The 72,089-nt window shown below is 36.0% G+C and overlaps 5 protein-coding genes across 5 annotated transcripts in view; 3 read left to right on the top strand and 2 right to left on the bottom strand.

The window, feature by feature from the left end:
- Positions 1–4,678: 4,678 nt before the first annotated feature.
- On the bottom strand, positions 4,679–8,646 carry LOC142627534 (5-formyltetrahydrofolate cyclo-ligase, mitochondrial-like). Its single transcript, XM_075801414.1, has 8 exons — positions 8,282–8,646; positions 7,928–8,068; positions 7,113–7,262; positions 6,130–6,171; positions 5,981–6,026; positions 5,426–5,496; positions 5,040–5,307; positions 4,679–4,919 (listed from the first exon to the last, which is right to left on the bottom strand). Exons 1-7 carry the CDS (start codon positions 8,565–8,567, stop codon positions 5,174–5,176), a joined length of 870 nt encoding a protein of 289 aa, XP_075657529.1. The 5' UTR covers positions 8,568–8,646; the 3' UTR covers positions 4,679–4,919; positions 5,040–5,173.
- Positions 8,647–26,372: 17,726 nt separating this feature from the next.
- Positions 26,373–28,451, top strand: LOC142626983 (CLAVATA3/ESR (CLE)-related protein 25-like). Its single transcript, XM_075800754.1, has 2 exons — positions 26,373–26,771; positions 28,134–28,451. The coding sequence occupies exons 1-2, from the start codon at positions 26,515–26,517 to the stop codon at positions 28,174–28,176; spliced, it is 300 nt and encodes a 99-aa protein (XP_075656869.1). The 5' UTR covers positions 26,373–26,514; the 3' UTR covers positions 28,177–28,451.
- Positions 28,452–54,120: 25,669 nt separating this feature from the next.
- Positions 54,121–56,297, top strand: LOC142629116 (uncharacterized). The gene is made up of 3 exons (XM_075803101.1): positions 54,121–54,811; positions 54,919–55,034; positions 55,269–56,297. Exons 1-3 carry the CDS (start codon positions 54,121–54,123, stop codon positions 56,295–56,297), a joined length of 1,836 nt encoding a protein of 611 aa, XP_075659216.1.
- A 7,334-nt stretch (positions 56,298–63,631) lies between these two features.
- On the top strand, positions 63,632–68,239 carry LOC142628145 (serine/threonine-protein phosphatase PP2A catalytic subunit). Its single transcript, XM_075802155.1, has 6 exons — positions 63,632–64,520; positions 66,333–66,447; positions 66,726–66,834; positions 66,910–66,987; positions 67,448–67,639; positions 67,764–68,239. Exons 1-6 carry the CDS (start codon positions 64,268–64,270, stop codon positions 67,935–67,937), a joined length of 921 nt encoding a protein of 306 aa, XP_075658270.1. The 5' UTR covers positions 63,632–64,267; the 3' UTR covers positions 67,938–68,239.
- A 1,929-nt stretch (positions 68,240–70,168) lies between these two features.
- LOC142627164 (uncharacterized) overlaps positions 70,169–72,089 on the bottom strand; it is a 9,470-nt gene continuing 7,549 nt past the window's right edge. The window contains exons 3-4 of the mRNA XM_075800965.1: positions 71,200–71,514; positions 70,169–70,510 (exon numbers count right to left, since the gene is read on the bottom strand). Of these exons, the coding sequence (XP_075657080.1) occupies positions 70,394–70,510; positions 71,200–71,514 (432 nt within the window). The 3' untranslated portion in view covers positions 70,169–70,393. The remainder of the gene's footprint in view (positions 70,511–71,199; positions 71,515–72,089) is intronic.

Raw genomic sequence — 72,089 nt, 5'->3', positions numbered from 1 at the left:
GTTTAAATCTAGGAAATCTTGAACATAGACAAAGATGAAGCCAGAAAAATTAAAACGCAAATCAACATTTAGTCAACCACAAGTCCCCTCTCTTTATCCATTTCATCAAAAAAAAAAATACCACAAGTCCCTTCTTTGGCCTGATCCAAGAACCTATTAGGGAGTAATGAATCTAAATTAGGGTCAGGTGGTGGCAAAGACTCTTTGCTTTGGTCCTTTGTAGAAGGATTCCAAACTACCCACAATGATGGAAAATTTAGACCCCAGTTGATAGAATTAACAAGTTTTAAATCTAAGTTGTTAATTAGATTTATTATGAATAAACCTTGTTAAAACAAACATCAATATCATGCACAGCGGAATAATAAATAAGACAAGATATGATAACTCAGGAAAATCAATGAAACAAACTAGTTTTACAGTAAAAAACCTGAGGGGAAACCTTCCCAAAAAGCAATCCACTATAATAAAAAGAAGTTTTAAATTTAGTGCAAAACTTTTGTCCCTAGACTCTACAATCACAATAAATGAACTTACAGTAAAAACCTTTTACTGCTTCAGAACCTCTGAACTCTCTAGTATATAAACGCTACCAATGATGTACTGATCCCAGTACGTGACTAACTCCAACAACTTGAAGAAGGTGTTGTTGGCCGCAAAATTCTTCACTTCATTAACAATAAAGATCAAGAAACACTTGATTACAAAAACCTAAGGCACAAAGATGCAGTAACTTCTTGCAGATAGAATAAAATACTAAGTCACTTTCTGCATGTGTTTTCTATATATAATGGCCTCTAAATAAGCCTTATATGTGTCTAGGGTTGTGAGAAAAAAAAGAACCCTACACATACATGTCAGCATGAGCCAAAAATCAAATCTGAAAATTCTGCGTTCATAGATCTCGACAAATTCAGCTTCTGTCGAGCTTCGTTCTTAAGTCTCAATAGATACCGTTTCTGTCGAGGTATCTGTCGAGCTTTAATGAATAGCTTTTCTTCACTTGTTTCTTGGTCCAATCTTCATGGCTTTAATACTTGGCTTGAACAACATGTTTCTTAAAGTACTAAACTTATCCTAGATCTACCCAATTACAAGTAAAGTGCATTTTGTCAAAGGATTAACCAATTACATAAAATATGTCCTTAACACACAAGAACCTTTGCTAACTTCTCTCTAACCTTATAGCTAAATCCTTCAACTACTCCTTTGAGAAAAATCGTAAGCTTCCAAAGCACAAAAAATACAACACTCCCATTTGATTGTATGTACAACCATTTTAAACATTCCACCTCGTCAATCATTTGAAGCAATCAATGGTACATCAAAAAAGATTGGTGGGGTGGGATCATTTGGGACACAAAGTCCATTGGATAAATTTTCCAAGGCTCTTGGTTTGAGTGATTTAAACAAGTTTACAATGATTCCAATAGATTTTGGTATATGAGTTTCAAAGGTTTTGGGTTTTGATTTTTCTAAGTTCATGTTCGTTCATGTTTAGGATTTTTCAGATCTGAACTCTTTTTTTTTGGGGGGAGGGGGGGTTAGTTTTTTTTTTCTTTAGAATTGATAATTTAATTAATTTTTTTAATGCAGATTCTGATTTGGCAATTTATTATTATTATTATTTTAGCAGCCATCTTTAAATGGGCCAACAATTCACACTGTTTGTCATCTAGACATTTTCCGTTAATACTTAAGCGTAGGGACCAAATTGATTGTTAACAAAATGTAAGGATCAAATTAACCGTGATCACAGAATGTAATGACCAAAATAGCACTTTTTGCCATGTTGTATTGGTAAGAAATGTTGTATGATCTGACATGTATCTTTTAGATTCTTAATGCATGAGTAGGGTATTAAATGTGCATGTAGCATGAATTTATAAGGAACTAGTGGGAGACTCAAAGCGATGCTTGGAAAAATTTGACAATTTATTTTTTTGTTAAGTAAAAAATGAAAATAGTAAATAAGACTTATAAGTGCTAGTCTTAAACCCTTCTTACAATGATGTGATTATTTTTTAACAAAATATAGTTGATAAAATATATTAGATTTTTAAAATTAAGCTATTTATATTTGTTATCGGAAAGTGTTTTAAATTTAGTAAATTTTTTTAAGGAAATATAATACACTTTACATTTAATTATTCTATAAGGCAAGATATTTTATAAATAATGTAATATGTAGTTAGAATATGTTTCTAGTGTTTCTTACAAACAGTTCATCATCTATAAGTATTGAATGACCTAAAGATGAATTAAACATAAGTAAATCCATCACTTATACAACTTTAATAACATAAAAACCTACCAACATTATGCTGAGAATGTGAAATAATTGTCAATAAAAAAACTTCTTTTTAACACAAATCTCTCCTCCTGAAGCATCATTGAAGTGGACTAAAATATACCAAAGTGAGTTGAATGAAGTGAAATTGATGAAACTGACCAAAGTAGACTGAAATTGACCGAAATAAACTGAAGTGGACTAAAATTGACCAAAATACTATACTGATGTGGCTCAATAGGAACATAACAATAAGAAATACTATGTTTAACTGCTTAATATATAAAGGGTCAGATATTTTATTGCAATTACATCAAAATTACTTCTCAAAAAATTGAAGCAACAACCTGTTTAGAAATTAACTTATATCCTAACTGTTTATTGCCAAGTTGCCTCTTAAAAATCTTGATTATGCCAAGGTAGCATGTCACAGTTTTGAATTTGTGAATTAGAGCCTCCTTTCAAATTGAAGTCATTAAAAAAAAAAAATCCACATTCACCTAATCATATATCTCTCTTACATCAAACTTCTGTGTAGTAACAGAAATGAACACCTCAACTGATGAAGTGTTTTTAACCACAACAGTGAGTAGCCACATTCACATGGGCGTGGGTGCAATTACATCCACTGAAATTTAAAAATAAAAAAGTACAAATAAAACATTAAAGAGATTTGGAACATTTTTACACTTGCACCTATTGGCAGGAAAAAAAAATTAATGGGGTCAATTATAAGAATATTTTTTAAAGATTAAATTCTATTAGGATTTTAAATACTCATTAAGTATATTAAAAACAAAATAGTGGGTTCTAGTTGGCTTAACTAGTAAAGTCTAAGTCTCGCTCTCAAAAAAAAAAAAAAAAAAACTAGTAAAGTCTCTAATGATTAAATAAGAAATCTGAAATTTAATCCCCACCTACACCAAAAACTGATTGGTGTCTTGATCTGATGATAAAGAATTATCAATAGAAGTGGACGCTATAAGTTGAAACTCTCTCAAAATATATATATATATTAGATGTGATCCCAATTCCAACTTACCAAACAATTTTTTTTTTTTTTAAGTGATAAAAAATTTGAACCTAATACCCAACTTTTCTCCTCCCTATTCAATACTGATCATGTAGCAATTAGCCTAACATTACAATATGGCAACTACATTACAATATGGCAATTTTACTTTGCTCCACTTTACTTGTCTTTCCCCGTTTCAACTCGCGTGGGTTTTCCTCACCCTGCAAAGATGGTGGGCGAGAATGGGACGGGATTTTAGCCCCGTACCACGGGGCAGGGCAGGGCAAGGATGGGTTAAAACTTTTTAGAGCCACCTCACCTTGCCCCGCGTTGATAAAAGTTATAATTGTAACATATCAATATTAGCTTATTTTATTCTAACCAACGTGACTCTCTGCCTCTATTTTGTTATTTTTTATACTATGAGATTTTTGTTTTTTTTGTGATATTGTCCTGTTAAAAACTTGAATAATATTATTCAATTTTTCCTAAAACTTAGTTTGATTTGATGGAATAAATTTAGCTGTAATTTCAAGTATATTTTTATTAATAAAACAAGTTTATTAAAAAATAAATTTAATTGTTGTGAGGCAAATTAACAAAAAGAAGAGTTTACGGAGTGGAGCGGGGCCCAAGGGGCAGAGATAGGGCAAAACAAAACCATGCAATGTGAGGGCGAAGTATATGACTTCTTCATTAGTCACAGTAATGTGAGACACCCGTTTATGAACAGGTTATTTAGTTTTTGCTGAAAGTGTACTAAAGTATATTTGTACTTCAAAAAAGTAAGATTTAAAAAGTTTTATATAAAAATTAAAAGTTAAAAGCTAAGTTTATAAGCTCTAGTCAAATAGACAAACATAATGACAATTTTTTTCACAAGATATATTTATATATATATATATATATATATATATATATGTATGTATATCAATGGATTTTTCTATTTTAAATCGATTACAAATTCCTTAATCCTTATTAGGAAAGAAGACTTTAGTAATTATTATGTTAATTGAAACCCACATATAGAACACCAATAATAAGGCATCATCTTATCAGTTCAACCTTTACTTTATTAAGCATCAGCCTTTGCTTGAGGCATAACGTGCATTCATCTTATTAGTTCAACCTTTACTTTAGTAAGCATCATCCTCGAAATATAAACAATTGAGACAAATAAGAATGGTTTTACTCGAGTGAATGCCCAGTAACAAGATCGATTTTACATGTACGAATTAAACCCTTCTCCTTGGTGCATTTTGTCAGTAAGATTCACCGATCATACGGACATTTTTGTTTTGATAATCACTGATCATATGGACATGTTAGCCAGTGATAATTTATCAACTTAGTAGTAGTTAAAAAAATGTCAATTAAGCAAAGTATGACTTTGGATAGGATAGAATAAAAAAAGAATACATGTGGCCAATCATGATTAGTCTATTGAGAAGTCATAGTCGACTCCAAAATTTTGAGACTAGAATTTGATTGTTGTTATATCAAAGCAGTCAAACATATACTCTCAAGCTGCAAAAGGATTCAATCTAATTTAAGATGGTTATACAAGTTTAAGCAAAAGCAAGAGAAATGCCCTGATCCATATTACTTTCAATCCTGCAAACACCAACATTAAAGACCATTAATCATTTCAGTCTAATCTTATTCCATTGCTAATGCAACTTAATGGCAAATGAAAGGAGACCTGTTTTCAGCTAAAAAAAAAGGGAAGGAGACCTGTGAATTGCCAGGCAGCTCTCGTGCTAATTTGAAGATGCAGTAGATTTAGATTCTTAGAAATCACTTCCATGCTTCAATTTAAATGTAGGCAAACTTTCATCATGTAGAGCAGAAAAGAGAGATTCTTTACATTAACCCCTGTCCAGAGCAGCTGGGCTTATAGGAATGAAACCAGCTGGGGACACTAGAGCATCCACTGGAACATCATTGGAAGTGACAGCTATGGCTCCTTCATCCACAATCTGCAGAGAATATGATAGTGCAACTGCAACCAAATAACAATCAAGCATGCCTCAATAAAAAGACAAAAAAATCCATCTTAACGGTGTAGCTACATAGTTACTAAGGAATTATTCAAACAATCAACAGCAGTTGACATTTACCGAGGAGGGGCTGCTTCCATTTCTGCTGCTTTGCAAGCTCTCGGTACTTCTTCAGGAACAAATCATAGTAGCTTTCAAATTTGACAATGCGTTGAAGTAAGAATGTAAGATACAAAACTAGACCAAATATTTATATATATGCAACAGTCTGTATGGTCATGTCTCTATTTCTAGACCCTAAATGTGTTTGCGGGTTCAACACTTTCACATCGATTATATCATCCATATTTCCATTCTGGTTTTCTCTTTTTGGTCAAACTAATCATATTTGAGTCCATTGTTCAAAGATTATAGACGAATAAAGCACCAAAAGTGACGGTAAGTACTGTCAAGCAGTGTCGTTGAGATGGCTGTAACTTTTGTCAACCTAGTTCTTCCCAAGTTTATTAATGGCAATTTAAGTGAAATATATTCTTAAAAAATGTTAAAACATAAAACTAACAAACAAAAATCAACAAAGCTGATATAGAGGGTTTTAGTGGCCACGGCCTCCAATATTATGACTGCTAACTAATAATAGAATAGTTAAACATAAAAAGAGACATATCAACCTACCCCCCACTACGGCCCAAACGTCTTCCAGATCTGTCAAATGCAAGCCCTGGCAGAATAAGAAGTGAAATAAGACAACGGAAATATATTAGAGGCCTCCCTATGCATCTAGTACTGGTATGCAACCAAGAGAAAGGGTGAAAAAGAATGACCAGGTAAGATGAACGAATCAACTGGATTGCTTGCCTCCATAACTGCAACAAATATTTCACTCCGATAATTAACAGCTTTTACCAACCACACCAAAAATGAATTATCAACTTCAGGAAGAAGCTACAGTTTAATTATATCATGGCGAAGAAGAATCGCCCCACATTGTTAAAATTTTTGAAAGATATCTTAGAGAGAGAGAGAATTTAAAGATGGAATAACCCATTTGAATTCTCTCTCTCTCTCTCTCTCTCTCTCTCTCTCATGATGGCATCATCAACCTCCTTAAATGTAAACTAATATGGCAACAGAGTACCAGAGAATTGATATTTAAAAAGAAAAGTTTGGTCTTTTGCTGATTGATTAAGTAATCTAATTTCTCAATGCAAAAGTACATGTCTGATTGATGATCAACATGGAAAGCTGAAAACCCACCTATTTAGTCTTGAAAAATTACTAATACATACTGGAAATACAGTTCTCAATGCAACTGATGGCTTCTGACTATTGAGCTTCATACCAATACAGAATTGGCCCACTATATCTAATATGTGACGAACTCTGCATGACTTCGAATATGTAAATCCAACATTTTTTACATTATAAGTGCTGCATCCATATCAGGATACTGATCCCTCTACATGAGGATATTTAAGCAGAACCATGATCCCTCTGATGGTGTCATATCAGAAATCTATTTGCAGCACATGTCAACTGATGAGTTTTAAACAAAAAATTATTACCGAGTCCGAGTTGCCCTGTCATATTCGTGTACAACAGGAAACAAAGAAAGCTCAAAGGACATACTAGCATTAAGCATCAGTAATGCAAATAGATTCATGCAAGTGACCCATGTAGGGTGATGAAGATTAGGAAATGATGAGCAGCAGGAATAAATAGTAAAGCTAATTTTCTTTTTTTAAAGGCAAAGTGAATTTTCACATTGGGTACAAGAAAATAGATTAGCAAAGATAGAACACGGTACCATCTTCACGTTGTTTCCCATCACAATCTACTAGAGATGGTTCCATAATGTTCATCGAATTTATAACCAGATCATCAACACTTGAAATCTTTAGCATTCTCATGTTGCTATTCCTGTCCTCCACACGAGGAACATACAGCTTTTTCTGTTCTGCAAATTACCCTTATTAAGTTAAAAATCCACTGTAACAATCTCTAAAAGTGTAACAAATAACAACACATACATGCAATGTCCATATGTAACATAGAATATGAACTAAGAGCTTGAACACTACTTGCCTACTGTAATATGAAATCCAATGCAAGATCATCTCAATAACTATAGAAAATTGTGTTTCAATCATTTTGGCCAAATCATGATATCTAGTGAGAATTTCTAAACAATTATTCATTAGATAATGCTTTAGAATACTAATCCCAATACGCTCAAGCCCGTTGTACTATTGTACTTCACTATTTTAATCTTGTACTATACTTGTATTTCAGTACTATTCCTGCTTATATAAAGGTAGCCCTTTCAATATACAACAATAACAACAACAAAACCTTAGTCTCAAATTTTTTTAGGGTTGGTCATGTATTCTCAATAAGGTCAGTCAAATGTATTCTTTTCCTTCATTCTATTATATCTGAAATAATAGTTTTTGTGACTTTTTAATTGATATGTCCTCTTTAACTACTTCTACAGTTCTTCTAATGTTATTTTTTATCTTCCTTTACATTTACTGATTTCTTCAACTTGAATCAACTCCGCATTAATCTCACATGCCAAAATGTCAATGACAGAAAAAATTCAATGCAAAAATGAAAACGAACCTTGGGTTGGTTTGGATAAAACTTGTGACACAATTCTTGATGTGTCAACCTCTCTTAAAGCAGCACAGCTAATATAAGCACATAAACTCTTACTATCCTTAAACCATGGAGCTTCTAATACAATACTCTGAATGGCATTATCTGAAAATGAAAAACCAAACGTAAATGCAACGTTTTTTTAGTTTACAAATTCCACAACGATAGTCATATCAAGACACACGTTAGCACACGGGCATTTCTTTACTGTCACGTGGCGTGAAGTCGATAAGTTTACAATAATAAAATAAATTTTTCATTGAGGCAAAAATACAAACAGGTTAAAGTCAATTGGAAAAATTAGAAGTTTTTTTGGACCTTCTTCGGATCTCCGGATTGGGTCCATATTCTTGAGGTCCTTGCGTAATTTGGATCGGAGCGAGTGCTTTCGCTGAAATATTGCGTCGACCTCGTGAGGATCGTCGTTATTGGTAGTCATGGTTACGAAGGAGCGGTTGGGTTCGGGTACGAGGCGTACGTTAGTGGCGTGCGATGAGAGAGGGGTGGGTGGTGATGCTAACGTGCGTGCCTGGGTGAGCATTACCACCTGCTTTGCACTGCTTATCATTTGCCTACCTGCCCTTGCTGTATAGTGACAAAACATTGCTTTGCGCTGTTTGCGAGTTTCGGTTGGGATTTGTTTTGCCGGGCCGCTAATGGATTTTCCTTTGAAAAGATATGGACATAATTAATGAATTTTTTAATGTTTTGAAAAGTGCACGTTCTAAAAAAAATTTAAAAAATGAAAAATTATAGTTTGCTTCATCTTTATTCTCACAAATTTTACATGCATGTGAGAATGTTATTTTTTTTTTAATGAAAAAAAAAATTGGTTTCATGTGTGATGTGTGTGATCATTGACTCAGCCCACTTAATCTTGCTATTGATGGTGTGGGACACCCTTAAACATGTTATGGTTATCCGCGTCGTGGCATAGTATTTTTGCGAAGCGCACGACTCAAGCCCTAAAACTCTTGAACTCGTAGGTGTGACCAAGTTTAAGACTCTTACCAATGCGCCACGCCCTAAGGAGGCATGCATGTGAGATTGTTGGTTTAGAAGTTAGAATATCATTATTTTGAGGAAAAAAAAAACTATCAAATTTATCGGGTAATATCAACGTGCATCATCCTAGATTTTAAGTTTTAAATATTTATGGTTACCAAAAAAAAGTTTTAAATATTTATGATCTCAAAATTTATGTAATTAAGATTGTTCTATAAGTGGAGTCGAGGGACCAGAATCGAGATCAATGGTTAAAAACCAACACGGGATGGAAATTAGTTCGAACGCTTGAGGTTAAAGCATCCGAGCCATTCAACGAGATAGTCAAGTAGGCCATAGGAAAATGAACTATGCCTAAACAAGCCTAAAATTTGACTTGCATCAATACTTCTTCCCACCACTTCTCTAACCAATTGATGGGCTTGAGGGAATTTGATTGGGCATGGGACAAATCAAGAGAAGAACAATTTTCAAGGATCATGGAACAGAAGCAATTCAAGAGTACAAGACTAAATAGAGGCCTAGCCTTGGAAAGGTATGCAATTCTTCCAACGAAATACTCCATAGTTTGTAGTTGGTACACTATTATCCGACTAAAACATCAAAAAAAAAACTAGACAGTTCGACTCTATTCACAAGAGATTGTGGTAAGAAAAAGAATAATGCTAATACCATGACAAAGTCTGCAACTTTTATCATAACGTGCTTACGTGACAAGTTGTGAGTGATAAAGTTGTAGACCCATAACATGGACCTACCATTTTACTTCACTACTCACAACTCACCATACAGCAAAATTGTGGTAAAATGGTAAGTTTTGTTATGGTACTAGTATCATTCGGAATTATCATACCCCGTGTTCAATTCCTTCATGCATGGCCTCTACTCAGCAATGACCTTCTTAACCAAGGAGAATCTTACCACCAATCAAGTGTTATTCGAATTCTAACTTTTAGGTTCCGTTTGGTTGGATGATGGAAAAGTAGGAGGATAAAAAATATGAAAGGGGTAAAAAAGTAGGAGGATATAAAAAATTTTAATTTTCTCTCGTGGTATTTGGTTATGGTGGAAAAATAGAGAAATGAAAAACTTTTTTTATATTTGGTTGAGAAGAGAAATGGGATAATAGAAAATGTAAATTATATAAATTTACTCATGCCCCTATTAGATAAATTAATTAATTAATTAAGGTAACACATTATTTCTTTTATTAAAAATTTATGTATGAATGGGCACTTCATTATATTAAAAAAATGGCACAAGAACTCAAAACAATTGAGGGTAAAAAACGGATGAAAAAATAAACTCCCAAAACATATTAAAAGAAAAAAGGAGAGAGAGAGAGATGAAACTCAAAAATAATTAACTAATGAGAAGTTAGTAGAAAGAAAAAGACAAAAGAAGAAGAAGAAGAAGAAGAAGAAGAAGAAGAATCGCAAAACCAAAAGAACAAAAACCTATTGCATAGGCAGATAAATTTGTCCAAAATGTTTTATTTTTTGTCCCACGTGTTTTCTCTTCAATTTTCTCCCCATTTTGGAGAAATAACATTTTGGTAGACTCGAAGAAAACACCTGAACCCCACCTGTTTTCTCTCCTATTTTCTTCTCTTACCAAACTCCAAAAAAGATTTATCTCCCCTCTTTTCCATCCTCCCTATAATCCACCCAACCAAACGGACTTTTCGAAAATCTATCTCATTAGCTGTTCTATAAATTTATCAAAAACAAACGTTCTATTAATCCAAAAGTACAAAGCACAAAGGAATTCCACTATTTTATTCTAGTAGTCAATTATGTTGGGTTATAAATCAACCTCAATTAACCTAGTCAATTAATTATTCAATTTACATGCAATAATGTGGAGGTAAGAACAAATCACCAATCTATAATAGAGTGTAGTGGAAAGTAAATTTGATACGGTAATTTGTTAATAAATGGGGAAAACCTTTACAATGCAAAAACCTCACCAGGTAAATTTCAAGTCGCCACTCCCAAGAATCTATTAATTAAGAACAACCGGTTACAAGTATAAGAAATATTACTACTACCCGCCCTATCCCAAAATACCAACCTACAGTTGAACCTTTGTTCCAATCCCCAATTGGACTTGATCTTGTATAAGACTTCTTCTCTTTGCAAGGATTCTAGTATGTGATTAACACCAGCAACTTGAGAGTTTTGTTGGGTGCAAAGTTCTTCAATCCACACTTGTAGATCTGAAAATAGCTTGGTACATAACCCTAAGACACATAAGAGTCACAGTAGTTTCACAGGAGCATGTATCTCAATAGATGTCTCTATGTATGATAACAACCATAAAATATGTCTTTTATAGCTCTGAAAACCTTATGCACAAAACTCTAGAAGGCTTTGGTCAACATGGGCCAAAAATAGATCTGAGCAATCGAAATCTACATAGCTCAATAGATCAAGAATTATCGAGGTAAGTATTGCAATTCATTAAATCTCGATAAATCGAGAGATGTTGAGCTAAGTATCGAGACATTCTGTTTTATTTTCTGCACTTGAAACTTGAGTAATCTTCATATTTTCAATCATACCACTTGATGTATAAGTCTTATGGTCTACTTGAACCCACTTAAAACTACCCAAATACAAATGTAGTGCATTTTATCATAGAAAATACCAATTACATAAAAATATGACCCTTAGAAATTACTTTTTTTTTTTTTTTTATAAATATTTGTTGTAGTGTTAAAATGGTGGGAAAAATGACTAAGATATTTTTAGAGTTTTTAAGTAACCCCGCTATGATTTTTTTTAAATGCTAATTACTTATTGTGAAATGAGTTTATTGGATTTTACTATATTATCAAAATTTTAAATTGATACTAAAATAATGATTGTCAATATTTATTTAAATTATTGATAATATGGTAAAATTTAATTTCCTCACTTTACAATTGGTGATTTAGATTTTCAAATTACATATATTTTAAGAACACATTAAAATTACATATATTATAAGAACACATTAAAATTACATTAAAAACTCTAAAAGATCCTAATTCAAAGAAGAATATTATAAGTCTTGAGACCTAATTTTTTTAGTCAAAACATAAAAGCAATTTGGTTTGTATGGGGAAAAAGATATTAATATGTTCACGCTTGTTTGATTAAGTTTTTTTTTTCTTCTTATTTTATTTGGTTTATCTTTGAAAAGAAAAATGTCCTTGCCACTGAGTATCCTTCATACTTGAATTTTTATTTTCCCTCATAGCCAATGTGAAGGCATTCAAAAGTACAGGACCACTAGACAGTGTGAGAACATATAAGAGCATCCACATCAGTATGTGCAAAAAAATTTCATTTTGCACATCTAAAACCTACTTTTTCTATTTTACACACCTATTTTACAAAACACTCACATCAGTTTGTCTATTATACACATTTATTCAAATAAAATATTCATTTCTTTAACACTGTGAACAGTAAGTGTGAGAGTGAGGTGAGAAAGGAAATTAGAAAAAGAGAGTGAGGAGAGAAAAAATAAATAAATAAATTATTTACATGGTAAAAAGTAACCGTGTATATATGCACAGTTACTATTCATTTATAAGACCATTGTGTATATTTAGACATTTTTACAAAGACTGATATGGGGGATTTTTGGGTTAAAATATGTAAAATTGAGCATTTTTTGTATTTTAGAAGACTATCCATGAGCTGCTAGGAATGCACTAACAAACCAAAGCACCCAAAATAAGAACATTTCTTTCCAATTGATTAAAATTATTGCCAGTAGGATTGATGTTTGGGATGTTGGTTCTACTCTCTTCTGCTTATTTAATTGCTTCAAGAATAGACAATAACGATTTTCATCTGGGATTCTTGAGAAAAACAAAAGAGGATGAGGAGGATGAGAGAGGCCTGGCCGTATGTGGGTACCGTCAGCTTTAGATGAAAAAGAGAAAGAAACTGTTAACTTTAGGTTGACAGTTTTATCTCAAAAGGGTCATGTGTATTGCACATGGATTCAGATCTTCTAGAGTTCCTAGGAACTCTACCAAGTAGAGTTCATTAAATCCTAACCACTCTTTAATGATTTAATGGATTAGATTCTGCCATGTTAGCATTTCATTAATAATATTCTTAAAATAATAAAATAATATTGTAAACAAAACAATTAAGATGATTGTTAATGAAATGCTGACATGGCAAAATCTAGACCATTAAATCATTAAAGAGTGGTTAGGATTTAATGAACTCTACTTGGTAGAGTACCCTAGGAACTCTAGAGGATCTGAATCCATTGCACATTACCTTTGCATGTGTGTCTTTCTTTTTTTTTACACCTGTCCTTGTTTGCAGCAATGTGCAGAAAATCTCTGTCCTTTTTTAAATTATGCTAGTGTGGTCGTGATTTTTCATTTTGAGAAATGAAAAAGAATATGGAGTCCAACCAAATACGCGTGGTTGTGCGGATTCGTCTTCTAGTACTAAAGGGAAAAGGAAAATTAATTCATGCCTATCGTTCGCGTACCTCTATGCTCCCTTTTTTCAGTGAATTGTGCATTTGATTTAGATCTTTTTTGGATCTGCTATTTGTCACATCATGTCCATTTTATGTCTGCCTCTCCTGAGCTTTTGTAAATTTCTTCAGCCTCATCATTGATCATACCTTAATAAGTTACAATATGTCTATAATGAGACCTTAAAGACTATGACCAGAGATATGCTTCCAACTTGCATCACTACTAAAAACGCGCTTCGTAGCCACATTTTTTTAAGCTGCGTTTTAAAAAAAAAACGCAGCTACAACTAACTTATTATGGGTCCGTTTGGATAGAATTTATTGCTGAAAATTGAAAACTGAAAACACTGTAGCAAAATAATTTTTAAATGTGTGAATAGTACCGTGGAACCCATTTTTAATGAAAAAATTGTTAAAAAGTGAAATTTGTGGGTCTATGAACAGTGCACAAATGCACTGTTCATGAGAAATTAGTCAACAATTGCTGCTGAAAAAAAAAAAAAAAAAAAAAAAAAAAAGGAGCTCAAAACGCAAACGCAGCCATAAAAGCTGTATCCAAACGGGCAAATAGTTGTGTTTTTGAGAAATGCAGCTTAAATTATTGACCTATGTAGAGAATTAATACAAAATTTTCAATATGTGAGAAACAAAAATTAGAGAAAACGCGTGCTAAAGAAAAATAATCATACGCACAAGACAGTATTTACGTGGTTCGGTAATTTGTCTACATCCATGAAGTTGCAAGAATTTCACTATTATCAGGAAAAAAAAATATAAAGTGCGGCTACAGTTTTTCACTATCTCAAAAACAACAACTGAAACCCTAATCACCAAAACAACGTTCTTCCCGAGGGTGTTGCCCCCGAACCCCCAAGAGGCTTGTCCATGAGTGCTACGGCTTGAGCCTATCTGCCTAAGCCTCTGCTCCATGAACTAAACTTCAAAAAATCTCTCATTAAAAACCACGCAACATTATTCAAGTTGGATCGAGTCGTCAACCGGATCAAACAAAACTAGGCTCCACAAAACTCAACAACCTATAGCTGTTTTAAAACGCGGCTATAGCCTATAGGTTAAGTCAATAGCCACATTTCTAAGTGCTTTTAGCCGTGTTTTTTTGGAAATGATCTATTGCAGTATTTGAGAAGCGTGACTATAGGTCCATCTGGAAATTAAAAATTACAATTTAAAAAAAAAAAAAAAAAAAAACTACCTATTATGGCGCTGATCAGCTATTGCATCATTGCTGATCAGCTGAATACTATGAGCTGCATTCATCACTTTTCACTGTAACAAACTGAATTTCATAAAAAACATTCAAAGGCTCATCACGAGGGGCGTCACAAATCACAAAATTAGAAGTTTTTCAACATCCCAAACTAGACGTGCCGATCAATTAGCTTCATGCAGTAGGCTTGCCGAAGCCGGCAGTGGGAGGGTTTAGTCATGACTCATGAGCGACTCTTCAGCCATAGACATTAGAAAATAGCACCAAAGAAATTACTGTCCACATTTATATATATATATATATATATATATATATATATATATATATTTTTTTTTTTCATCATTAAATGTGGACATTTTTTTCTCTTTTTTTAAAATATGTACATTTTGGTATCAATTGTAACTATGTATATGAAATAACGGATGTAAATAAGTGTAAGAAAAAATATTTAGCCTCTCAGAAAATAAAAGTGTAGGATATAATTTTCGCTGCAATAGGTTTGGTTAACTACGATGCATGCACTGCGATATCTACATGCATTTTAGTGAAGACACCTCAAAAGTTTTTTTGTTTTTCTTTTGTTGAGAAGGAAGACACTTGGATACCTCAGAGTTGTACTTAATTATTTGTTTATTTAACAAATACACATATAAATGTCATATATATTCAAACACAAACACAACGTTGAAAGTATATAATTTAGATAAGACTGAGTTCTTTAATAAGCTGTTGATATCTTAACTATATATGCCGGCACCGTATACCGATATACCAGAAGATAAAAAAAAATGTCTCTAGAACTGAGCCACTGACTTTGATTATGCTTTGTTGAGTAAGGCCGAGGTGCATGATTAAGCAGTAAAGTGCATGAAATTCGCACCCAAAAAATCTATTGGTTTCCGTGGCATAGAATCGTTACTTGGAAGGCCTTTTGCCTCTAGTCTATGTCGGGTTATTCGAGCTTGAATACATAATCATATCTTGCAATTTGTGGGAACATATCATAAAGTTGTCTGTGTACGAATCCTTAAAGAAGATGAGACCCCTGAATGATGTGCCACAAGTAGGGGCCACCCCACACTCCACGTCCGCGCTCTTTGCTCTTTGCCTATGTGTAATGAGCATGAGTTGAAGTTGGTTTGCCTAGCTAATTACTAGTTTTGATGCGTTGATGGGATAAAGGCTTGTTAATTTTTACTACAATTAAAGTTTCTACCTCAAAGTTAGGCAGGTTAAGGTAAAACCAATCACGTGGTAGAGGCAAATACTAAAAGCTACTACAAAAAGTTTTTAAACTGAAGTTAAAATGAATATGATCGACAGACAAACATAATGAATAACTATCTAAATTATGTTTTTGAGGTGATTTATTTGACGGTAAGATTCATCGTGTGTATAAGATTATAGTAGTTACATATGGACTTTTTTAATTTAAGTTTAAAATAAAGTGATGTAACCTCTTTGACTCAAAAATATCTTAGGAAAAGTTGGTACTTGTTATAGTAATTATTCATTTGATTTACATCTACTTGTTATAGTATTATGCTATTTATCAATAAATGGTATTATTGGACTGATCTTTTGGTGGGAAATGATCTTCACGCATGCACGCGCACACATATATATGATCACTCTTTAATATATAAGGTTTATGACAAGAAGGTACGAAATTTGGACTAATTTGGAAACATTATAAGGCAATTTACTTTATACCTACTATTTCGTATTGGTTTTTAGTTCCTATTCTATGTAAGGGCCCTTAATGAACTCAACCATGAAAGATGGAAAAACCGGCTTGATATTATTTAATAGGCTATAATTAAACCAAGATGAATTAAAATTTTAAAATTCAAGATTATTTTACATCTTTTTTTTCAAATATGAGTTGAGTTCAAAACCATCATCAAGCCATGCTACATGTTGAAGTTTAGTTCATTTATTTTTCCAACTAGCTAGAGTTTGTTCACAAAAGTACTTAATTAATATTTCTCTATTCACATAAAATGAATATGATGGCTAATCCTTTCATAAATCGAACTTTTTAGTTTTAAAATTGTATTTAAGGTCTTATTGGCTGAGTCATTTAGGCACAGTGATTTTTTATTTATGAATTTATAAAAATAAATTCAATCAATTAACCTCGTATCTTTAATAAACCAACTAAGTAGATTAAAATGATATACTTTACAAACTCATATAAACCAATCTGAACTTCATACTATTTATAATATAATACAAACATGTGTGTATACATGTCAAATTTCATATTCATAAGATTTTTCATAAAAGTATATACTAGAATGTTTGAGCTTTGACTTCTTTACTAGTTAAAGTCTCAAATTAATCAAATCTCAAAGAATGGCTTAAACTTGGCTTGTATATAGGCAAACCGAACAAACATAAAATTTTTTTTCTCTTATCCCTATAACTAAACAATTACAATATAATACGACATGTGTTTATATATATGTCAAATTTCATGTTCATAAACTTGTTCACGAATGCACGTGCCAGTATATCTTGAGCTTGGATTCCTTATTAGTCAAAGTCTCAAATATTAATTAATTAGTTCTCAAAGAAGAGCTTAAACCTGACTTGTATGTTAAGCAAACGAACATAAATATTTTTAAAAAAAAAAATTTCTAGAACCAAATCATATAAATAGTTTGATTTGTTACATCCTTTTAACCAAGCCATATACATGGTTTGATTAGTTTACATCCTTAGAACCAAATAATTATTTACAAAAAAAGAGAGATTCCAAGATTCCAACATAAAAGTTGGTGAACTGGTTAGGCCATTCTTATCATTCCAACATTATATCCAAGCTTAAAAGCAGTGGCGATTTACTGTCTGTCCTATGCACAGGCATTAATTCCGGCTACAGAGGAAGCTTTTCAAAGCAAATCCTGAAAGATACGGAAAATCCAATTACATAGACAAGACCTTTCTAATTGCGCAGCTTAAGATGGCTGCCAACTGGATGTTTGTACAGCTGAAGCCATTTCAGATCTGGATTCCATTCCAAATAAGCTTTTTATGAAAGCTTCAGCGAGTAATCATGTTGTTAAAACAAGCAAGTACCAGCTGCTGCATTTGACTGTAATAAATCATTTAAAGTGTGTTGGTCATGGCAATGAACTGTGTATTAGAATAACAAAGATTTCATAGAAGATATATAAACAAGTTATGCATTATTGCGCAAACAATAAACATGCTTTCACGACTGCAATATATATACTATATGTTGTGATTCCTTGCTTTATGGTCTTTGCTCCTTTTCCTTTCGTATTAATTAGTGAAACTGAACCACTATTCAACCTTGTATATTTGTGCAAACGAGAACCCTACAGACTACAGTCATAGTGTCTTCGTCAAACCAACAATAAATAATTGTTGATTCTAGCTATAGTTATAGGTTGACAAACCATGAACATATGTAGGTCTTGTAAGTGTGTTTTAAATAAATCTCCAAGTCAAGACTAATACCCAGGAAGATTGCTGTTTATGTGTTTTCAACACCTTTTCAACACTTAGTCAATCAATCGAGATTTAATAATTTTGATTGATCGAGATGAGTATACCAGGTTATAGTTTTAAGCCCATCAACTGTCCAAACTTCTAGGTTTCCATGCCAACAAAGTTAAGCTATAAAAAAAAAAAGAAAAAAAAACGAAGAAGAACCTAAAGGATGTGATTAAAACACTTTTTGAGAGCTGCGCTTTGTACATCTAGAGATAAAGTATTCAAAACTCTCTCAAAGCATCAACTAGTAATCAAGGCTAAAGAAAATGAAGATTCGGTGAGTTGTTGCCTCTAGAATTATCAACAGCTTTAAGTGAGTATTTGAAGTTGTGAACGGAAAATTCGGGTGCAACAATTCATATATAGAAGAGTTCATGGTTTTGGAGTTGCAATATTGGATAACTACAATAAGTTTTACAACTAGTACCAGTTTAGTATAAAGTTATTCTTTATTGTAAAAACATCAATCCTATATAGTGATTTGTTTGTGTTGGGATTGGTGGCAAAGTCCGTGTAGTTGATTCCTTTGGAATAGTTTTCTCATAACTAATTAATAAACTTAGCTTAATAAATGGTTAGTCGGCACAACTGGGGTCTAAATTATCTAACAATAGTGTTAGAGGCACAAAAATAGTTACCATCTTTTTCACAAGTATTGATATGACAAATTACGACTGGAGTAATATTATTTTATATAAACTCACTACTAACACTACTTTTATTACACCAATTATAACGTATCACCTTATCAATTGTGAAAATAGTTAAAATCTGTAAACTAATTGTTAAAACAAAAACAAAAACAAAAGGTTGGACATAGCTAGCTGTCTGCTTCGACATAGGATTCCAAATATATAGTTAAGTACAATGACAACATTAGAGGAAGGCAGGGCACCCTTTGATTCACAAATTACTTTAATTGCTTATGCTTGTCAACATCATCACTATAAAATAATACAAACCCAACATGTGCAGCTAGGTAAGGCATTTTAGATCATCATAGAGCTAGTAAATTTAGTTCTTTTGTGCATCAATATTTATCTACCTTGAACCACAAGCTATTAGAGTAAAAAAAAAAAAAAGCATTAGATTCTCCAAAACACAAACTAGCTTTTTTGTTTCTACTGTGAGATCCTTAGAGATTGGATAACACAAAATATTGTACCATATGCTTGGCCTTGTGGAGTATTGCACTCCATATTCCCCTAATTAAAGCCTTATGGGAGGGAACCAGCTTCTATGTGCAGTCTATTCTAGTTCATATTCATATACTTCTTCAATGATCATCATATCCTCAAATTCCAGCAGTACAAAGACATATTAAATTTGAAGCCGCAAGTCGCAACCAAGAGTGGTTCAGGTGATTAGGCATAAATTTTGTGGACCATAGCTAGCTGGTCGGAATTGTAAAATTACACGTACGAATCAGCATGTTCAATTATATATAAAGTACACGAATTAGTATGTTCAACTAGTATTTAGTTGAGCACAAAAAAGTTGTATATATATTATGTTCGGAAAATTTCATATCTCAACCATGGTAGTAGAATCTTTCTGTGCCTCCTAAGTGGTGGCTTCTCATTTGATCATGGAAAAGGGCACAAGTAGAACAATGTGAAGTTGAGACATTCATTTAATATCAAATTTTCTACAATAGTATTACAAAGGCACCCAATTTTTCAATTTATTAAAATGGTCGATTATGAGTAATAGAAAAAAAAAATACAAATAAAAAATGTCTACTAACAATTTTATATTAAGAAATTAGTGAAATATATTTTGTACTTCTATTTATTCAATATTCCATTGCCGACGAAAGCTGTCAAGCCTGTCAGATGCATTAGTACTTAGAAAGTTCCTGACCCCAGGTTGCAATAATTTTAGCTTTGTAAAAAAAAAAAATGTATATGATCAATGCAACTGTGCAAGATATCACCAACGCCTTTTTCTTTGCTTACATTTATAAAAAATAAAAAAAATAAAAAAAAATTATATCTTCTTCTTTTTTTCTTTTTGTTTTAATCTTAAGAGCGACGAGGAGGGTTGCTTAATTGGTGCCATAAACAGTTAATAAATAAGATGAGCACTAGGAGCATTTCCAATTACTAAATCTTTTTTGCTCCATGTTACTATAAAGTACAATTTAGATGTGTTTTAAAAAAAATTTAAAAATTAAATTTTTTTTTTAAAATTCTTCACATGGATGCCATTATTTTGGAAATAACAAATTATGCTTTGTATTTAATTTCCTTTTTTTGTTCTTTTGGCTGTTTCAGTTTCAAGAGTGAGCCTGATCTTTGACATATGCCATGCATGTTGGATTATCATGTCACTACTGTAGCCATTGGTAATGATAAATAATTAATAAATCAAAGCAAAGGTAAGTTTAGCACTCTAAGGCCTCGTTTGGTATGGCAACTCAAATACATGTTTTCAGTTTTTAAACAACATTACACGAATTTTCACACATTTTTTCACCCACACGTATTTTCATACATATTTTCAAACAACAAAACACATGCTAATAAGTGCATGTACCAAACACCCCTAAATTGTTTAAATATTATTTGCATTTGTAAAAACAGGGAGGTGGGGGAGGGGAATAATATCACCTATCCACTTTAAGCCGTGAGAATGTTTACAATAAATTCTAAAGATTAATTTGTAATAGAGTAAGATTTACGTATAATATTTAGGTGTTGTTGCTTAGGTTCTATTTTTAAGATTTTGCCATGTGAATTTTTCATCATGAGATTGAAGTGTATTTTTTAATTAAGTAGCCACATGGCTCAATCTTAAGTGGGGAACCTAAAGAACAACACATAAAGTATTGTACCTAAGTTTTGTCCTTTGTAATATATGCCTATCACACCATTCAAATTAGGACCGAAACTAATAGATTAATGGATGGATTAATCTAAAATTAAGATGTTTGTTGCAAAAATTCTATAGTTTAAAGTACACATTAAGTATTCTTATAATTTAGGAAAAATAACTTCCTATTAATCTATTGATTTTTACAATAATTATACGGTAGATTATGCATTACAAACTAGCTCGAATAAGACAAGGATATTGTAGCTGAATTAGCACCTCTCTATGTACAAAGTGCTTGGAGATCTTGTGAAAAAATGGCTCGAGCTGTGAAATTAGCAACATATTATAATTATCTTTAAAAAAAATTTTAAAAAAAAAACTCAAACAAAGTTGTTGGTTATAAAAAATGAGTCATGTTAACATATGCTCTTAGGGCAATTGTTAATAAACCATTTCAAGAAACTTTTGATACTAATTTTATAGGAAATTGAAAAGTCTGCCAAAATATTAATTGTTTTCTTTATTTTTTCATAAAACCTTTCATAAAATAGTTTGCTAGAAAATTTGCTTAGAGCATCTATTAACTTTTTCCATAATTTTGGAATTCAAAACACGTCCCAAACTGTAATTAATCTAAAAATATAAGGCATGAATTTTAACCAATAAATGTGCTTAGAGTATACAAAGCATGGCCACAAAAAATGTGCTTAAAGCATCCTTAACTTTTTCCATAAGGGAATTCAAAACCGTCCCAAACAGTAATTAATCTAAAGACATAAGGCATGAATTTTAACCAATAAGACTGCCATCACATCTTAATAATTAGGACTGCCATCACATCCCAAGAAAATACTACAAAGCATGGCCACAAAACTCACTGAAAAACGTGTGCCTGTAAGTGTGATCCTCTTTTTTCCTGTCCTTGGTTATTTTTCCCTCAACTTTAATGTATTGGTAAATTTGTAATGAGAGAATCCCATGCTTTCTTTTCATTTCCTTGAAACTTGGGTTTTAATTGTTTTGTAGAGTAATCTAATAGTTGCATGGGTGATGACTGATGATGGCCCTTTGTCGCGCAGTCTCAATCTTAATTTCAAGCTTCTATAATTTTATTGAGTTCAAGAAACATATGTTCAAGCATTAGGGTTTTGAGAATTTATCCCATGTTTTAGCAAAATACTAAGTTCTCACCTAGGACGACTCAACCTTTAGACAATTTAGGTAATGGCCAACAACAACAACAACAACAACAACAATAACAATAATAATAATAATAATAATAATAATAATAATAATAATAATAATAAAAGCTTCTTCTATTGAAAAATAGAATCTATTGTTTACTAGATTACAACATAAATATATCAATTGAGGCCCAAAAAATTTTAATGAATAAAAATTATTTTAAAATTTTTATTTTCTTTTCAAATATTGTTGTGCATTATGTTAATTCCATTTAAGAGTGTAAAAATTTTCAACTTTCCAAACACGTGGAAGGTGGGTGGACTCTCTCTCTCTCTCTCTCTCTCAAACTTGATATTTTCTCTAATAATGATGGTTTAAATTTTAAAATTTCTATAAAGAAGTTTTAAAAATAGATGAAAATTCTCCAATTAATGTATTAAATTATATATATATATATAATATGTTATAAATTTTTTCTAATGCACATATATAGCTTACAATTACTAACCATACATGTAAGTTTGTTGAAAGGAGTTTTCCAAAATAAAAAATAAATAAAATCCTATTTAAAATCGACTATGTCACAAAAAATATTAAGTGGGTTAGCTATATTACCAATTGAAAATGAAATTTTAGTGGAACTTAAACACAAAAGCATAATTAGTAGTAATTTTGAATTTCAAAAAGGAAGAAATGGATTTTTAAATGAAAAAATAAAAACATTATTCAATTAATATTTAAAAAGAAAAGAAAAGTCAACTTTAAATTGTTGCCTTAGGTCCCAAAATGCATTAGGCCAACCTTGACTCTCACATGTGTACAAGGGAAGAAGAACGAACTTCAAATTCTTTCCACATTCTCCAAGCTTCACCTCACATTCCACATTCTCTAAGGGCTTGCTAGTACATAGTAACTACAATAATGAGTGCCTGCCAATGTCCATACACCAAGTCTTAGAGCATTTATGATGATGGAGCCCTAAAACCAATGGAAATCGTGGAGAAGAAAGAAATTAGCACTCTGGGAGGCTAGGGTTTTCACTATAGCTAGTTATTGGGGCTAACCACTCTCTTTTAGTACATTTTTTTCAATTAAGAGTAGTGTTTGTTACACACACTGTCCATTATAATTGAAAACGTGACTTTAAGTCATGTTTTCAAGTTTGAGATTGTGATTTTAAGTTACATTTTCAATTATAATTGGTTGTGTGTACAACAAGTTTCTCCCTCTGTTTAAATACCCCCTATAATAAACTCTAGGACTAGGGTTTCAATGGTAGGTTGCCTTCATGGGCACTCATTAGGCCTTAAAGCACGGCTTGATGCCGACATCCACCCACTCAACCATGATGAGTGGTTGAGCACCTATCCAAAATGTATTCATCGCATTTGCTCCATCAATTTATTTTGCACGTACAATGGGAAATTGTCCATACAACTAACAAGCCAAAATTGCATGGCCAAGACATATAATTAAGTTTAATCAAAATCAACATATAGTAAACCCCTAAACGAAATAACAACAAAAAAAATGGCTTGCTATGCCTTAAATCTATCTAATCATGTCAGATTTGGGTTCTTTTGATCCCTCATGTGCTTTAACCAACTCAAAACCATGCTTAACCGCAATAGCAAAATTATTTACTCACATTCATGTCCAGACACTTTGAGTCAACATGAATCCACTCAACTTCGGCTCAATCACTTTTCTAGTTATGTCTCACAAAACTAGTATATATAATCCAAGGACTGCCGATGAGAGAGTACATGAAAAAAAAAAAACAAAAACAATAATAGAATACAAACTACTTAAATGGGTTGGGAGCAAGGAGTGCTTCGCAAAATCCTCATCTCATTGTCATCCCTACTTACAAATAATACTCATGAAATTCATAAATACATACTAACTCAAAACTCATTACACCCAAATCACATCTAACTCACATATATGAGTATCTTTCCATCCCAAATGTTACTAAGATCTTTCAGCCTCCAAACATAATCTCATTATGAATTTAATTTAAAACCTCCGAATAAAATCATATTATATTTATATATTGTTCATGCAGGTCTATTTCAGTTTCAAGGAACTACCAAATAATTTACATATACGGTAGGAACAACTTAGACCAAAATCCTTGGACGGATCAGGATTTCAAGTTAGGGGGGCAAAGTATAAGTAAAAAAACAAAATTTCAAAAGGCATTCATATAATCAATGGCAAAGCCAAAAATATTTTATAGGAGGCCAAGTCAAAGATAATAACAATTTTTAACTTAAAAAAATCATGACAAAAAAAATACTTTATTTTACAAAATTAATAAACAAGTCTATAAGAATGAGTGGCTTAATATGATTGCTCAAGCAAATACTATTACTATAGAAACACTATTAATAAATTAGAATATAGGGAAATTCTTCTTTTAAATTGTACGATATAATGTAAATTCATATTATATACATAAAAAAAAAAGTGACAAATATTGTATACATTTGGAAAAAATATATATAGATTGAAATTTATGATCACTCACGTTCACCAAAAAAAAAATTATGATCACTCACAAGTTAACAATATAGCTACTAGTCCTCTACAGTACTACATAATGATCTTATTTTGTTTGATTGAACTACACGTATCAACATATCAATCTATATTCATCAATGAAAAATATCAAGCAATAAAATAATAATATAATTAACAATCCTATTTTATATTGCTATTTTATGAGTTGCCATAGTTTCCATCACTTTACTAAAACAAAGAGCAGCTGAGTCTTAAACTCAAAGTGAACACGTTTGAATATACAAACACAGAGAGGGATTCAAAGAGAGATAAATACAGCAGTGGAGCCGTAGAGGGCCTGGAGGCTAGATTTGCGCCGATCGCCCCTGGTTGGCTGGTCAGATCTTCAACTTGATGGAGCTCTTTGCAGCAAGTGGCGATGGGTGAAGGATGGGGATTTATCTATATATAAAGATGAGTATTTTTTTTTTCCCATTTTTATTAGGAGGAGTCTTGATTTAAGAGTCCTGAATAGAAAAGATTTTGGTATATTTTTTCTATTTATCCTTTTGTGATTGTTTAAATTTATTAAAATTAATTTGTTGCTTATTTTGGAGGAGCTATGGGTCAACAACTCAATGAATGGCCAGATTTTATTTTTGATTGTGGGTTCTTTATATCAAAATTTTCTCTTTGGGTTGAAAGCGTGAAACTATTCGAGGTCTGAAGTTTTTTTTTTTTTATTATTCCAAAATTCTAGGGGGGCCGGTAAGTAAAATCACTCTTAAATTTTTAAGATAATTTTTGGGCTTATACCTACTATTTTATTTTTTCACATAAGGACAGGGGGGCCTGGGCCCCTTTAGGCCCCTGCTAGGTCCGTCCATTCCCACTTAGGAAAAAGCCTCCACTTGGGATGAAGTCGCCAAAAGTTTCACAATGGTGGTAATATTTAAAATTATATTATCTATGATTTAGAGAATAATACTACTAAATTAATTTTTTAACAAGAAAGATTCTTTCCTTTCTCACTTTAAAACCTCTAACAGATTATCGAATTTGAGTCTATATATATACCTAACAAAATGGTATATACAAACGCAATGCAAAGCTTATTGTTAAGTTGTTCCATAATTATCAACTAGGTATATTAAGACACTTCATTCCTTATGTTCCAATACGAGTATTTTACTCATTTTGCTGCACATGTTCGATTCCTTTTTAATCCCCGGTGGCATGGAGATTTCATGACACTGTGGGCAGCCGATATTTTCTCCTTCTCACCCAATTGTACGTAAAGGATGATAGAACGAGAGTCGAGAGGGTCTTTTGGTATCGTAGGTGCATGAAAATACACAAATCAAAGCAAAAGAAGAGTCGTATTGAGACCTTCTCAGCATAAAGCAAAGGGGGTTCCCTCCTTGTCACGTTCGAAACCAGCTAAGCCCCTCTCTCTCTCTCTCTCTCTCTCTCTCTCTCTAGGTTCGAGAAAGTGTATGCAACAGAATCCAATCCAACCTATAAAGAATACAATCACCCTTAACTCCATGAAGTAAAAAAAAACTGACAAACCCCAAACGCTCACAAAAAATTCTTGCCTTAGCTAAGCTTATAACCTTCCCTTTCTCTCCTATATCTCTTCCTTCCTCCAGTTTCTTTTATAGACCCAATTATTATATCTACATTCATCATGCAATGATAGTCTTGTTCTGTACTTTTTTACTTGATCTGTGTCTTTGATATACAGAGGGCATCTTCTCCTAGAAAAATAAAATATAGAACGAAAAATATGGGTGGCAGTAGTACTAGTAGTCGTACTTCTTTGCTTTTCAAGATCATGCTTGGAGCACTAGCATTAGTGGGGTTTATTTTTCTTTTGTTGGTTGGTAACCAGGAAAGTGGAAGAGCAAAGATGGAGACAACATTATCGACTCAGTCTGGTGCAAATTTCAAAGGTAAGGAGAATCTTGTCGACCATCCGGAGTTGGATCTCAACTACATGAGCAAAAGAAGAGTTCCCAATGGACCAGATCCTATACATAACAGGTTTATTTCTATTACCAACACATACATGTACTCTATATTTCTGTATATATACTTGGTTTACATCTAATTTATATTTTTCATTATGTTTCTATCTTTTCTGAGGTTAGAAAGTTTTAGTTTTAGTTTTTAGTTTGTTTAATTTGCATGTATCTATGGTGTATGCATGTGTGAAAATTTTGCCCGAGTTTCCTTATCTCTAGCTAAAGCAATTAGAAATTTTTATAATTCAGTTATTACAATAAGTACTGGATAGGAACGGGGATTTGAATCTCAGTTCTTCTTATAATAAAAAAGGCCAAGTAATGTTGCTATGCTACACTATTGATTGAAGAATTTTAATTATGGTGGAGCACAAAATTTTTATTTATTTGCTAAACATATGTAATTGAAAACTTTTTTTTATCACAATCAATCGGATTGCTATGGATTTCCAAACCTTACAAGAATACATAGCTTTATTGAGTGATCCCTTTCAACTAATAGAACCATAGTAATGTTTTTGTTCCATCTCTAATTATTGAACTGCCTGCAAAAATTCCCTCAATTAATGGCCTTTCCTTTCTTTCTTGCTTTTTTTATTTTATCTGACTTCCAACTATGAGAAGATTTGTTGGTTAAGTATAAACAATTAGAATTTTCATGCTTTAACTGTTACATTGAGGTGCTGATTGAAGGTCTCCAAATACTTTATTATATATTACAGTTTATTAACCCCCAGTCCATAAAAGGAAAAAAGGAAATAAAGTTTGTCTACCCACTTTATTCCATCCCCTAATCATGATTATTCAAATTAAAGCTAATTAACATTTCATTTGATTCTCGACGTAAGAAGCCTTCAAGCTTTTTAGGGTGCCTTTCTTATCACTTTCTTGTTTCCTTTATCATAATTTGCAAGTTCAACTCAGAGTTTGTCATGATTAGCAATGGTCTCTGTTACAAATATCAGTTAGCTAGAACTTTTGCTTTCTCAACAGGATTTCTTATTACTCATCAAACGTAACCGAAGGCATTGTTGCTTATATAGCTTATTTTAAACACTTTTGCAGTATCTGAATTCAAATAAGTTGATGCTTGAAGGATTGTTTCTTAAGCAAGGAACATATCTTCCATATTGTTAACCTTTGTCCATGAGCCTCCACTTGGGTTTTTAATTCACTAAACTTTTCTCTATAAGATACGAACTAGTGGGTTTGATTAAGCTGCCAAGAGTCCAGTAGCTCAATGGTATTACACGGTTCTTCTAGTGAAGGAAAACTTGGGTTCAAATCCCCATTCCCTCAATTACCATAGGGAAAAAAAAAAAAATTTATTCAACTTTAAGAATTATGGCATGTTCTTATTTTCCCTTTTTACTTTCTTCAGGAGAGCTGGGAACTCTGGAAGACCTCCTGGTCAAAAATCCTAGACTTCATCAAGTTAAACAAGCTTCAGGAAACTCAATTAATTTGCTGGAGATGATACAAGCATGTTTGTATTTCTTAGATATGGGCCTATAGATAATCCTGAAAAATACTCAAGAATCCAATCATGCATGCAAATCTTATTTTACAATTACACCTATTTGTTATGGGGGAGTAAAGAAAAGGAAGCTTGTCGCACACAAAATACACTCAAAAGAACCCCAGACGAAGATTAATCAGCCTTTGTAGAAATTCCACTTTAGTGTTTTGCATTCTCTTTGATTATTTTTTTAGAGTGAGAAATAGAGAGTGAGCAATTTTAGCATATGATTGTCAATCTTTTGCATGTAAAAGACCAAAAATATAATTTAAGTAATAGTAAGCATAGCATGCATATCTGCGAGAGAGATTTGAAGAACCCAAAGATGTCCTGGCATACTTAGCAGTGATATGCATGCATGGGAAGGGTACATGTCCCGGTCACTATCTATCAAAGTCATCTTTGGCTTTGGATTTGTTCAGAGTTTTAAACATATATTTTATTCCATTAATTACTTTAAAGATGTGGCATGAGTTCCAAAACTAAAGTGAATCCCACCAATTAAAGGTGCTTGTACCTGTAAAAATTAAAGTTGCTCTCGAATCTGAGTTGTGTGTTGGTCTTTTTCTCTGGATTCTTCGGTGGGGGTGCTGGACTGTTTTGGTCTTTGGTCCATTCAAACTCGATAAACTTCATGAGATTCTTCTCTAGTCTCGTGGCAATCAAATAACGAAAGGAAGGAAAAACAAATAAATAAATAAATGAACAAAAGGTAAAGGAGGCACAAACGCATACGGTCATTCCCTTCAAAGTGAAACTTAAAGGAGGCATACTCAAGCTTTTTATTTGCTTTCACCTTTCCTGTTTTGTTTTTATTAGGTTGAGAAGCAGAGAGACTGGACCAAAGTAAAATGAGATTCAAATTGGGATGCTTATGAAAAAAGGGGGAAAAAAGTAAAAGGGGTTAAACTGGTTCATTTTGATGCATGTGAGAGAATTAATTATCATGTATTTTCAAAGGAACAACGTTTCTTTCTAAATTATTTTGGAAAGAAACCCTCTAAACTTGTTCTATATTTTCTTATTGAATGTGAATTTTGAAAATTTAGTCGTTGGATTATATGTTCTTTATGTACTTAACATGCATATTAAATTTCATTTAAATCGGATATTATTTACTATTCGATCAATGAACTTATTTTTTGTGCATAATTTCTTATCACAAAAATTTGAAATTTAAACATGTCATTAATAAATAAATAAAACTATTGATCATTGATCTTCTTAAAATTTTGCACGCATGGAGAATATATATAATAAGACATGCAATCTAACGGTTAGATTTTCAAATTTTACATTTAATAAAAAAATGAGAAATGTTAACCAATGTCCTAAGGGCATTGGTTTATGAGCTATTTTTAGAAATATTTTATTAAAAGAATGATAAAACAATAAATGTGGTTGACAGATTTTTATATTTCACATAAACTTGATATCAAAACTTTCCTATACTGGTTTATTAACAATTGCCCTAAGGGTTATCTCATCCCCCTTCCCCTGTGTGTGTGTGTGTGTGTGTGTGTGTGTTTATCAAATAAATAAATAAATAAAAACAGTTGCCCTAAGGGCATCCATTAACATAACCCTAAAAACTATAGAAAGAGTTTGAATGATTTCTTTCCTGACTAGTTTAGAGAAAAATCTTTTTATTCTCAGGAGTTATGTCTGGAAATACACGACTGTCTATCGTCTCCATCAATAAATATATAATAATTTAAGAATTAATTTTTACGTATCAATTTTTGAGTGTATGTCATATGCTTATATTAAATAAATCACTTTTATTTTTATTGGTGTGGAATGTGGATTATTACTTCCCTCAAATCCGAAAATACCTAATAATTTTCTGACAGACCGAAAATACCTAATAATTTTCTGACAGTAAGACAACGAATCTGGAACCATATGGGCCATCAATCGCAATTGGAGTTGGGGGTCCTCCAATAATTTAGTAGTGTTGAAAAGGGTCCAATAAATCGGAGCCCAGCTCCACAAATAGGCAACCTTAAGCTGTAGTTTCCGCCATTTAATAAGGCTTGTCCCAGCCAGTTCTGTAACATGTTGGACTTGGTTTGAGGGCCTAATTCTGCCACCTAAAACAAGTCCAATCTACTCTTTTTTTTTTTTATGAACACAAGTCCAATCTACTTATTTCTATTGGTGTTTCCTTTTCTTATATATGGTGATTTGTTTTGTGGCCCATATCAAAACCTTAACCTCACAATCTTTAAATCTTATCAACTTACTTATTTTAATCCCACCCAACAAATTTTTTTTCAAGACGAAGACTCAACCAATCACAAAAATGTATATAATTAATTTTAATTAGTAATCATTCAAAATTAATTTCCATTAGAACTTACCTAGTAGATCTTGGCATGTAGAAACTTACCTAATAACTAGAGAAAAAAAAAAAATCTCATTTCAAAATTTTCAATGCCCCCTAGTTGGAAACTAGGTTATCACTATTGTAAGTACCCAGATTATACTTAGTGGACTGGACTTAATTGGGATCACAATTTATTTGTGTGGTGGGTTAAGTGTTTCTTACTAAGGGTAGATCCTTGCCAAGCGACCCAACGACACCCTTTTGTTCTCTTGAACTCCATTTCTTTCCCCTCTAACTTGCTCTCCTTCTTGGTGATACTACCTCTTTCCCTCTCTTCAACTCCCTATTTTCTCCCTAGAATTGCCAACCCCCTTTTCTCACTCTATTCTCTTATTTATAGCTTGAAGTGGGTGGAGGCGTTATGATTACCTTCTGATCTCACTTATGTGGGTGGGGTCCAATCTGATTATTGCTGATAAGAATGTGCTCTGTTGGGAACAGTGGTAATGGCATTGGAACTGGTTCCAACCCTCAAAAGACTTCTCAGCAGTGATATTCCCCAAGGCAATACCGGGCTGCCGAGAACATAGGCTATTCCGAGCAAGTGTACTCCCGATCAAGTTTGATCAGCATGGGCTTGCTTCTGATACGTTTAAGACGAGATGGACTTATTATGGTATTTGGGCTTAGATTGGGCTTTGAAGTGTGTCCGGACCAAGGCCAAAGATGCAATGGGCATTAGGGGTGGCAATTCGTGTTCGCGTGTCAGGTTCATGTCGTGTTAAGTCATGAGTATTCGACTACATAGGTCAACACTAACCCGACATGTTTATTAAACGGGTCAAGATTCCTCAACCCTAACACGACTCATTTATTAAACGGGTCAGTCATGTCGACCTGTTTATCAGATTTTATCAAAATGAAAAATAAAAATTAATGAAAAAACAAAAAAAAAAACAAAATTTTAATATAAAGTTCAGAACTAATGAGTAACTGCATCACAAATAATCATTCAAAATTAAAGTATATCCCAATATCACAAATAATCAATCACAATATGTCAAAGAAAATAAATCACAACAACTTATAAGTTTATATACCTAGAGTTTGAAGGGTATATTGGTAAAATATTATTTATTTAAACGGGTCAAACGGGTTCTATGTGTTTAACACTAACCCAACCCATTTATTAAACGGGTTAGCTGTGTCAACCCGAATATGACACGAACCCGTTAAGCCTTAACCCATAACCTGCTAATTTCGTGTCGTGTCGTGTCGTGTCGGGTTCGAAGGTCGTGTCAAATTTTGCCACCCCTAGTGGGCATGAGATCCTATACTGTATCATAAGGCCAAGGCCCAAGGCTCAATGGGCCTGAAATCATACCCCGTACAATAGCCCCTTGATTCGTGTCTAACTACCGGGAACAATCAAGGACAATCCGACTGGCGCTAGTGATTCCTCGAGAAGCCCAACTGTCAGCTATTAGACGAACAAGATGGCCATTAATGCCTTCTCAAAAGGAGCGTTATGCCAGGCTGTTATATCTAACCGTAATCATAACATGACGGTTCGCAAACCAAGGCCACGCGTGTGGGAGTCACAAAAAGAATTCAGAAAGGTTTTCCCACCTTCCTTTTCATTAAATGCCTTAGCTCTATAAATAGTTTCTTCTGAATTTTCATTCTACTTTTTATTTCCTTTCTCCTTCAACTTCCTCTTTGCCGAGCATATTCCTCCCATGGATAAAGTCTCCAATCAAGATCACCAATTCCTAGAGCCCACAGTAAGTTTCTTTACTCTTTCCTCTTCTTTCAATTTTTTGTTCACTCTCGAGTTTAAGAATGGGTTATTCTCATCTCCTTGTTTCCGAAGCGTCTTTGGCTAATTTCAGAGCGGTCTATGACGTTCTTGGAGATGTTGATATCGCCTACTGCCACAAGGGTGATATTGCTCTCTAGAGACGCTCTAATCTTAACGTAGTATTTTGTTCCTTTAATGGCTATTTTAGAGGGAAGGGTTAGGTTTCCCATGGACCCTCTCATACTCAGCACCCTTAGGTTTTGTGGTTTATGCCCTAACCAACTCCCCCCAATTTTTACCGAGTCATAAGTTGTGTTAGTAGATTAAACCGAATGTACAGGCTACAACTAAACCACCATGACATAAACTTTATGTATAGCTTATGTTATAACATTAGGTACGACTATTACTTAAAGGTTACGGATGTATGGGTACGTCTCAAATCATGCCTTCCCGATTCTAACAAAAATTCAGAGAGAGAATTCGTTCTGGTGAGCGGCAATTGGCTTGCCAATGAGCTCCCCTGCCCAACTTCGCTACGTGACGTTAGTCAGTACCGAGTACTTTTAATTGTTTTAAATCCAATGTTTCCCTCCTACTTATTTCACTCACACATATGTTAACCAGTTTTCATGTTGTTTTGGTGTAGAAAGTAAAAGATTTAAACCAAACCTTAGAGTCGTGCACGTAAGGGATCTCCATTTTGTGCTTAGGTCAGAGATATTTGTGCTTAGGTCAGAGATATTTGTGCATTCTAACGGACAGCTCCAAGCATCCCATCCCATACTCGGTTGCACTCCTGTATACACTACCTGGTAGCCCTTCAGCCAAGCATTATTGGTGGACAGCCCCCTACTATCGTACATTGACGTACGACATCCTAATCTCCCCTCCCCCCCTCACTCTAACAGTTGGTGAAGCTTGGGACTTTGGTCCCCGTATAGTTAGAGCGAAGTCATTAGTACCTCTCAGAGACGCCTTAGCAAAATTAGTCTCCCAAAATCGCACCATCCATAGACCCGTTGAAGAACCTCAAGCTCAAGCCCAAGTTCATCCAGCCGAGCAAGCAGCGGTCAAGTCAATAAATTCCTCAAGAACAGAAGTGGGCTGGCAGACCGCCTTCAGGCTCGACAATGAGCCCCTTCCTATGACAGCCAGTGTTAAAGTTTTGTTGTAGAAAGTAAAAGATTTAAACCAAACCTTAGAGTTGTGCACATAAGGGATCTCAATTTTGTGCTTAAGTCAGAGATATTTGTGCATTCTGACGGACAGCTCCAAGCGTCCCATCTCATACTCGGTTGCACTCTCGTATACACTACCTGGCAGCCCTTCAGCCAAGCATTATTGGTGGACATCCCCCTACTATCGTACATTGACGTAAAGCATCCTAATCTCTTCCCCCTCTACCCCCCCCCCCACTCTAACAGTTGGTGAAGCTCGAGACTTTGGCCCCCGTATAGTTAGAGCAGAGTCATTAGTACCTCTCAGATATGCCTCTGCAAAATTAGTCTCCTAAAATCGCACCATCCATAGACCCGTTAAAGAACCTTAAGCTCAAGCCCAAGTTCATCCAATCGAGCAAGCAGCGGTCAAGTTAGTAACTTCCTCAGGAACAAAAGTGGGCTGGCAGAACCTGGGCGCAATGCGAAGTTGGGTCAATTACCCAGAGCTTGGCACAGGGTCTCCTCCTACCTGAGGACGTGCAGTTCTTCTCAAGCAAAACTGACAGATCATTAGCTAACCGACTGCAGTGGCATACTATAGTGGTATACACTATTCTACCTCTTTTTTTGTATAAATGTATTTGTACTTTCTTTCTTTTCATGTTTGTCATTATTATGTTGGCGCGGTTGGCTTATGTTATTGACGAACGGTTGAAGGAAGCCACCGAGGATGCTGACCAAGAGAAGGCCTTGAAGGATGTTGCTGTTTCCACCGCAAAGGACAAGGGTAAAGCTGTTGCAGCTGCTGAGAAGAGGGCTCAAAAGGCTGTCAAGGCTCGGGTACTAGCGGAGCAAAAGCTGACGAAAATGGATGTAGAGCTAGGCGGGACAAATCTCAAATTGGCAGAAGCGAAAAGCTTGAACTTGGCCCAGGTCAACGAGATAGCAGACCTAAAAACGGCCTTTGAAGCCTGTGAGGACAAATGGTACAATATGGGTTTCGTGGATGTCGAGGGGTCTGTAAAGCCAATTGTCTATCAAGCTCGGAAGCACGGGTTCGAGGAGGGGTGGATGGCCGCCCTCCAAGCTATAAGGGTGCCAGACAACTCTCCATTGAGGAATCCCAAGTGGATACCCTTCCCGGAGCCTACTCCCTCCACTCAGAATCCTTTCGGTGCCGAAGATGAGGAGGACACTCCGAGTATGAAGAAGCTGGAGCAAGAGATTGACTCCCATGTGGAGTCATTTAATCTTGAAGTGACCAGTAACTTTGATGCCGCGCTGCGAACTGACCCGCTACCACCCCCTGAGTCTGGTGCCCAGCATGCCGAGGAAACCCAAATCCTGACCTATTCTGCCGCTCAACCTATTGAAGATGAGCCGAACCAAATCAACATGGAGACTAACCTTACTGCCCGAGCATGAAAAACTTTTAACTTCAATTTCTTTTTAATCTTTTTTTCCTTTCATTTGGGTTTTGCCCATTGTCGTCGGGATGTGGCAACAAAACATTGGTTCCAAACTTGCTTTTAGTTTACTTAGTTACTATGACATGGTATCAGGACATCTAGCTTGGCTGCTCTTATAAGTAATTTTTATGTTGTGATCGGCTTATTCCATTTTATACTCTATTTGTTTATTTACAATAATTGTGATGTTAAGTTAAAATTCATTCCTAGTCAATGATTTACCTTAACCGAGCATAGATAGCTTAAGTATGGTAGGGATCAAGTCATCTGTTTGGTGAAAATAAGCATTTTCTACCTATTTGGGGAGTATAACATAACTGAGCAGAGGCTTTGGTTGGTGGATAGATGTAAGGTTTTCACCTGTCCGGTGAATGGGATCGAACTGGGAACAGGTATCTGTCAGAGAGAATTGATATAAGGTTTCCACCTGTTCGGTGAATAGAATCGAACCGGGAACCGGCCTCTATCCTTAGAGAAAATTAATATAAGGTTTCCACCTGTTCGATGAATAGAGTCGAGCTAGGAACAGGCTTCTGTCCTTAAAGAAAATTGATATAAGGTTTCCACCTATTCGGTGAATAGAGTCGAACCTGGAACAGACTTCTGTCTTTATAGAAAATTGATATAAGGTTTCCACCTATTCGGTGAATAGAATTGAACCGAAAACAGGCTTCTGTCCTTAGAGAAAATTGATATAAGGTTTCCACCTGTTCGATAAATGAAATCGAACCGAGAACAAACTTTTGTCCTTAGAGAAAATTGATATAAGGTTTCCACCTGTTCGGTGAATAGATAGAGTCGAACCAGGAACAGGCTTCTGCCCTTTGATAATCGACAAATTAATAATGATTGAGCCAAGAGCATGAATACGCCTGCAAGCATAAACATTGTTCATATATTACATAACATTGTTCACATATTACATTATACTCAACCCAAGTTTCTATATACCAATGGTCAGTGGTAAAACTTCTTCAAATTGTGAACATTCTATGGCCGGAGAAGTGGTCTTTCATATAGGTCTTCCAGATAGTATGCTCCTACCCTAGGAATGATGGTAATTTAATATGGTCATTCCCAGGTCGGGGCAACTTTCCCGCATTGACGTCTCGTGCGTTTCCTACTACCTTGCGTAGTACCAAGTCTACAGCGCTAAACTCTCTCCTCTTTACCTCCCTGTTATACCGCCGAGCAAGTTTCCGCAAATTTGGAAATGAACCGGTTTAGGACAGCCAGTATGCCGGTCAAAACCTGGACTTCCTTTGGATTACTCGGTGGCTTGAGGCACTCTACAGCTTTAATCTGATCGAGATTGACCTCTCTTCCTCGGTAAGAGATCATATACCCAAGGAACTTGCCAGCCCCTACTCCAGAAGCACACTTGTTAGCATTAAGGCGCAGCTTATGCCGCTGGAGCACTTTGAACACTTCTTTAAGATAAACAATGTGCCCCTTCTCCAGTTTTCTTTTGACCACCATATCGTCAATATACACCACCACCATTCGCCTGATCTTATTCCTGAACATTCTCGTCATCATCCGTTGAAAAGTGGCTCCAGTATTCTTTAGACCAAACAGCATCACGGTATAGTAGTAATTGGCATCAGGGGAGATGAACACTGTCTTTTCCTGATCCTCGGCAGCTAGGGAAATTTGACAATAACCCTAGAAAGCATCCAAAAAACTCATCCTCGAGTGCCCATACGTAGCATCTACCATTTGATCAATCTTTGGCATAGGGAAAGGGCCTTTTGGACATGCCCGGTTCAAATCAGTAAAATCTACACAAACCCTCAATTTTCCACTCTTTTTTCTCACCACCACAGTATTCGCGAGCCATTCTGGAAAGAAAGCCTCCTTTATTGCTCCCTCCTCTTTCAACCTCTTGACTTCTTGCTTGACTTCTTGCTTGACTACTTAGACGTGTTCCTTGGCTGACCTCCTTGGCTTCTGCTTCTTGGGCAGAAATAATGGATTTACGTTAAGCTTGTGAACTATAAACTCGGGGTCTATCCTAGGCATTTTGTATGGGCTCCAAGCAAATACATCCATATTCTGTACAAGCAGTAACAACATCTCCACCCTATCTTTGTCCTCCATACTCACTCCTATTTGAAAACTCCTATCCTTGTCTGGCAGTATCCTTAATCTTATCAAGTCCTCGATGCAACTAGTCCTCATTCCCTCTTGGGGTCTCTGTAATTGCTAGAAGGAGACCTGCTTGGCTGGTTCCTTTTGTTTAATCTCCTGGCTAACAACGGCCACCAAGCATTGCCTAGCCACTTGATGGTTTCCCCTCACTATAGCAATACTGTACTCAGTGCAGAATTTGACCTTAACATGCAGGGTAGACGGGACTGCCCCCATCGTATGAATCCATGGCCTTCCGAGAATTCCCATATACGGAGAAAATGAATTGACCACTATAAAAATTACCGTTACTTCCTTACCTTCCATGTTTACTGGGAGCGAAATCTGCCCCTCTAGGATCACCATCCGACCATTAAACCCTACCAAGGGTGTGTCGTACTTGGACAAGTCCCCATTCTTCAGGTTAGGCCCCTTGAACAGGTCGGGATACATCACTTCGGCACCATTTCCCTGATCTACTAATACATTCTTCACTATAAAACCATTTATCCGGGCTGTAACCACCAAAGCGTCGTCGTGCAGCTAGATCGTCCCTTCTAGGTCGTCATCATTAAAGGCAATGGGCTCTTGAGTTAACTTCAACTTCTTCTTGGAGGGTTGCTCGTTTAGACAACTTTCTATCGGAACCACAGCCAGTACCCCTCTCCTCCTAGTCACTAAGGTACCCCTTGAAGCTACATGGATGACCTCTATCACTCCTAAAGGGGGTGGAAGAGGATTCCCCTGAGGTCGAGTACCTTGCTCATCCTCTTGATTTCTTGGATCCACAACAAAATTTTTCAAGTACCCCACCTTTACTAACTGCTCCAAATGATCTTTTAACACCCTGCATTGTTCGGTGGTATGTCCCTTATCCCTATGATAAGTGCAGTTCAAATTTTGATTTCTTCTTAATGGGTTACCCCTACCTTATTTGGCCACCGGAAGTATGGCTCGTTCTTAATTCAATCTACAATTCTGTGTACTGGCTCCTTAAACATCACGTTTACTTTCCTCGCCTGTGCGCCCGGTTCCTGGATCCTCAAATCCTTCCAGGGCCTTGACTAAAAACCCCCTGCTAGGGCTGACTCGAGATCGGGGCCTTGCCTTTGTTTTACTGCCCATCATTCTCAAACCTTTCATACTCTTCTATACACCTCATCAACTGCTTTATATCCTCGAGAGGTCTCTTTGTCAACAAATCTCGTAGCTCGGAATCCTGGGGAAATCCCAACTAGAAAGTGCTTACTGCGATTTTTTCATTACCCCCATCAATTTCGTTGTACAATTCCCAGTACCAGCTAGTGTAGCTGTGAAGAGTTTCCCCAGCTCCCATCTTCATAGACAATAGCGCGTCCACGGGTTGTGGTACCCGGCTGCAGGTCATAAATCGGACCCATAACTCTTGAATCAGCTTAGCAAAACTATGGAATGAGCCCTTCCTCAACCCATTGAACCACCTCATAGCGATGGGCTCGAGACTCAAAGGAAACACCTTACTCATCAACGTGTCATTATGACTGTGCAAAGACATCATCTGGATATAATGGCTTACATGCTCCACCGGATCCTTTTTTTCGTCATAAGAATTAAATTGAGGTCTAGTAAATCTGCTCAGCATCGGTGCCCGTTCGATATCTCCTGAGAACAGTGATCGAGCAACTCTACACAATGCTCGACTCATAGCATCCATGGTGGCATTCCTAAGTCATTGCTCCTCTAGGGAAATCGAATCCCCGTCTGCATACTCCCGAGACCGATCCCGGTGTCGATGGGAACCGAATTGATGAGACGCCTCTCCATAGCCACCTTCCATACTAGCTGACCCCTCTGCATGCTCCTCGTGGTCTTTTCTTCGACGCCTACCTCTTGCTTTCAACTCCAAATCCATTACCAACCTATGCAAGCGCTCAAGTTCCTCGTCCCTCCTGTCAAAACGCTCATGCCTCGAGGTGCCTGATAACGCCTAGTGTATTTGAAACAACCCTTCCCCAAGACTAGATTGCTCTTCCCCCTACTCACGCTCCCTATCTTCACGTCTCTCTTGCCTTTCTTCCTGCCAACTGGATCCCCGAGAAGATCTCTTAGAGCCACTTTCAGCGTAACTCCTAGATCGTCTTTTGGACATTTTCCCTGCACGAAGCTTGGCAGAACCACAGCTACGTAGGAGATTTCCACAGACGATGCCAATTGTAAGTACCCAAATTCTACTTAGTGGACTGGGCTTAGAACTGGGCTCACAATTTATTTGTGTGGTGGGTTAAGTGTTTTTTATTAAGGGTAGATCCTTGCCAAGTGACCCAATGACACCCTTTTGTTCTCTCGAACTCCCTTTCTTTCCCCTCTGACTTGCTCTCCTTCTTGGTGATACTACCTCTTTCCCTTTCTTCAACATCCTATTTTCTCCTTAGAATTGCCCACCCCCTCTTCTCACTCTATTCTCTTATTCATAGCTTGAGGTGGGTGGAGGCGTTATGATTACTTTTTGACCTCACTCGTGTGGGTGGGGTCCAATCTGATTATTACTGATAAGAATGTGCTTTGTTAGGAACGGTGGTAATGGCATTGGATCTGGTTCTAGCCCTCAAAAGACTTCTCAGCAGCGATATTTCTCAAGGCAATACTGGGCTGCCGAGAACATAGGCTGTTCTGAGCAAGTGTACTCCTGATCAAGTTTGATCGGCATGGGCTTGCTTCTGATACGTTTAAGACGAGATAGACTCATTATGGTATTTGGGCTCAGATTGGGCTTTAAAGTGTGTCTAGACCAAGGCCAAAGGTGTAGTGGGCATGAGATCTTGTACTGTATCATAAGGCCAGGGCCCAAGGCTCAATGGGCCGGGGATCATACCCCGTACAACTATTATTATTGATTGATTTGAAAAAAGAAAAAGAAAAAAAAAAAAAGAGGCATTAGCCAAATTCCTCTAGTTTGGTGACGTTTTAAAAAATGGGATTCTGTATTGTATCATAAGGCCAGGGCCCAAGGCTCAATGGGCCCGGGATCATACCCCATACAACTATTATTATTGATTGATTTGAAAAAAAAAAGAAAAAAGAAAAAAAGAGGCATTAGCCAAATTCCTCTGGTTTGGTGACGTTTTAAAAAATGGCAAAACGTAGGTTTAGTACTTAGGTGATGATCTTTAGATTTCCCTTTTAAATATTCAACCATGTGGTTGTACTGAACTAAAAATACACTTTCATCCCATGACAAAAAAGTCATATGGCTAAATCTTAAGAAAGAAGCCTAAGGAATAACATCTAAGTACTATACCTAAGTTTTGTTATTTAAAAAAATAATGTATCTTATCAAATATGGATGTGGCATAGCCAAATGCCCTTGGTATGAAAATGAAGCACAGTCAAATGCCTCGATTTTTCTTTTACTATATATATATATATATTTTTTAAGTGGGTTTTATTATTTACAAAAATAATGAGGCATAGTCAAATACCCCTAGTTTTAAGATGATTTTTAAAAACATTAATTTTATTAAAAATGAGTGAGGTATGGCTGAATGCCCTCACTGTACTAAGATGCTATACCTATATGCCATAACAAGCTCCTTTTTTTAATTTTTTTATTTTACTTAAGAATAGAATTCTATGGTGGTAGGACACAGCATGGAAAATTGTCTCTGATCACCTTAATAGATATCAAATGGTAATTAAGTTCAATTATTTTTCTAGTTTTTGCTAAAGGTTGTATCAGAAATGATTTTTCTTACCTCAAAAAAAAAAAAAGGACAACACTTTAGGTCTTGTTTTGTTTAAAGAACTTAAATTTTTTTTTTTTTTACTCACAATTTGGCTCGTAGAGTTGCCTTTTGTACAGGAAAAGAAATCAGAGATGAAGAGGATGCTTCTCCCTCTTTTCTCCTTTACAAATTATTGTTATTCATTTTTAAAAATTAGAAAAATAATTTTTATAAAAAAATTTGCTACCTACCTGTAGGGACATTGGACCCAGTAATTTATAAAGGATGACCCAACAAAGTCTATTGGGCTAAAAACCCAATCCGAGGACATCAAACGAACTAGGAGTACATTAGTGTGCCTCATAAAGAAAATGTCAGGTAAAGATGTGATAAAAGAGTGAACAATTGAGTTTGAGGAAGATATTAGTTCTCGGATATTAAAGCCGAGGTCATAGGAAGGAGGTTTAATATCCCCAAAGCTATGTTATAAACAATCTTATGGCTACGAGAAGATACAGTACACGTGGAAAACGGTAGAAGGGCGGTGGAATATCTAAGGTAAAGCTGCTACCACCGCCCACACATTAAAGACTCTGCAATTGATATACTGACTACATTAATGGAGGAAGGAGACCTGAGCATGAGGTTTGGAACTTGGTCCCTGATCCTAAAGGAATTCGGGGAAATTTGATGGGACAAGTATCCAAAGCCAGCGTTATAACCATGAGGTGGAAGATGATAAAGAGGAGAAGAGGGAATATAAATAAAGAAAAAGACCTTCGGAAGAAGAGAGGAGGCTCTTTTTTTTTTGGAGAAGAAAGACAATAGTATATGATAATCTAACGATCTATAATTGTAATCACCCTTGAGAAACAATACTATAAACTATCCTCGGATTGTGTCCGAGAAAGAGATTTTTCATTCATATTCATATAGTTGATTCCTTGTTTGTGCCATTGGGCCCGAGGCTCGTTTATTTTCTGTTATTTGAACCACCCTCAAAATCTAGATTTCAAGCCTACTCTCTACAAATTTATTGCAAAAGGGCCTTTCAAGCCCATTCCCATTTAATTGTGGATTGAAGGTTCGACTTGTGTCCTTACAATTGGCGCCATCTGTGGGGATTTAGTCTTTGAGGAAGTTTGGAACATCATGGTGGGCTCAGGACCACAACGCAGCGCGGAGTCCGTAGGCTCCCAGCATGAGGATCACTCCTTACATCCTGATCACGGAGAGAACCAGGAAGGTAGTGTACATACTACGCACACTATCAGAAGTACGAGTCACTCACAAGGAGGAAGTAGAGGTCCTCACGAGAGGAATACCAAGGCCATGCAGAAGGAGATTGACGGCCTGAAAAGAAAGTTGCATCACGAAAGGCAAAGGCGAACTCCTTCAGAATCTGACCCCTCTTCGGAGGGATCCGAGGATGACAATTACAGGCAGAGGTCCAGGACTCCCCCGGGTGAATCTTTTTCTTCCGAGGAGGACAACCTGCATGGGAGGCATGGCAGGGACTTCTCCTCGAAGGGCTTGGGAAATGATGCAATGGGTAGGGCATTGCACCAAATCTCCAAGTCACCCTTCACGCGCAGACTGGAGGAAGGAAGGTTACCTCAGCGCTTCACACAACCGGCCTTTACTATTTACAATGGCCGGACGGATCCTGTGGAGCACGTGAGCCATTTCAGCCAGAGAATGGCAATACATTCCAGGAATGAGACCTTGATATACAAGATCTTTCCTTCTAGCCTGGGGCCCGTGGCCATGAGATGGTTTGATGGCTTGAGAACAGGCTCTATTAGTTCTTTCAAAGAGCTTACTAGAGCATTTGGTTCCCGCTTCATCACATGCAGTAGAGTTCCTCGGCCATTGGATTCATTATTATCCATGGCCATGAGGGATGGGGAAACCCTGAGAACCTATTCGGATAGGTATTGGGAGATGTTCAATGAAATTGACGGAGACTTCGATGATGTGGCGATAAGGACCTTCAAGGTCGGCCTACTGACGGAGCATGACTTGAGGAAGTCTTTAACAAAGAAACCTGTCAGAAGCGTACGCCAGCTCATGGATCGCATTGACGAGTACAAAAGGGTTGAGGAAGATCAGCAGCAGGGGAAGGGTAAGGCGAAGGTTATCCCACAAGAAAGGAGGGATTTCAGGTCGGACAGATACAACAACAATAGGCCTGCAAGAGATTTTTCCAGACAAGCTGGTCATATGCCCCCACAGGTGATCAACACCGTTTTCAAAGAACCAGTGCAACAGCTGTTGGAGAAAATCAGGCATGAGTCTTTCTTCAAATGGCCAAACAAAATGGCAGGGGACCTTTTAAGACGCAACCAAAATCTCCATTGTCATTATCACCAAGAGAGGGGTCACACCACCGAGGATTGTCGCACTCTGTGGAATCATTTGGAGCAGTTGGTTAAGGAGGGAAGGCTAAAGCAATTCCTATATCAGCCTAATGGGCAAGGAAACCAATCAGGAGTGGCAAACCACAGGGGCCCTTCGTCAAGGCCTCCTCTAGGTACAATCAATGTAATTTTCGCAGCACCTGGAAGGACTGGCTCAGCTCCTTTTAGGGTGATGTCAGTGGCTTGGACTTTGACCGAAGAATCAAGGGATCAGCCGAAGAGAATTAAGGCGAACATCCTACCAGTTTTGGGTTTCTCGGAGGAGGAAAAAATGGGGACAATCCAGCCTCATGAGGATGCCTTGGTGGTAACCCTGAGAATAGGGGACTATGATGTGAAGAGGGTGATGGTCGATCAAGGCAGTGGCGCAGATATCATGTACCCTGACCTGTTTAGAGGTTTAAAATTAAAACTTGAAGATCTTACGGCGTATGACTCACCCTTGATAAGCTTCAAGGGAAAGGCTGTCGTTCCAAAAGGGCAAATTAGACTACCTGTGCAATCAGGCCCAGAGGTGGTAAACGTAGATTTCATCGTGGTGGATGCCTACTCTCCCTACACGGCTATTGTGGCAAGACCTTGGCTACATGCGTTGGGAGCTATTTCCTCAACCTTGCATGTCAAAGTTAAATTTCATTCTGGAGACCAGGTGGTGGAGCTACTTGGGAGTCAGTCTGTGGCTCAACAGTGTGTCACGGCTGCAATTCTGCGTCAACCTGAGCCGTAGTCCTCGTCTTCAGCTGGCGGAGAGGCATAACAATCAAAGTCTTTTAGCGCAGCCAAGGTAGATGAACTTGCATGTGAGGAATTGGAGAAGATTCTCATAGATGATGACCCTGAGAAGTTCTTTCAGGTAGGGGTTCAATTGCCACAGGAGGAGAAGGCAGAGCTGATTTTGTTTTTGAGGAAAAACATGGATGTATTTGCATGGAATGCTTATGAGGCCCCTGGGGTTGATCCGAGTTTCATTTTTCATCATTTAAAGGTTAATCCAGCTGTGGTACCAAGGAGGCAACCACCTCGCCGGTCCTCCAAAGAACATTCCGAGGCTGTGAAAGAGGAAGTGTTGAAACTCAAAAAGGCGGGTGCTATCAAAGAAGTTTTTTATCCTGAATGGTTAGCCCATACAGTAGTGGTGAAGAAGAAAAATGGGAAATGGAGAGTTTGTGTGGACTTCACAGATTTAAATAAAGCTTGCCCGAAAGACTATTTCCCAATGCCTCGGATTGATCAATTGGTGGACGCTACTGTTGGACATCCTCGGATGAGTTTTCTTGACGCTTTCCAAGGTTACCACCAAATACCTTTAGCTGTGGAGGACCAGGAGAAGACTGCATTTGTCACTCCCACAGGAAACTACCATTATAAGGTAATGCCCTTTGGTTTGAAAAACGCAGGGGCTACCTATCAAAGGATGATGACGAGAATGTTTGAGACACAGCTGGGAGAAACTATTGAGGTATATGTGGATGATATGGTGGTAAAGAGTAAAGCAGTTTCTACGCATTTGGAAGATCTGAGCAACATTTTTCAAACGCTAAGAGAGTATAAATTGCGACTCAATGCCTCTAAATGTTCTTTTGGTGTGGGATCGGGCAAGTTTCTAGGCTATATGGTAACTCACCGGGGAATTGCGGTGAATCCTGCTCAGATTAAGGCCATTAACAGCTTACACCCACCTCGGAATCCTAAAGAAGTGCAGAGACTAACAGGTATGACCGCTGCCCTTAACCGATTTATATCTCGGTCCGCGGACAGATGCATACCTTTCTTTCAATTGTTGAATAAATGGAAGGGTTTTGAATGGACCGAGGAGTGTGCGGTGGCTTTTCAACAGCTTAAAGAGTATCTCTCGCAACCACCCATTATGTCTCGGCCAGAAAATGATGAAGTTCTATTTGCATATATTGCAGTAGCTAACCATGCAGTTAGTTTGGTTCTTATACGAGATGATAATAATATCCAGAGGCCAGTTTATTATGTAAGTAAGTCTCTGCATGAGGCCGAGGTGAGTTATTTGCCACTGGAGAAAGCTATTTTGGCGGTGGTGCATGCTACACGAAGGCTTCCTCATTACTTCCAATCCCATACGGTGGTTGTCCTTACGCAACTCCCTCTCAAATCTATACTTCGGAGTGCGGATTATTGAAAGAATTGCAAAATGGGGCACTATTCTAGGAGCTTTTGACATCAAATATATGCCTCGCACCTCTATAAAGGGGCAAGTCATCGCGAATCTTGTGGCGAAATTTACTGAGCCCTCATTAGAAGAATATACTGAAGGATCAGGCGTGGGTAAAAAATCAGTAGGCATGATTTCACACAAAGAGCCTCCGTTGTGGAAAGTGCACGTTGATGGAGCAGCAAATCAAAGAGGATCGGGTGTAGGGCTAGTTTTGGTATCCCCGGAGGGAATTACTTTTGAGAAATCTTTGAGATTGGGGTTCTCGGCCACCAACAACGAAGTAGAATATGAGGCCGTCCTCGCAGGGATGAACATGGTTCATAAAATGGAAGGGAAGACGGTACAAATGTTCTCGGATTCATTATTGGCGGTAGGCCAAGTAGAAGGGAAGCTAGAAGCAAGAGATTCAAGAATGCAGGGATACCTAACTCAGGTCAGGTGTATGCAATCTAAATTTGAGTCTTTTTCTTTATTACATGTATCCAGATGTTGGAATACCCATGCCGATTCATTAGCCACACTCGCAATGTCCTCGGCGCAAAGCCTACCGCGGGTTATCGTTGTTGAAGATCTGTTGAAACCCGCTGAGACGAATGGTAACGTTAGTCGAATTCTCCAAATTAGGACGGGGCCTAGTTGGATGGATCAAATAGTAACATTTCTCAAAAATGACATCCTGCCTGGAGAAAAAGTCGGCATAAAATGTACCCGCAGAAAGCAACTCGGTTCGGTTATCCGAGGACCGTAAATTATACAAACGCTCTTTTTCGGGACCATATTTGTTATGTATGCACCCCGAGGCAACGGAGTTACTTTTGAAAGAGTTGCATGAAGGGATTTGTGGAAGTTACACTAGGGGAAGGTCTTTGGCTCATAGAGCCCTTACTCAGGGCTATTGGTGGCCCAATATGCAGAGGGAGGCGCAGGATTATGCGAAGAAGTGTGACCAATGTCAAAGATTCGCTCCAAACATACATCAACCAAGAGGTGTCCTTAATCCTCTATCTAGCCCTTGGCCTTTTGCTCAATGGGGCTTGGACATTGTTGGACCTTTCCCAAAAGCAACAGGAAACAGGCGATGGCTCCTCGTCGGAACGGATTATTTCACCAAATGGGTTGAAGCTGAGCCACTATCAAATATCAGAGACATGGAAGCAAAAAAATTTGTATGGAAAAACATCGTTACCAGGTTTGGCATCCCTCATACTCTCATTTCAGATAATGGTCTACAATTTGATAGCAAAGCCTTTAGAAAATATTGTTGTGATCTGGGCATCACGAATAGATATTCCACTCAGCTTACTCCTCGGGAATGGCCAAGCCGAGGTCAATGATAAAGTGATAGTTAATGGACTCAAAAAAAGGTTGGGTGACGCTAAGGGAAGATGGGTGGAAGAACTGCCACATGTCTTGTGGACATATCGAACTACCCCACGAAGATCCACAAGAGAAACACCCTTCTCTATGACCTATGGAGCCGAGGCAGTAATTCCCCTGGAAACTGGGTTCCCAACCCTAAGGAAAAGCTCCTTCGTTCCAGATAGCAACGATGATCTATTGAGGAGAAATTTAGACTTAGTTGAGGAACGACGAGAGAATGCCATGGTTCAACTAGCTTATTATCAACATAAGCTTAAGCAGGGGTATGATTCTCATGTAAAACTGCGACCTCTTGCACCTGGCAACTTGGTATTGAGGAAATTTTTTGGCACAACAAGGAACCCAGCATGGGGAAAACTGGGGCCCAACTGGGAAGGACCTTATCGTATTACTTCGGTCGCCGGAATAGGGGCTTACAATCTTGAGGATTTGGACGAACATGTTGTACAACGTCCTTGGAATGTAAATAACCTACAAAGGTACTATTATTAAATGAAAGACACTTTGGCCATTTTTGTTAAAACTGCCTTGCGTTCATTGCCTTCCTTCATCTACGTATCAAACTGAAACTTGGTGTGCCTGGATCCTCGGACCACAAACCTCGTCTAAATTGATATTTTTACTAAGTGTTAAACAAAACCTTAGTTATGTCTGGTCCTTGGATCATCTACTTTGGGAAAATTAACATTTCAATTGGTTCATCTAAGTATCAAACTGAAACTTGGTGTGCCTGGATCCTCGGACCACATACCTCGTCTAAATTGATATTTTTACTAAGTGTTAAACAGAACCTTAGTTATGTCTGGTCCTCGGATCATCTACTATGGGAAAATTAACATTTTAATTGGCTCATCTAAGTATCAAACTAAAACTTGGTGTGCCTGGATCCTCGGACCACATACCTCGTCTAAATTGATATTTTTACTAAGTGTTAAACAGAACCTTAGTTATGTCTGGTCCTCGGATCATCTACTTTGGGAAAATTAACATTCTTTTTCTTTTTTATTAAAGTGTCAAAGCTTGGTATGCCTTATTTCATATATTTGACATAGATCAACTAGAGGTCTAAATGGAAAATCAACTGCTTAAAGTCTCCCTGACATAGTGATAAATGGATAAGAAATCCATGAGCATCACTTAATGCATCTCCTGGCATATTGAACCTACCTATGGTATCAAGTTCGATCCAGGTTATGGCTTTGACTTTAGTAAATTAATAAGGGCAAAAGGATTATTGTTCTAAATATATAGCAAAACAAATATGAAGCGATATGATCAAAACAAAACAAAAGTGAACGCCATCAAACAAAAAAGAACTTGCACTTACATTAGATTCAAAAAGTACTTTGTAAATACAAGGAACTTGCGAAATTACACTTAGCAGAAAATAAAGAAAAAGAACCAAAAATAAGGAAAAGTAGTTACTACTTCAATTTTATCTTCAGAAGGCCTTTAGGGTCTTGAGGAGGTGGAAGCTATGCCGAGGCCTCATCGGCAATTCCTTTACCTTTGGAATCATCCTTTAAAGTTATCGGATTTGCTTGATCACCCAGCTCATCCTTGGAAGATTCCTGAAGGTCACTTGAAGGTTGTATGTCTTCTAGTGCCTTTTCTTGTATGGGATCAACTTGCTTGAGGAGATCTTTAGAAAGAGCTGAGTGTTCAGCCTGTTCACCTCTCTTATCCTCAGATGATACCTGGGCAGCTTCATTGTCAGCTTGAGGAACGTCAGAAGCTCGAATTGCTGGAGGATAGTAGACACTCTCTGCTTTCCAAAGAGTAGAAGAGGCATCAACCCCAGCCTGGGAAAGTGCCTCGTTCCACACTTGGAGGCAGTAATGTCTACATACCTCGGGAACCTGAGCCTTGAACGTTTCCGTGATCTCCTTCACACCTATCTCGTAACCTTCTTGTTCAGCTAGCTCCGTTGAATTCTCAGCCTCTTCTTTTGCCTTTTCAGCTTTTTCCTTTTCTTCAAGGGCTTTGTCTTTTCCCTTGATGGCCTCCTCTTTAACCCTCTCAGACTCCTTCAGATCTTTTTTCAGATCCTCAATAAGCTTTCGTGCTGCAGCGAGGTTCTCGTCGGCTTGTCGGAGCATTAGTCTCTGGTCCTCAGCATGTTTAGTGGTTGTTTTGAGATCAGCCTTTAAACCTGACCTTTCACTCTCTACCTTAACCAACTTGGCTGAGACCTCCTGCAGCTTCTTCTTCTGAATATCCGAGATCCTTTGGGCAGCTTCACGCCTTGATTCCTCGGCCCTCAGAGACTTGTATGAGCTGATGGCAATCTCTTCTGCCCTATGGGCAGATTGAACAGCTTGTGAACAAAATATATATATATATATATATATATATATATATGTATAAGTTTTATAAAAAAAAAATATATATATATATATATATACAATAAAAAAATAGATAAGGTTTAAAAGAAAAACTTACCATAGCAAGCTCCTTCTTCAGAATCATGAAGACATTGTGGTCTCTTTTCTTTCTGAGCTCACCCATGTCCTCAGGGAGCAGCAACGCTTGCTCCAGTGCGTCTGCTACGCACGCAGCAGTGCCCTCATCAGAGTTTCTGATGGACGCGTTAACAGTAATGGCCCGGTCGTCCATAGTCATGTCTGGGAGCCATAGTGGAGCGTGCACGGCCACTTGGGATTCGGTCCGTTTGTCCTTCCTCATTTGTACGGTGCGGGCCTGCTTCCCACCTTTTTCAATCTCGGGCTCTTTAGGAAGAGAGCCCTTTCCTACCTCTATCACTTCCTTTCCATTTTGCTGATCCCTTTTTCTTTTAAGGTCAGTCGGGTTGGTACATTGAGGTTGGGAAGGAGGAGGAGGAGGAGGGACCCTAGACTCGGGGCCTTTATCAGCACCCTTATCTTGGGGTCTTGGATGCAGTTCCTTAGGAGGCTCTTGGGAACCTGCGTGGCCCTCAAGTACGTCTTTTAAACTGGGCTTGGCCTTACGCTGAATGCCCATACTATCAGATTGTTGAACAGTATCTTGGGGGACTTGAGAGGGGTTGCTGAGGATATGAATTGGGTCTTCGGGAGAGTAGGGTTGATTGAAAACCTCGAACTCGTCCTCGGAGTCAGATACCTCGACGATATTTTCTTCTTCCTTTACGATAGGATGGGAAGATGTGGCTTCGCCAAGTATGTTTTGTGTTGGAATAGGGATTAGGGGAATCCCAACTGGAACGGGTTGTGGTGGTTGTATAGGTTGAGTAACCAGAGTACCCTAAGGAATAGAAGCCCCCTCAGGTAGCAGGAAACCTTCAATGGCAACGCTGATCCGGGGAAGGCGGGGGTCCTTGGCTTTGATCACACACTTCGGCACCTGGAAAGCTTTGGATATTGGATTGTAGCCAAGGATGAGATGAGCCGCTCGGAGTTGACCGTCTGAATGCACGAAAACTTCGGCTTGTAAAATTCTGTCCAATCGCCCAAAATCGACGAGGAAAGGATGACGATCTGCTGCTTGTGGATCTGCAGAATTGTCCGAAAGAAGACGAAGGTAAGAATAAATAAGAGGATAAAAGGGATGGTTTTTAAGAGTTTTAAATAAAAATCCAAAACTTCACCTGGGGTCCCCTCCTTTGTCAGACAGGGTAAGCCGTCATGTCAATCTCCTGATATGATCAGGAAGTCATTTTTTAGACCCTTATTGGATTCGGGGAGACACTGAATTAACCTAACTGCTGGATGTCTAGATTTTAGGTAATACTCATCTTTTTTTGTTAGGTAATGGAGGTTATAAACCCAGTTCACATCATGATGAGTGAGCCCTAGGTTCATTTTTTCATTTAAAGCATCTATAGAACCTAGGATCTCAAAGACGTTTGGGGCGCATTGGGTAGGGGCTAGTCTAAAGGCCCTAAGATAATCCCTAGTCACAGTCCCCATTGGAATTCTCATTCTTCCTTTGATGAATGCAATCAACGAGATTACTACCTCCCCCGTTTTTCTTTTTTCAAAATACTCCTCTTCGTTACAGTATCTAATTGATACGTTCGAAGGAATTCGGTATTTAGCCTTAAATGACTCTATTTTTTCGTTTGAATCCACCAAAGATGCAAATCTACCCATTTTTAGAAAAAAAGGGGTGTAAAGTAACTAAATAGACTAAGCCGAGGACAACGGAGTACAGAGAAAAGGAAAAAGAAAGGAAGAAAAAAAAAAGAACAAGAGCTGATAAGAAATGGAGAGAGTAGGGGAGAACTTACTTTAAGAAAAAGAAGAAGGCACGGTCACCTCGGACAAGGTATTTGATAAAAAGAGAAAGCACGTGGAGTTGGCAAATTATGGCAGGTACGATATAGGAGTGTTGTAGTGTGTGAGAAGATTTGAAAGAAATTAGTATTTATATGTCAATAGGAATTATGAAGCGGGAGAATTCCCGCCTCATCCCAACAACAAATCTCAACTGTTGGATATGTATCACATCGCTAAACGTGGGGAACATAGAGATGCCAGAATTTAATTCAGGGATGCTTCGCATGCCGAAGCATCGGGAATATGCGATGAGTAGTTCAAAGGTCATTGTCCCTGTCAGCAATATTGCTAGAAATCCGCAGGATAAAGGGAGATTTAAGTCGAGATCCTCTTTTCATCCCGAGTTGAAGAAATAAGAATCTCGAGGGGCTATTGTAGGGACATTGGGCCCAATAATTTATAAAGGATGGCCCAACAAAGTCTATTGGGCTAAAAACCCAATCCGAGGACATCAAACGAACTAGGAGTACATTAGTGTGCCTCATAAAGAAAATTCCAGGTAAAGATGTGATAAAAGAGTAAACATTTGAGTCCAAGGAAGATATTAGTCCTCGGATATTAAAGCCGAGGTCATAGGAAGGAGGTTTAATATCCCCAAAGCTATGTTATAAACAATCTTATGGCTACGGGAAGATACAGTACACGTGGAAGACAGTAGAAGGGTGGTGGAATATCTAAGGTAAAGCTGCTACCACCGCCCACACATTAAAGACTCTGCAATTGATATACTGACTACATTAATGGAGGAAAGAGACCTGAGCATGAGGTTTGGAACTTGGTCCCTGATCCTAGAGGAATTCGGGGAAATTTGATGGGACAAGTATCCAAAGCCAGCGTTATAACCATGAGGTGGAGGATGATAAAGAGGAGAAGAGGGAGTATAAATAAAGGAAAAGACCTTTGGAAGAATGGAGGAGGCTCTTTTTTTTGGAGAAGAAAGACAATAGTATATGATAATCTAACGATCTATAATTGTAATCACCCTTGAGAAGCAATACTATAAACTATCCTCGGATTGTGTCCGAGGAAGAGATTTTTCATTCATATTCATATAGTTGATTCCTTGTTTGTGCCATTGGGCCCGAGGCTAGTTTATTTTCTGTTGTTTGAACCACCGTCAAAATCTAGATTTCAAGCTCACTCTCTACAAATTTATTGTAAAAGGGCCTTTCAAGCCCATTCCCATTTAATTGTGGATTGAAGATTTGACTTGTGTCCTTACATTTGTAATGAAGGCAAACCTTATTTGGCAACTTCCTCTTTTCTACAAACTTAAGTTGGGATTGAAAACTTACCTTTCTCTCAAATAAAGAAAGTTTAGCTTGAAAAAATATATAAGAATTGTAAATTGATAATTTGATACATTGTAAACTGATGTTGAAAAGCAAAATAAAAACAAAATAATGAGTTTAACTCTTCAAAAACAAGAGTTTAACACCATGAAGTTACATGTTAGATGTAACATCCTTTAGTAAGTCTCAAATGGTGTAACCCATTTGGTTAATAAACACCATGAAGTTACAACTTTTAAGCTCCTTGCTGGAAGGAGAGTTATGGAAATCTTCATCTAAAAGACTCCCGAGTCTAGCCTATATATATAGCCTGTATTTCCATCAAAAGGACATGTGTGAGGAAAAGGCCATAGACTAGAAGACCCTTTTATATACACTATTATCATATAGTGAGCCTTCTTTTTTTCAAAGAATTAAACAACTATGGCTGGAGGTATGTTTATTTTATTCCGCAACTCTAAATTTTTCTTACAATTGGTATCAGAGCCTCCTTCATGCTGTGTTGTTTAGTAATTTTTCATTAATAGATTTTTCTATGATTTGGCTAAATTTCCAATGCACATATGGATTTAAGGATATAAAGCATTTGCATTGCATATTCTTTTGTGCTGAGACCTTTCAGCTAAATTAACTATGACATCAAAATCTGGCCTTTTAACCAATGTCAGCAAACCCAGTTTTAAGAGGCATGGAATTGAATTAAGTTTTATGCCATCTATCTCATGTGTCGGTCATAGCATATAGTATTGAAGCCTATCACTGAAATAGCTTTTACCATCATTTGGGCTGAATGGCTTTAATATGGGATAGTTTTCGGATATAGACGACTATCTATAGAAAATTATTCCTTTCGCATTTGGCATTGGCCGAATGTTTTTGTGGAGATCATGTTGGTTTTTTCAAATTTAAGCTTCTCATGAAAGTGGACATCTGTGATGATAACTTTGCATATAGATTATTATGCCTCTCTGTTATTTAGCAGAACTTATCTTGTTTGACTTACATATAGAGTGCAATTATTTTATAAAGTTTGTGACTATATATGAAAATTTGATCATTACATAGTTAAAATTTATAATATTTTTAGTGTATTTACAGTTTTTTATACTTGTCTTTAAATATCATTTTATGGTTTATTTTAATTGACAAATATGACGTTTAGTTTATCTTTATGATGTCATTTGAAGGAGTGAATATCAAAATGACTTGAGAGTAGCCATAGCATCTTAAGCCATAATGATAATCACATCAAGTTAATTTTTATAATATTTAATTAAGAATAAAGACATCTAAATTTTAACTAATTCATGAAAAGCAATAACTTGGCCCTATAGGGAGGTTATTATTTTTATGATTTAATTGGAATAAGATGGTGAATTAGGCATTAAGAATATAATTTTTCCTAGGCCCAAAGGTACGGAAAATTTTATTCTTATTGTTTATATTTACTAGTCTTATTGATAAAGTATTTTAGTAAATTCATGTGTGATGCACCTCTACCCATAGGAAGGTTGGAATTTACTACTAAATTGACATTGGTTGATTAAGAATTAAGGTTTATATTTCATAGCATTAAAGTTTATTTTTCTTGGTTATTGCAGCAATTCCTACTACTTATATAACAGATTCTTCACGTGTTCCAATGCTAATTGGTGACAACTATAATGACTAGAAAAAAAGTATCATATTTTCATTAGGATGCATGGATCTTGATTTGGCGCTCCGTGTGGATGAACCACTTGTCCCCACGGAATCAAGTGCACCAAATGATAAACTTGACTATGAACGGTGGGAGCGATCTAATCGCTTAAGTTTAATGTTCATAAAATCCCATATAAATAAGAACATTAGGGGTTCTATCCCTGAATGTAATAAGGTTAAGGATTTTATGAAAGCCATTGAAGAACAGTTCATAAGATCCGATAAGGCTTTGGCAAGCATCTTGATGAAAAGGTTTTCAAGTAAAACTTTTGACTATTCTAAGAATGTGCGTGAGCACATTATGGAAATGAGGGACATGGTTGCTCAACTTAAGTCGCTAGAAGTTGAGATTTTTGAGTCATTCCTAGTCCATTTCATACTGAATTCTCTCCCCTCTAAATTTGGTCCTTTCAAAATATCTTACAACACACATAAAAATAAATGGTCAGTAAATGAACTTTTAACTATGTGTGTTCAAGAGGAAGAGAGATTAAAACATGAGAAAGTTGAAAGTGCTCATTTGGCCACTCATTTTAAAGAAAATGCTAGGAAGGGCAAGAATGCCTTGCAAGTGAAGAAAAAACACATAAAGCATAATGACAATAAAACCAAAACTAAGTATTTTTTCTGCAAGAAAGAAGGGCATATGAAGAAAGACTGCCTAAAGTACAAGAAATGGCTCAAAAAGAAAGGTAATCTCATTTCATTAGTGTGTCATGAATCTTTTTTTGTTGAAGCTCCAAATAATACACGGTGGGTTGACTCTGGTTCCACAATTCACATTGTCAACTCCATGCAGGGTTTTCTAAATCTAAGGAACCGAAAGGAAATGAACAATGCATCTATTCAGGAAATCGGATGTGTTCAAAAGTTGAGGGAGTTGGGACTTTTCGTCTGATTTTAAAAACTGGATATGTATTAGATTTAAATAATGTTTTCTATGTACCTTCATTTTCCAGAAACTTAATTTCCATTTCAAAACTTGTTGTTTTTGGTTACGGATTTTTATTTGAAAACTCAATTTTAAGTATTTTTAAAAATAAAGTTCATATTGGAGGTGCAACCTTAGTTGATAGTTTATTTAAAATTGATATTGACCCCAGTTTTGAATGCAATTATTTAAATGTGCATGTTAATGTTGGTATAAAGCGGAGCTTGATTAATGAGAATTCCTCCATGCTATGGCATAGGAGATTGGGACATATCTCCATAGAAAGAATTAAAAGATTGGTGAAAGATGGAGTTCTAAAAACTCTTGATTTGACTGATTTTGGTACTTGTGTGGACTGCATTAAGGGTAAGCAGACCAATAAGACCACTAAGGGTGCCAAGAGGAGCTCTGAAATTCTTGAAATCATACACACTGATATATGTGGACCTTTTGCTACTCCTTGCCCAAATGGTCAGAGATATTTTATCTCATTCATTGATGACCATACAAGATATATGTATCTCTATCTTTTATATGATAAGGCTGAGGCACTAGATGCTTTCAAAACCTATAAGGTAGAAGTAGAGAAACAAAGAGAAAATAAAATTAAAATAATTAGATCAAATAGAGGTGGGGAGTATTATGGAAGGTACACAGAAAAGGGACAAATGTCAGGTCCATTTGCTAAATTCCTTCAGGAAGAGGGCATCATTGCTCAATATACAATGCCAGGTACACCACAACAAAATGGTGTTTCTGAAAGGAGGAATCGTACACTTATGGATATGGTAAGGAGTATGATGAGTAACTCCGATCTTCCTTTATCCTTATGGAGTGAAGCTTTAAAAATTGCTGTGTATATCTTAAACAGGGTTCCATCTAAGGTTGTTTCCAAAACACCTTTTGAATTATGGCATGGATGGAAGCCAAGTTTAAATCATTTGCACATATGGGGTTGTCCTGTTGAAGTAAGGATTTATAATCCACATATAAAGAAACTAGACCCAAGGACAACTAGCGGATATTTTATTGGCTATGCAGTAAACTCCAAAGGGTTTAGGTTTTATTGTCCTTCTCACACTCCAAGAATAGTTGAGGCTAGAAATGCTAAATTTCTTGAGGACTTTGAGCTTAGTGGGAGTGCTTTTCCTAGAATGATAGAATTTGAGGAGGCACAAGATTTTATTGAACTGCACTTAAATGATATCATTGAGGAGCAACCAACCCATCGAACAAGCTCATATTAAACCAACTGCTAAAATTTCTAAAAATACAAGAGAAGCAGAAGGTGTAAGAAGATCCTCAAGAATGAGGAAACGAGCAATTTCTGATGATTATATTGTATATCTCCAAGAGTCTGATTTTGATATCGGGCCTAAAGATGATCCAACTTCGTTTTCTCAAGCCATGAGTGATAGCAATTCCACACTTTGGTATGATGCCATGAAGGAAGAGATGGAGTCTATGGCTAAAAATCAAGTTTGGGATCTCGTTGAGTTGCCAAAGGAAGTAGTAGCTATTGGCTGCAAATGGGTTTATAAAACTAAAAGAAATGCTTCTGGTAACATTGAACGATATAGAGCTAGACTTGTAGTCAAGGGTTTCACTCAAAAAGAAGGCATTGATTACCATGAAACCTTCTCTCCGGTTTCTAAGAAGGATTCGTTTAGAATAATCATGGCCTTAGTAGCTCATTTTGATTTAGAGTTACATCAAATGGATGTGAAAACGGCATTCTTGAATGGGGATCTAGAAGAGGCGGTATACATGGTCCAACCTCAAGGATTTTATGATGATAAAGACAGTCATTTGGTTTGCAAGTTAAAGAAATCTATATATGGGCTAAAACAGGCCTCACGACAATGGTATATAAAGTTTCACAATGTTATACTTCATATGGATTTGTTGAGAACATTGTTGATCAATGTATATACCTTAAGGTTAGTGGGAGCAAATACATTTTCCTAGACCTATATGTGGATGACACTCTACTTACAAGTGGTGATTTGGGCTTGTTACACGAGACAAAACAATTTTTCTCCCAAAACTTTGAGATGAAGGATTTAGGTGAAGCCTTATATGTCATTAGCATTGAGATTCATAGAGACAGATCACAAAGAGTGTTAGGACTGTCTCAAAAGGCCTACATTGCAAAAGTATTGAAGAGATTCGGAATGAAAGATTGTTCACCTACAGTATCACCCATTATGAAAGGAGACAAATTTAGTAAGAATCAATGTCCTCAAAATGAATTAAAGCGAGAGCAAATGAAGAACATACCGTATGCATCTGCGGTAGGTAGCCTGATGTATGCACAGGTCTGCACAAGGCCTGATATCGGGTTTATAGTGGGGTTATTAGGTCGATATCAAAGTAACCCTGGTTTGGATCATTGGAAAGCTACTAAAAAGGTTATGAGTTACTTGCAAGGTACCAAGGATTACAAGTTGACTTACAGACACACTGATCAATTGAAGGTGATTGGTTATTCGGATTTTGCCGAGTATGTAGACACAAGAAAGTCTACTTCAGGATATATTTTCCTTCTTTCTGGAGGAGCTATATCTTGGAGAAGTACTAAGCAAACACTTATTGCTTCGTCTACCATGGAGGCAGAATTTGTTGCATGCTATGAAGCAACAACACAGGCATTATGGTTAAGAAATTTTATCATAGGTCTCAAGATTGTCGATTCTATATCGAGACCTCTAAAGATTTTTTGTGACAATTCGACTCCCCACCTCTATCTGATCTAATTATTTTAATTTTATTTTCTCTTTGTTTCTCTACTTCTACCTTATAGGTTTTGAAAGCATCTAGTGCCTCAGCCTTATCATATAAAAGATAGAGATACATATATCTTGTATGGTCATCAATGAATGAGATAAAATATCTCTGACCATTTGGGAAATGAGTAGCAAAAGGTCCACATATATCAGTGTGTATGATTTCAAGAATTTCAGAACTCCTTTTGGCACCCTTAGTGGTCTTATTGGTCTGCTTACCCTTAATGTAGTCCACACAAGTACCAAAATCAGTAAAATCAAGAGTTTTTAGAACTCCATCTTTCACCAATCTTTTAATTCTTTCTATGGAGATATGTCCCAATCTCCTATGCCATAGCATAGAGGAATTCTCATTAATCAAGCTCCGCTTTATACCAACATTAACATGCATATTTAAATAATTGCATTCAAAACTGGGGTCAATATCAATTTTAAATAAACTATCAACTAAGGTTCCACCTCCAATATGAATTTTATTTTTAAAAATACTTAAAATTGAGTTTTCAAATAAAAATCCATAACAAAAAACAACAAGTTTTGAAATGGAAATTAAGTTTCTGGAAAATGAAGGTACATAGAAAACATTATTTAAATCTAATACATATCCAGTTTTTAAAATCAGACGAAAAGTCCAAACTCCCTCAACTTTTGAACACATCCGATTTCCTGAATAGATGCATTGTTCATTTCCTTTCGGCTTCCTTAGATTTAGAAAACCCTGCATGGAGTTGACAATGTGAATTGTGGAACCAGAGTCAACCCACCATGTATTATTTGGAGCTTCAACAAAAAAAGATTCATGACACACTAATGAAATGAGATTACCTTTCTTTTCGAGCCATTTCTTGTACTTTAGCCAGCCTTTCTTCATATGCCCTTCTTTCTTGTAGAAAAAACTCTTAGTTTTGTTTTTATTGTCATTATGCTTTATGTGTTTTTTCTTCACTTGCAAGGCATTCTTGCCCTTCCTAGCATTTTCTTTAACATGAGTGGCCAAATGAGCACTTTCAACTTTCTCATGTTTTAATCTCTCTTCCTCTTGAACACACATAGTTAAAAGTTCATTTACTGACTATTTATTTTTATGTGTGTTGTAAGATATTTTGAAAGGACCAAATTCAGAGGGGAGAGAATTCAGTATGAAATGGACTAGGAATGACTCAGAAATCTCAACTTCTAGGGACTTAAGTTGAGCAACCATGTCCCTCATTTCCATAATGTGCTCACGCACATTCTTAGAATAGTCAAAAGTTTTACTTGAAAACCTTTTCATCAAGATGCTTGCCAAAGCCTTATCGGATCTTATGAACTATTCTTCAATGGCTTTCATAAAATCCTTAACCTTATTACATTCAGGGATAGAACCCCTAATGTTCTTATTTATATGGGATTTTATGAACATTAAAATTAAGCGATTAGATCGCTCCCACCATTCATAGTCAAGTTTATCATTTGGTGCACTTGATTCCGTGGGGACAGGTGGTTTATCCACACGGAGCGCCAAATCAAGATCCATGCATCCTAATGAAAATATGATACTTTCTTTCCAGTCATTATAATTGTCACCAATTAGCATTGGAACACGTGAAGAATCAGTTATATAAGTAGTAGGAATTGATGCAATAACCAAGAAAAATAAACTTTAATGCTATGAAATATAAACCTTAATTCTAAATCAACCAATGTCAATTTAGTAGTAAATTCCAACCTTCCTATGGGTAGAGGTGCATCACACATGAATTTACTAAAATACTTTATTAATAAGACTAGTAAATATAAACAATAAGAATAAAATTTTCCGTACCTTTGGGCCTCGGAAAAATTATATTCTTAATGCCTAATTCACCATCTTATTCCAATTAAATCATAAAAATAGTAACCTCCCTATGGGGACAAGTTATTGCTTTTCATGAATTAGTTAAAATTTAGATGTCTTTATTCTTAATTAAATATTATAAAAATTAACTTGATGTGATTATCATTATGGCTTAAGATGCTATGGCTACTCTCAAGTCATTTTGATATTCACCCCTTCAAATGACATCATAAAGATAAACTAAACGTCATATTTGTCAATTAAAATAAACCATAAAATGATATTTAAAGACAAGTATAAGAAACTGTAAATACACTAAAAATATTATAAATTTTAACTATGTAATGATCAAATTTTCATATATAGTCACAAACTTTATAAAATAATTGCACACTATATGTAAGTCAAACAAGATAAGTTCTGCTAAATAACAGAGAGGCATAATAATCTATATGCAAAGTTATCATCACAGATGTCCACTTTCATGAGAAGCTTAAATTTGAAAAAACCAACATGATCTCCACAAAAACATTCGGCCAATGCCAAATGCGAAAGGAATAATTTTCTATAGATAGTCGTCTATATCCGAAAACTATCCCATATTAAAGCCATTCAGCCCACATGATGGTAAAAGATATTTCAGTGATAGGCTTCAATACTATATGCTATGACCCACACATGAGATACATGGCATAAAACTTAATTCTATTCCATGCCTCTTAAAACTGGGTTTGCTAACATTAGTTAAAAGGCTAGATTTTGATGTCATAGTTAATTTAGCTGAAAGGTCCCAGCACAAAAGAATATGCAATGCAAATACTTTATATCCTTAAATCCATATGTGCATTGGAAATTTAACCAAATCATAGAAAAATCTATGAATGAAAAATTACTAAACAACATAGCATGGAGGAGGCTCTGATACCAAATGTAAGAAAAATTTTGAGTTGCGGAGTAAAATAAACATACCTCCAGCCATAGTTGTTTAAGTCTTTGAAGAAAATAAGACTCACTATATGATAATAGTGTATATAAAAGGGTCTTCTAGTCTATGGCATTTTCCTCACACATGTCCTTTTGATGGAAACACAGACTATATATATAGGCTAGACTAGGGACTCTTTTAGATGAAGATTTCCATAACTCTCCTTCCATCAAGGAGTTTAAAAGTTGTAACTTCATAGTATTTATTAACCAAATGAGTTACACCATTTGAGAGTTACTAAAGGATGTTACATCTAACATGTAACTTTCACAAATAGGAAACTTAAGACATGAAATAAGAAACTTAAGACATAAGTTTCATATTCAAATGTGGGCCACATAAAATTCTCTTTAAGGAGATATAATCCTACATAATAACTAATAAGATAATACTATAATGACTATAGTTTTTGAGAGAGAGAGAGAGAGAGACTACACTTTGGGAGAATTGACTTCATTCCAAATAGAATAATTCATATTCTAATTAAACACAAGTAATTGAATATACTAATCTAATATCTACCAAGCCCAAAAACATGCCATTAGCTTAGCCTTTTATATAACTTTATTATATTTAAATAAAAATAAAAGTTTTGTATGAAGTTCTCAAGTCCATCACTTTGGTTTTTATTTTTGTACCTCTCTTTAATGAATAAATTCAACACTTTCCACCTCTTGACTAATTGAACCCCCTAATACCAACATTTGAGCTAAATAAATCCTCAACATAAATATTAAAAAAAACCTTCAAATTCCTCTATATCTTTTTACTAGATATAAATTTTGAAAATATAATTATTGAATTTTATATTCTTATTATATTTTTCATACTTACAAAATTTCAAAAATATCAAATTGAATATACTAATTTAATATATACCAAGCCCAAAAACATGCCATTAGCTTAGCCTCTTATGTTACTTTATTATATTTAAATAAATATAAAAGTTTTGTCTGAAGTTCTCAAGTCCATCACTTTAGTTTCTATTTATGTACTTCTCTTTGAACGGATAAATTCAATACTTTCCACCTCTTGACTAATCGAACCCTCTAATACCATCATCCGAGCTAAACAAATCCCCTACTTAAAATTTTTTAAAAAAAAAAGCCCTTCAAACTCTTTTATATCTTTTTATTAGATATAAATTTTAAAAATTTAACAATTGAATTTTATATTCTTATTATATCTTTCATAAAAATTTCAAGAACATCAAAGATTAATAACTATATTATTAATCGAACATTTAAATTTTAAGTTTGTAATATAAAATTATGTATAAAAAATAAATTTATTAATGAAATAATAAATATCATTCGATTTGAAATGAATTTTGACATGCGTGTAAATAACATAAATAAAATCCAAATTTAAGAAAAATTTTCCTTTAATAAAAAAATGCGTAAATGCACTTTTGGTCCCTACATTTTTGGGGTCATTTCTATTTTGGTCTCTACACTTTCATTTCATCACTTTTAGTCCCTAAATCAATTAACACGTTCCATTTTGGTTCTTACCGTTACTCATTTAACAGAAATTGCTGATATGGCAAACGGCATCCATTGTTGGCACATTAAATGCTGACGTGACCAATAAAATAATATTAAAAATGTCACGTCAGCTTATAAATTAAAAAATATATATATTTTAACTAAATAAAAAATTAAAAACAGATTGTTTAAAAAAGAAATTAAATTAATTAAATTTTAAAAAAAATTACATTATGTTCTTCCCAGTCATCATGAGTTATTCCTCAAAATCAAGAACATGCCAACATGAAACACCCAAAATCAAAAGGCACAGATCTACAAAATACAAAGACTTTCAAAAATTCAAAACACAAAAAACACAAACCCAAACCCAACCCTCAATCTCTAGCAAACCCAGAACATCACATGAAAAATTAAACCCTCCATACAAACATCAAACCCAAAAGTGAAAAATGCATGGCCAATTTTCCTTTGAGTCAGAATCTGATGCTTCTTCTTCACTCTCTCTCTCTCTCTCTCAATCCCTAAACCCACTCAAACCTCCGACCCATCTCCCTAAATGGATCGCCCGGGTCCGCGCCACGCCACCCAACCCAACCCAGCCTAGGATCCGAATCCAGATTCGGCGGCAGAGGAGGAGGAGGGGGACGAGAGGACTGTTGGAGCGAAGGAGCAACGAAGACTCTAATCGAAGCGTGGGAAGAACATCCAATGCAAGAACTGTCAAAACGACGACGAAGGAAGTCGCTGATGTCGTCAACAACCGTCAAAACAACGTCAAGCCACGTAAGACCGACATCCACTGTAAGAACCAACATCGAATTCTAACTCAAAGGGAAATGGATTTGATGTTTGTATGGAGGATTTGATTTTTTATGTGATGTTCTGGGTTTGCTAGAGATTGAGGGTTGGGTTTGTATTCTTTGTGTTTTGAATCTTTGAAGGTCTTTATATTTTGTAGATCTGTGCCTTTTGATTTTGGGTGTTTCATGTTGGTATATTATTGATTTTGAGGAAGAACTCATAATGACTAGGAAGAACATAATATAAATTTTTTTTAATTTAATTTCTTTTTTAAACAATTTCTTTTTAATTTTTTTATTTAGTTAAAATAAATAAATAAATTTTTTAATTTATAAGCTAACGTGACATTTTTAATATTATTTTATTGACTATGTCAGCATGTAATGTGCCAACAGTAGATGTCGTTTGTCATATCTGCAATTTTTGTTAAGTGAGTAATGGTAAGGACCAAAATGAAATGTGTTAATTAATTTATGGACTAAAAGTGGTGAAATGAAAATGTAAGAACCAAAATAGAAATGACCCCAAAATATAGAGACCAAAAGTTTATTTACACTAAAAAAAAAATAAAAAAAAAAAAGGCAGCACGCCTAAGGACTGCTAACTTGCGCGGGTGAGTAGGTTTGAAACGTCCAAAAAGAAGAGCTGGAGTGACACGTGTCGCTTTCTTTTTTATGATTTTGACTCGGCGGAGCCACCGGACAGAGAAAATCTTCCTTACCATTATTTTGACGAAAAAAAAAAAAATCATTTAATTATTAATTAATTAATTAATTCTTCTAATAAAACACACACTGTGTGTATTTCATTTCAAAGAAACATCGCTATCCCACATTTCATTTCGCATTTCAAAAAAGTTTCATTTTCATTTCATTTTCTTTCTTTTGTGGCTGCCTCCATTTCCCTCTTCTTTTTCTCATTCACATAAATACGATTTTCATTTAATTTCTCCAATTTTTTTTTTCTCATTTTTTTTTTCTCTTCCACCAAAAGATAGAGAGAGAAACTCTGAGAGAGAGAGAGAGAGAGAGAGAGTAGAGCGAGGAATGCTCGAAAGGTCGAGACTCAACCGATCTCCAAAACGATTCGTTTCATTCGTTTCATCCGAAACCCTAACCCTAACCCTATCGCTTCACAGATCGATGGTTTCGATGACGAATCTTCGATTCGATTGAAGAAAATATTTTGAATCTCGGAGATCGGTGTGACCTTCGCGGTATTGATTTTGATTTCGATCGGTGAAATCGGCGATCTAGGCGGTGCGGATCTGACCGGAGAGAGAGAGAGAGAGAGAAAGAGAGAGAGTGACTGACTGACTGACTGAAAAAGACACGAAACGATGCCGTCGCACGCGGATCTGGACCGTCAGATCGAGCATCTGATGGAGTGCAAGCCGTTGGCGGAGGCGGAAGTGAAAACGCTTTGCGATCAGGCGAGGGCGATTCTCGTCGAGGAGTGGAACGTACAGCCGGTGAAGTGTCCGGTGACAGTTTGCGGTGATATCCACGGCCAGTTCTACGATCTCATCGAGCTCTTTCGGATAGGAGGAAATGCTCCCGATACCAATTATCTCTTTATGGGCGACTATGTAGGTCAGTATGACACAGTTTTTAGCTTCTTTTTTTTTCCAATTTTGCTTTAGATGCGTTTAATTTATTTGGTTTTTTCAAAAAAAAAATTTTGAAAAATTGTGCTTTTTAGCTATTGAAATTTTGAGGAAGAAATGCCTTAGACCTGTTTGTGGTTGAATATAAACATATATTTATGTATAATTATTTGTTGTGTGTGTGTGTGTATATATATATATATTTATTTATTTAAGTAATTAGATTTAAATTTATATGTTAAATTTTGTATAAGAGCATTTGATGATCAATCTCAATTTGTTGAATTGGTGAGTAATGGATCTCAGTTGTTTCATTTTTTTAATTGTTTGATTATTTGAAGAGTTTTTCATGCAAGATGTTAGTGCAGTTTTTTAAGTATTCAAGGCTGTAATTGGGCACCATTTTTTTTTCTAATGATTGGTTTATGGAAATTTTATAGTTCGGTTCGTGTTTTATCTTCAAGATCTGTAAAAATTCCAATGATGATACTGTGAAGAGTTTGTACTGAAAGTGCATTTTGTGGGTTAATAATATATGTGCAAGAGGCTAAAGCTATGCTCTGCTTAGCTCATATTAGGGATGAATTGCATGTGCAACAAATGAGCAATATGGGTTAGGTCCGAGAATTCTAAGACATTCAATTTGTTTTGTCTAGAGAATGAGGGAGACACTTTAATTTATTTTGGCTTGTACATACTTCCCATGTTTTTGCTTCTTTATTTTAGTTGGTGCTAAATGTTGGTCTGTTAATTAAGAAACAACATATTCATAAAATATAAAATAAGTGTAGTTGAAATGAGAATGTTAAGATGGGTAAGTGAAAATACATGGAAAGATTGGATTCAAAATGGGGAAATTCCCTTAAAGATAAGGGCGATTCATATTGTTGAGAAGATGAGGTAGAGTCACTTGAGATGGTTTGATTATATTCAGAGGAGAGCAATTAATGCACTGGTCAGAAAAATGAGTCGATTCAAGATGAGAAAAGAAAAAAGGGTAGAGGAAGACCAAAAATGATATTGGTAGAACCATAGAAGTAATAGAGAATATTGCTCCGGATAAAATAGAATGGTGGAAAAGAATATACGTGGATAACTTTGATTAATTTGTTGAGGATTCATAGGCGACCATAACAAATTTGCGACTAAGGCTTAGTTGTTGTTGTTGTTGTTGGTGGTGGTTCAATAATTCATGAAGGATGAATCGTTTCCCTTTACTTATCCAAAACCTCCCTGCCCCCCAAAAAAGAACGGGTAAAATGTCGTTTATAAAACCATTGGGTGATACTGATAGATGAATTGGAATAGTGCTTGTAGAGGATCAAGTGAAGATTCATGTGTTAATAGCAGCATAATTTTCTGTACTGTTGCAAAGCCAGTCTTTGTTTTTATAACAAGTAATGTATTCAAGAAGTAGGATGAGGGGTTTCTGTTTTGGAGGTATTCAATCTTGGTTTTTATTGATGTCCAACTAATGACTAAATTTCAAAGAATAGATGATTTGTTTTCAGTTGAAGGTGAAGAGGACAATATCATTATTGAGATAATATGCTGGATTGTGTTACCATGTCATGTGTTTTTCTGTGGAAATATATTGCCCCCTACTTTTACCCTCTTTTAATGTTGCCATCTTAATTCTCTATTTTATTTTTTTTTCATTACTTAACAAGCTCCAAAAAGGCTATTCTTGTCTTTGTTAGCGAAGTCCATGTGATATGAGTTGCAAATTTGCTATACCTGTTTGAAATGTTATATTTATGTGCTAGTATTTCTTATTCTCTTGGTTACATGTATGCAGATCGTGGATACTACTCAGTTGAGACTGTCACACTTTTGGTGGCTCTGAAAGTTCGTTATAGAGATAGGATCACAATTCTTAGAGGGAATCATGAGAGCCGGCAAATAACTCAAGTGTAAGACATGTTCTTCTTGGTTTTTTTTTTTTTTTTTGTAATGAATTTAGATCAAATGAAGTTGTATACTGGTCAAAGCACAAGTCACTGTGTTGATAAATCTTCCTAACTGAGTACAAGAGAGAGTTGTTGGATATTGTTGGCCCTGTCCAATAAAAACTCGATATAGGTAAGAGATATAGTTAGGCTCCATCTCTCTCACATACACACACACTAATCAATTTTGTAGAATTTTCCCCTTATTTCTTTATTCATTGTTTTTGTTTTCACCTTCTCAGGTATGGTTTTTATGATGAATGCTTGAGAAAATATGGAAATGCGAATGTGTGGAAGTTCTTCACTGATTTATTTGATTATCTACCCCTTACAGCCCTTATTGAGAGTCAGGTTTGAGTTAGATATGTTGCTGATAGTTTATTTGATTGTATTCATGACATCTTCTGACGTCCATTATCATTGTAGATCTTCTGTTTGCATGGAGGTCTTTCACCATCTTTGGATACATTGGATAATGTTCGAGCCTTGGACCGTATACAGGAGGTATGTGTATCATTGCATGTTAACATTTTCTCTTACACTTGGCTAACGTTTTCAAGTGTTCATTATACGCATTGGAGTAAAATTTTTTAGCAAAATATTTTAGAATGCAGTATTGATACTTTCTGAATACTGATATTTATTTAACTTTTAAATCTATACTTTATATGTATGCAATGTTATATTGATGGTATGCATTCCTGTTTTATTTTCTATGAGTGCTTACACTACAGAAGTGTTTTTGTCGATATTGTCCAGTTTTCCTCCTCTTGTTAAAAGCAACATCTGCCAGGCTTTCAAATTGGCATCCAATTTCCGTCTTCTTCCTTTTTCCTTATGATAATCATATACATGCATGACAGTCATTTAGAATTGGAATATATATCCATTGTTTTCTAAATGTTAATGTACAAGGTTTTTGGTTACTCTGTACTTCATGACACCTCTGTATGTGCATGATCAGGTTCCACATGAAGGACCAATGTGTGACCTCTTATGGTCTGATCCTGATGACCGATGTGGGTGGGGGATATCACCTCGTGGTGCTGGTTATACATTTGGACAGGATATAGCTGCTCAGTTTAACCATACCAATGGACTCTCACTGATTTCAAGAGCCCATCAGCTTGTCATGGAAGGGTACAATTGGTGTCAGGTGTGTGTGAACCCATGAATTATAAATTTTCTTTGAAAATTGGGGAAAAAAAGAAAGGGGATGTTTGTACTCGAACTTTTTTCTACTGCATATTTGTTAACTTTCATATCTACTTGTTTTCTAGGATAAGAATGTGGTGACTGTATTTAGTGCTCCAAACTATTGTTACCGTTGTGGGAATATGGCTGCTATACTGGAGATTGGGGAGAATATGGACCAGAATTTTCTGCAGTTTGATCCAGCCCCTCGGCAAATTGAGCCTGACACCACACGCAAGACTCCCGATTATTTTTTGTAATTTTCATATATCTGTCTGATGCTTGTAATTCCCTATTTTTCTGCTTGTTATTGTAGATGTGTCTTTAAAAAGAGGAGTTTTGTTGTTTTTTAAGTTGAGGGTTATCATCAACATGATTCTTTTGTTTGGCGTTTGTCCTGCTGCTGCTTTGTTGATTTCCTCGAGAAACTCATAGGAAAACTTACAAAAGGCCACCAAAAGGCCTGTTTTTCTTGTATATTTTCGGGAGGAGGAAGCGGCAATAACATGGTATATCTTGTTCTGTAATTTTGCAATTTTAAGGTAGAGAGCAGATTTCTCGACACAGTTGTATTTTATTTCAGAGTTCCTGAGGTGACAATCAAACAGCATAAAATGTTTACAATTTTGCAAAGAAGTAGAAGAATGTTTTATAGGTCCAAGGTTCTTAGGTATTTGCTTTAAAAAGTTATTTGACCCAAACGTTTTCTAGTCGGATTTTATCCAATTTTTTGATGAACTTGGACCCAAACGTTTCCTAGTAAATTCTCTGGATTTTATCCAATTTTTTGATGAACTTGGATTTTATCCAATTTTTAACACTGAAGAGTGCAAGTGTCATTGGATGCTTGGATTTGTGTCATTTGACGGTAGGCCAGTGCTCTTTCGGGGCGCAACATGAGAGGTTATAGCTTATAGGTGAATTATATGTCATTGTTTATTTATGGTTTTATATAGACGCAACATGATGTTTGAGATGGATTTATAATAGGAATTGGCTGGACAAGATTTAAATAAGTATTTCCTTTTTGTTAATAATAATAATAATAATTATTATTATTATTATTATATGTGGTACGGCATAAACGTGCACAACAATCATCAAACATCTGGTATGGGAGTCTTCATGGCTGTACTCATTATTGGTTGGACATTTTATATGCTAATTGCAAAGTTGCAAACTAGTAATTCTTCCAAACTGGGTTAGGTGGCCCAATATAAACTTGACATGTGTCCTAGTACATATGACCAATTTTAGCAAGTTAACCCTTTTGGCCTTTTCTCTCTGTCAACTACCCCCGACAGCAAAATCCCATTCTTTCTCTTCGTTGATCCTCTTACCCTATTTCGTCTCCATTGGTCCCACCTCAATTGTTGCTACGGTCTCATTTTCACTCTGCCCATGCATGATTACTTATTGAATCATCTTTTGTAGATTTTGAGTTGTGATTGACTTATTGAATAAATTAATATATATATATATATATATATATATATATATATATATATATAATGCCAACAACTTTTTATCTTATACAACCCAGTAGATTCAGTCCCTCACTATCTGACCTCCCCTTACAAAATCACCAAAATTTTCAATTTTCAACAACACCCATTTACAATCTGTGAGTGCATTTTAAAAACCACCCCAAATCTCCAACTCTCACTATCAATCGAGTTCCTTTGGTTGATGGAGTTCCTTTGAAATCAACCAAAGCTTTAATTTTGAACACACACCCATTTGCAATCTCACTCTCCAACTAAATTTTCAAACAACCGTCACCTCACCGCTGCCCCAATCCTGTCCACTCACTTTCCCTCTCTGTCAGTGAAACCCTCCACCTCCACCCCTTCATTCCAATCTCCAACTCTCCTTAAAATCATCTGATTTGCACAAATAGTCCTGCCTCAAAAGCTTCTCTTATGTGAGTTGTTCTTGCTGCGCTTTGGGGCTTGGCAAGAGGACACGTGAGAGTAAGTAGTGTGGGGAGAAAGGACCGAGATTGTTTCTGTGTCATCTTGGATTGGGGTTTGGTCGGATGGGTTATGTGGGTCTTAAACTTGAAGCTCTTGTTTAAGGAATTGGGGATTCTAGTGTTAGTTGGGGTGAGATCAGAGATTCTAGGTTTTATTATTTAACTCCACTCTCCTAAACTCTGGCCTCTTCCTTCATATCCTAAACCGTATTACCTATGGATGGCTAACTTCTGGTTATTGTACACATTGTTTTACAAGGGCCTGAGTCTATCTCAATGACCTACTCCTGCACTTACTCTTGTTTTTTTGCAAAATTCGCATCCATCAAACTTGTTCCCAAATGATTTTTTTTCAGATACCCCAAACATTGCACATTATAATACGTATTTGGCTAGCATCTACACACTTGGAAGCCATAAACACATGAGCAGAGAGGCCAATCAACATATCCCTCGCTGCCCAGCAGATCAGGATTGAAAATTTTGCCTTGAACTGCAAAAAAAAAGGTGCATGTGGACCACGTGTAAATATGGCTAAATATATTACAGAAGAAAAAATCAAAGGAAAAATTATCATTTAGGTATAGGAAATTGGGAAAAAAATAAAGAGGAACAAGCAGCGGGCAGCATATAGTGAACACTTGGTTTGATTCTTTCTAAAATCAATAGCCTAACATAACTCAGTTACTGTTACAAATTGGCTTCAAACGAAGCAACTCTTCATACCCACAGTTTTCTGAATCAAAACCTAGAGTTGGTCTGGATCCTCCCTGCTCCAAAAGTAGTCATGGAAATGGTCCGCTTTCTTCTGAAGTATATAATTGAACTGCTAATGAGCAACAAACACAACACAATCCCCTGTCCAGAGTGGCAAAGAAAATACGAGTCAACACATAAATAATCATGTTCTTCCCTTTTTTACAATGCAAGTAAAAACACAAATAAGGTTAACTGAGCTTGTATTTGATCTCCAACGCATGAAATGCGCTGTTTAAAATGTTAACTTATGGAATTCAAGAGGCCCTAGATATCTCATCCAAGAGATTATGCTGACCTTACATGACTTCTCACAAGAAGTCAAGAACTTCAAGAACTTTCATGTCTTTTCTATGTTTGCCTTTTTATAGTCAACACTCTTTGCTCAAGTAACTTATTTCATCAAAACAATCACAGCTATAATAAAAACATGAATCACAATTCAGATGCTCGTGATGCATACAAGTTCAAAGTGAAGAAACATAATATTAATCAATGCCTAAAAGGTTAAAACAAAAGACCAGGGGATTATAAAGTGCACATTCTGTTTGAAATCAAAAGATTGACACTAGTAGGCCACAACCAAATAGACCCATAGCATCGTCAAATTGGTCACATTCCAATAGGACACTACCCTTTAAGCTGTCTATATGTAGTTCAAAGTAAAAGAAAAATCCCCTACTTCCTATATTACATGGTTTTATTCTTGTTAAAAGTAATCAAGCGTATGAACTAATCAACCAATACAATACTACAAGAAAAGAGGGATGACAAAAGATAATGGCACATACCTCAAACCCAAGCACTGACAACTTCTCTTCATTAACTGGTGGTAAGCAGCTTCTATAAGTAATATAAGCTTGTGGTCCACTCTCTGGTGTTGATGGATCCTCCAATAAACTTCTATGTTTCATTGAAGTAGTGAGTTCTCCAGCACCAAGAGATTCTGCAAGTAATATTTCATTGCTGTGAGAGATTTCCAGAGTAGATCGACTGTTCCGAGAGCTTTTCCCTTCCCCATTCCCATTTTTTGAATTATCTTTAATTTCTACACATTTCAAAGGGATACGATAGCCAGTCTCACTGCATCGATATTTCTCATCAGTCTGCATAAAAATAAATATATTTTTTTTGATAAATAACGTAAGAGTATTATTAATAATAATAAAGGAATTGCCAAACCGAGTACATAGGGGATGTACTAATGATGCAGAAATCATGAAACAAGAGAACAACGGTCAAGAAAAATAGAGAAGGAAGAAAAGGAAAAATGAGAAAAAACCACACTCCATTCGAAGAGAGTGTGTAAGAAATAAGACTTAATCTCCAACAAAGAGCGTTCGCAACCCTCAAAACTTCTAGCATTCCTCTCTCGCCAAATGCACCAACTCAAGCAGTGAGGTACCAACTTCCAAATATCAATGTGACGATGTCTCGCAAACTTTCCTTGCCAAGCCTCAAACACCTCAAGAACAGTACGAGGCATAACCCACTGAATACCAAACAAGCAGAAAACCGAGACCACGGCTCCCAAGCTATGGTGCAATGAAGTAGAAGATGATCCACCGACTCCCCACACCTCTTACACATAAAGCACCGGTCAAGCACAATCACTCGTCTTTTACGAAGATTATGCATTGTTAAGATCTTACCTAAGGAAGCGAGACCAAGAAAAGAAGGC

The sequence above is a fragment of the Castanea sativa genome, chromosome 3 (genome assembly GCF_040712315.1).
Source record: "Castanea sativa cultivar Marrone di Chiusa Pesio chromosome 3, ASM4071231v1".
Classification (NCBI taxonomy): Eukaryota; Viridiplantae; Streptophyta; class Magnoliopsida; order Fagales; family Fagaceae; genus Castanea; species Castanea sativa.
Note: the sequence above shows the minus strand (reverse complement) of the source record. Positions and strands in the feature narration are given on the sequence as shown.

Coding starts and splice junctions, on each gene's coding strand:
- LOC142627534 (XM_075801414.1), bottom strand. CDS start 8,567: ATGTTTTGTCACTATACAGCAAGGGCAGGTAGGCAAATGATAAGCAGT. Junction 7,263..7,927: donor TTTATCCAAACCAACCCAAG/GTTCGTTTTCAT, acceptor GGTAATTTGCAG/AACAGAAAAAGCTGTATGTT. Junction 5,497..5,980: donor CGTTTGGGCCGTAGTGGGGG/GTAGGTTGATAT, acceptor CAAATTTGAAAG/CTACTATGATTTGTTCCTGA.
- LOC142626983 (XM_075800754.1), top strand. CDS start 26,515: ATGGGTGGCAGTAGTACTAGTAGTCGTACTTCTTTGCTTTTCAAGATC. Junction 26,772..28,133: donor CCAGATCCTATACATAACAG/GTTTATTTCTAT, acceptor TACTTTCTTCAG/GAGAGCTGGGAACTCTGGAA.
- LOC142629116 (XM_075803101.1), top strand. CDS start 54,121: ATGGATCTTGATTTGGCGCTCCGTGTGGATGAACCACTTGTCCCCACG. Junction 54,812..54,918: donor GAAATGGCTCAAAAAGAAAG/GTAATCTCATTT, acceptor AACTCCATGCAG/GGTTTTCTAAATCTAAGGAA. Junction 55,035..55,268: donor TGATTTTAAAAACTGGATAT/GTATTAGATTTA, acceptor GTTGGTATAAAG/CGGAGCTTGATTAATGAGAA.
- LOC142628145 (XM_075802155.1), top strand. CDS start 64,268: ATGCCGTCGCACGCGGATCTGGACCGTCAGATCGAGCATCTGATGGAG. Junction 64,521..66,332: donor CTTTATGGGCGACTATGTAG/GTCAGTATGACA, acceptor ACATGTATGCAG/ATCGTGGATACTACTCAGTT. Junction 66,835..66,909: donor CAGCCCTTATTGAGAGTCAG/GTTTGAGTTAGA, acceptor TTATCATTGTAG/ATCTTCTGTTTGCATGGAGG.